The following is a 72089-nucleotide window of genomic DNA, read 5'->3' as shown; positions in this document are numbered from 1 at the left end:
TTGTGGAAGTTACAATTCAAGGTGAGATTTGTGTGGGAACACAGCCAAACCATATCAATTTTCTACTATTCTATATGTTGCCTTTCATTCTTGTTTTCTTTGCTGTGCAGAAGCTTATTAGTTGGATGTGGTCCCACTTGTTTATTTTGTTATTGTTGCCTCTGCTTTTGTTGTCATATCCGTAAATCATTGCCAAGACTATTGTCATGGCATTTTCCCCCAAAGTCTTCTTCTGGGAGTTTTATAGGTTTATGTCTTACATTCAATTATTTAAACCACTCTGAGTTGATTTTTGTGTATGGTGTCAGATAAAGAGCCAGTTTCACTCTTTTACATGTTAATATCCAGTGTTTCCATCAGCATTTGTTGATTTTCCAACTGTGTATTTGTGGCACCCTTATTAAAGATCAATTGAACATATATGCATAGTTTTTTTTCTGGGCTCTTTATTCTGTTCTGTTTGTCTATATATCCATCCATGCCAAGTCTGTTTTAATTATTATAGCTTCATCATATATTTTGATGTCAGAAAATGTGACAACTGCCTTGTCATTCTTTCTCAGGATTTATTTGGCTAGTTATGGTCTTTTGTGGTACCATATTATTTTTAGAATTTTTTTCTTTTTTTAACTTTTAGGTTCAGGGTACATGTGATTGTTTGTTACATAGGTAAACACGTGCCATGGGTTGTTTTTTTTTTTTTTGGTAAGATTATTTCATCATCCAGGTATTAAGCATAGTACCCAATAATTATCTTTTCTGCTTCTCTCCCTCCTCCCAACCTCTACCCTCAAGTAGACCTTAGTTTAGTGTCTGTTGTTTTTATTATTTGTGTTCATAAAAATTTAGCTCCCACTTATAAGTGACAACATGTGGTATCTGGTTCCTGCCTTAGTTTGCTAAGGATAATAGCCCCCAGTTCCATCCATGTTCCCCCAAAAGATGTGTTCTCATTCTTTTTATAGCTGCATAGAATTTTGTTTTTCTATTTCAGTAAAAAATACTATTGAAATTTTCATAGGGATTGCATTGAATCTGTAGATTGTCTTGAAAAGTAAGCATATTTTTCTAATCCACAAACAGATATGACTTTCCATTTGCTTATGTCTTGTTTAATTGCTTTCAACAATATTTTGTAGTTTTTGGTATATAAGATTTTTACCTCCTTAGTTAAGTTTATTTCTAGGTATTGTATTCTTTTTGGTGCTGTTATAAATGGGAATGTTTTCCTAATTTCCATTTCATACAGTTCATTGCTAAGGTGTGTGCAAGCAATATTTGTATGCTAATTTTGTATCCTGAAACTTTACTGAATATGTTTATTAGTTCCAATGAACATTTTTAATGACGTCTTCAGGGTTTTCTCTATGTAAGATTATGTCATCTGCAAATAGGAGCAATTTTACTTCTTTCTTTGTGATTTTCATGCCCTTTTGTTTGTTTGTTGGCCTAATTACTCGGAATAGGAATTCCAATGCTATGTTGATGAGTGCAAAATATACTTCTTTGACATATTTTGAGTTGGCTGTTCAGCATGTCTGCAAACAGAGTTGACCCTGCAAAGCTGTCTTTGGAGGGGAGATTTGCATCTGTAGGAAATCTGCATTGATGTCAGCAGGCTTTCTCTGAGGCCCTCCCTTGTTCTATCTAGAAAAGATTAACTGAGAGTATGATACCTTTAAAGGTCTGAAAGTCCAGGTGTGGTGGTTCATGTCTCTAATCCAAGCACTTTGGGAGCCCAAGGCAGGAGGATCACTGGAGTCCAGGAGTTCAAGATCAGCATGGGCAATCTGATTTTTTGAGGCCCTGTCTCAAAAAAAAAAGTTAGCCAGGTGTGGTGGCGTGTACCTGTATTCCATGTTATTTGAGAGGCTGAGTCTGAGGCTGGAGGATTGCTTGCGGCCATGAGTTTGAGGCTGCAAAGAGTCATGCTTGTGCCACTGAACTGCAGTCTGATCAATAGACCAAGACTTTGTCTCCACACACATGAGGAAAAAAAAAAAAGATCTGAAGAAAACATTCGCTGTTCATTCTCTTTGAGGGCTGCTACCTGTGAGGTTCTATTTACATAGCAGGACCACCTTTGTTATCTAGGCCTTCTCCTCTCCCCTTCCCATAAACTGTTTTGCCAAGATCCAACCCTCATTTCTTCTGTAACCTCAAGATGGCATATAAGCTTGTGAAACCCACTGGGTGATTGGGGTAATTATGCTGTGGTTCTCTACCACAGGCAAGTTAATAAATTTGTATGTGGTTTCTCCAGTTAATCTGCTTTTATCAGTTGATTTTTTAGTGAACTATCTAAATATGAAGAGAAAATTTCTCTTGGCCCCTACAATAGGAAAGGTGAGGCTGGGTGTAGTGGCTCACACCTGTAATCATAGCACTTTTGAAGACCAAGGTAGGCGAATTCCCTGAGCTCAGGAGTTTGAGACCAGCCTGGGCAACACAGTGAAACCCCGTCTCTACTAAAATACACAGATTAGCCAGGAGTGACAGCATGCACCTGTAATCCCAGCTAGTCAGGAGGCTGAGGCAGGAGAATTGCTTGAACCAAGAAGGTAGAGGTTGCAGTGAGCCAAGATCATGCCACTGCACTCCAACCTGGGCAACATAGCAAGACTCCATCAAAGAAAGAGAGAGAGAAGAAAGAAACAAAGAAAGGAAAGAAAGAAAGAAAGAAAAAGAAAGAAAGAGAAAGAGAAAGAAAAGAAAAAGAAAGAAAAGAAAAGAAAGAAAGAAAAGATGAAAGTAGGCATCCTTGCCTCGTTCCTAATCTTAGAGGAAAAGCTTTTAGTTTTTTGCCATTGAGTGCAATGTCAGCTGTGGGCTTTTCATAGATTGTCTTTGTTATACTGAGATATTTTACTTCTATTCCTAGTTTGCTGAGAGTTTTTATCATGAAGGGGTGTTGAATTTTGTCAAATGGTTTTTCTGCATCAATTGAGACAATCATGTGATTTATATCCTATATTCTGTTAATGTGCTGTATCACATAAATTGATTTTATATCCTTGCATCCTAAGGATGAATCCCACTTGGTTATGATGTATGATCCTTTTAATGTTTAATTCAGCTTGCTAGTATTTTGTTGCATCTATTTTCATGAGGGATATTGGCCTGCAATTTTCTTTTCTTGTGGTATCTTTGTGTGGCTTTGGTATCAGGGTAATGCTGTCCTCATATAATGAGTTTGGAATTGTTTCCTCCTCTTCATTTTTTGGAAGACTTTGAGAAGAATTGGCATTAATTCTTTAAATGTTTGGTAGAATCCATCAGTGAAGCCATCTGGTCCTAAGCTTTTCCTTTTTGGGAGGTTTTTAATTACTAGTTCAATCTCCCTACTAGTCATAGATCTGTTCAGACTTTCTACTTTTTCATAATTTAGTCTTTGTAGGTTGTGTATTTCTAGGAATTATCCATTTCTTCTAAGTTATTCTGTTTGATGGTATGTTATTGTTCATCATAGGTGTCTCAGTGTTCCTTCTTATTCCTATGGTATCAGTTTCAATGTCTTTTACTTTATTTCTAATTGTATTTGAGACTTCATCTTTTTTTTTTTTAAGTCAAGCAGGAGTTTGCAATTTTTTTATCTTTTCAAAAAAAACCTCTTAGTTGTATTGATTTTTTGCTACTGTATTTTTATTTTCTGTTGTGTTTATTTATGCTCCAATTTTTATCATTTCTTTCCTTCTGCCAACTTTGGGCTTAGTTTGTTCTTTTTTTTTTTTCCTATCTCCTTGAGGTATAAAATCAGGTTTTCTAACTGAGATCTTTGGTTGACGTAGACATTTATCACTATCAACTTCCCTGTTACTACCGGTTTTTCTGCATCACATACGTTTTGATATGTTGCGTTTTTGTTTCCATTGGCCTTAATATGTTTTCCCATTTTCTTTTTTATTTCTATTTTGGCCCAATGGTTGTTCAAGAGTGTTGTTTAATTTTCACATTTGTGGATTTTACTATTTTCTTTATGCTTTTGATTTCTAGTTTTATTCTATTATAGTCAGAAAAGATACTTGGTATAATTCCAGGTTTTTTTTTTAAGTTTTTTAAGACTTGTTTTGTGAACTAAAATGTTATCTATCCTGAGGAAAGATCTATGTGTGCTTGAGAAGAATGTGTATTCTGCTGCTTTTGGGTGAAACAGTCTGTATATATCTATTAGGTCTACTTGGCATAAAGTGTTGTCCATGTTCTCTGCTTCCTTATCGATCTTCTGTATGGATCCTCTGTCGGTAATTGAAAGTAATACTGAAGTCTCCTACTATTATTGTATTGCTGTCTGTTTCTCTCTTCAGTTCTGTCAATGTTTGCTTTATATATTTAGGTACTCTGATGTTGGGTGCATGTATATTCATAATTGTTGTATATTCCTAGTGAATTGACTCTTTTATCATTATATAACGTTCTTCTTTGTCGCCTGTGACAATTTTTTACTTGAAGTCTATTTTGTCTCATGTGAACATAGCCACCCCTGTTCTCTTTTGGTTTTCACAGAATATCTTTTTCCACTATTTTACTCTCAGACCATGTGTATCCATGAATCTAAAATGAGTTTCCTGTAGACAGTATATAGTTGGGTCTTATTTTATTTATCTTAGCCACTCTCTGTCTTCTTATTGGAGAGTTTAATTAATTTATCTGTAATTATTTAGCCACTCTCTGTCTTAGCCAGTCTATGTCTTTTGATTTGTGTGTTTAATTAATTTACTGGTAATTATTAGTAGAATATAATATACTATTGCCACTTCTAATTGTTTTCTGTTAGTCTTACAGTTTTTATTGTCTTTTCCTCTTTTGCTATCTTCCTTTGTGTTTTATTGATATGTTTTGATTGCTTTTTAAAAAACATAACTTCTACAGGTAGTTTTTGGTATGATGACCTTCAGGTTTACATGAAATACGTTGTAATTATAATGGTCTCTTTTAAGATGATAATCACTTAAGTTCAATTACACATACACAAAAAAGCTCTACATTTTAACTTTTTCCCTCCATACATACACTTTAGGCTACTCTTGTCACAATTTACACGTAGTCATATCGCATATCTTTCAACATATTTTTTAGTTATAGTTATACTTAATACTTTTGTCTTTTAACTTGGATACTAGAATTGAAAGTGATTTACATAGCACTACTTTGGTAATACAGTATTCTGTATTTGTCTTTACATTTACCTTTATCATTGAGTTACATAAGTTCCCTGCCTTTTTATGCTATTATGTTGCTATGTAGCATCATTTTATTTCAAGTCGAAAAACTCTTTTTAGCTTCTCTTGGAAGACAGGTTTAGGCCGGGCACGGTGGCTCAAGCCTGTAATCCCAGCACTTTGGGAGGCCGAGGCGGGTGGATCACGAGGTCAAGAGATCGAGACCATCCTGGTCAACATGGTGAAACCCCGTCTCTACTAAAAATACAAAAAAATTAGCTGGGCATGGTGGCGCATGCCTGTAATCCCAGCTACTCGGGAGGCTGAGGCAGGAGAATCACCTGAACCCAGGAGGCAGAGGTTGCGGTGAGCCAAGATCGCGCCATTGCACTCCAGCCTAGGTAACAAGAGCAAAACTCCGTCTCAAAAAAAAAAAAGACAGGTTTAGTGATGAACTCCCTGGGTTTTGCCTCATTGAAAAAATGATTTCTCCTTCATGTCTGAATGACAGTTTTACTGAGTATACTATTTCTGATTGGCAGAATTTTTTTTCTTTCAGCACTTTGAATATATTATTTTCCTTCTTTTCTGGCCTGCAGGGTTTCTGCAGAAAAATCTGATAATCTTAGGGAGTTTCTCTTACATGTGACCAGTGGCTTTTTTTCTTGCTTTCAAAATTCTGTCTTTGCTTTTGACCTTTGACAATGTGTGTATAATTTGTCTAGGTGTGGATTTCTTTGGATTCACCTTATTTGCTGTCCTTATGCCTTCTTTGATCTGGTTGTCCATTTCCTTCCCCAGGTTTGGGATATTTATAGCCATTATTTCTTTGAATAAGGGTTTTTGTACTTTCTAATTTTCTTTGTCTTCTTGACTCCCATAACATATATATTAGTACACTTGATGGTGCCCTATAAGTCTCTTAAATTTTCTTCATTCTTTATTATTCTTGTATTTCTCTTTTTGCTCTTTTGACTAGATCATTTCTAATGACCTGTCTTTCAGTTCACTGATTCTTTCTTCTGTGTAATCTATTCTGCTCTCAAACCCCAATAGTGAGTTTTCAGTTTAGTTATTGTATTTTTGTTTGCCTTTTTGTTTTTGCGATTGAGTCTTGCTCTGTCATCCAGGCTGAAGTGCAATGGTGCGATCTCGGATCACTGCAACTTCTGTCTCCCAGGTTCAAGCAATTCTCCTGCCTCAGCCTCCTGAGTAGCTGGGATTACAGGCACCTACCACCACGCTCAGCTAACTTTTGTATTTTCAGTAGAAACAGAGTTTCTCCATGTTGCTCAGGCTGGTCTTGAACTTCTCACCATGTGATCCACCCACCTCAGCCTCCCATAGTTATTGTATTCTTTAGCTCCATGATTTCTGTGTGGTACTTTAAAAAATATTTCTATCTCTTTTTTGAAATTCTCACTTTGTTTATAAATTGTTTCCTTGGCCTCAGCAAGCATCTTTCTCATGATTTTTAGTTCTTAATTGTAATGATTTTAATGGGGTCTAATTAAGTTATTTATTTTTTTATTTTTATTTTTTTTTTTTGAAACAGAGTCTTGCTCTGTCTCCCAGGCTACAGTGCAGTGGCATGATCTTGGCTCACTGCAACCTCAACCCCTCAGGTTCAAGCAATTCTCCTGCCTCAGTGTCCCAAGTAGATGGGATTACAGGTGCCCACTACTGCACCCAGCTAATTTTTGTATTTTTTTTTAGGTTTCACCATGTTGGTCAGGCTGGTCTCCAACTGCTGACCTTGTGATCTCCCACCTTGGCCTCCCAAAGTGCTGGGATTACAGGCGTGAGCCACACTACATCCAGCCATCAATCTATTGTTATGATTTTATATTCTATTTTTAAAATACTTGCTATACAAGGTAATATTCTGTCACATTACTTTCTGTTATATTTATTGTCCATCTTTCATATTTAGATCTACAATCTACATGGAAAGAATTTTGTGTATGATATAAGGTAATTAATTTTTCCTCCAGATGGATATTTAATTATTGTAGAACCAATTATTGATAAAACAATTCTTTCTTTTTTACAAGTCAAGTGATAATGTATGTATAAGTCTGTTTATAAATTCTTTATTCTGCTCAGTAATTTGTCTATCCTTGCACCAATACCACCTATTTACTATAGCTTTACAATAAGTTTTAATACAATGTAAGTTTTGTCCTTACAGATTGTCTCACTTATTCTTACCCCCATAGAATGTTATATACATTTTAGAATCAGCTTGTCAATTTATTAAAACTCATGGGATTTTTAATGGAAGTGCATTGACTCTATTTTTTATTTATTAATCTACTATAGACTGGTACTTTTACTATTTCTTGATAATGCAACAATTGTAAACTGTTTTAACACTGTTTATTTTTGTTTCTACTTTCATGCTATAATTTTCAGGCATTTTAAGTTCTACATACTTTTAAACCCGAAAGACATTGGTGGTTACTATAATACAGAGTAAATATTCATTTAGCATTTTTCCTTATCTCAGTGATATCTCAGTGAATATTTTTTTAATTAATATATATATTTACCTTTTTTACTGCCTTCATTTCCTCTGACATTTTTGCACTTCCATCTGAGATCGCTTTTATTGACTAAAGAACTCCTTTTAGTCTTTACTTTAGTGCATCAGCTGGTAGCAAATTCTCTCAACTTTTGTCTAAAAATGCCTTCATTTAGCCTTCATATTTGAAGGATATTTTGGTGGGTATGAAATTCTAGAATGGGAAATATTTTCTTTCTATATGTTAAATATCTAAACCAATTGTCCATTTGGCTTCCAGTATTTCTGTTGAAAAGTTAACTGTCAGTCTTATTGCTGCTTCTTTAAGTTTAATGTAACTTTTTAATATGGTCTCTTTTAAGATTTTCTCTTGTCTTTGATTTTAAACCATTTGACCAGGGCGTTCCTCATATGGTTTTATGTCTCTTCATTCTACTTGATGTTTACAGTGTTTACTGAATTTGTGACTGGATAATTTTCATCAGTTTTGGAAAAACCTCAGAGAGTATCTCTGAGAATGCTGCTTCTGTGTCATTTGCTCTTCTCTTTCATAATTTACACTTAGAGCTATGTTAAAACTTTTCACCAAGTCCATGTGTCTCTTATGCCCTTTTGTGGTGGTTTCTAAACTTTTTTCCCTTTATGCTTCATTGTGACATTTTCAACTGGCCTACACTTAAGTTCTGTAATAATTTCTCCTGGTATGTCTATTTATCTGTCAAATTCATCTGTTATTTATTTCCATTCCTGTCGTTCTCAGTTGTGGAAATTCCATTTAATTCTTACTTATAGATTTCAGATCTCTGGTAAAATTCTCTGTTGTCTTCTACTTTTTGTACATGTTAATCATAGTTAAGGACTGTATCCAATACCTTTATATCTGAATTGCCTGTGGGGCTGCTTCTATTGTGTGTTTCTGTCTCTTGCTTCTCTTTCTGGCATGTCTAGTGATTTTTAACTAAATGCTGAACACTACGTATAATAAATTATGCATTTGGGTGATGTTATCTTTCTCCAGAGAAATTTTAATTTTCTTCTGGCTGGCAGTTAATGTAGGAAAAAAAGAAAATCATCTGCCTGAGTAATGACTGAGATGATCGAAGACTTGATTTTGGTTTTTATAAGGGCTCATCTATTAGCTCTGCCCTTAATTTTGAGATATAGCCTTTAGACATCTCAAGTGAAGGCCTTAGTTTTTACAGGGCTCCTCTTATTTGTTGTATCCTGAATTCCAATGATTCTATATCTCCCTGCAGTACCATGAGACTGCAGAAAGTTCTGTGCTGCTTTATAGTCTCTTTGTGTTGGTCCATGCAACTTAGAAACTGGCAAACACCTCAGGTGAAAGCGAGGCACAGTAGAGAGCTCACTTCTCGGAGGTTCTCTTTTTCTCTGGGATCCTAATCTTCCAAGCCCACAATCCAAATTTTGCCCATGAGATTGCCAAAAATTCTGATTCATTGCTTCACTCTCAATCTGTTGGCCTCATTCTGCTTACGAATCAGCCAATACCTCAGAAATGAAAGCACCAGAAAATGTTAAGCTTGCCCTCTCCTCGGGATCATGGCCTCTCAAGGCCTGGCTGCTTTGGTTGCTCTCCAATGCCTTCAAGGAGTAGTTTTCTTTTTGATTTTTATACAGCTTTTATAGTTGTCCTCACTGGGAAACATAGTCTCATGCAAGCTATTTTATTATAGCCAGAAGTAGAAGTTGATTGGTTATTTTTAAAGTCCTCCAGTTGGCTGTAATATGTGATCGTAATTAAGAAACTCTATACTAACTTATCGTACTCTCTCATACACATGCAATTTCCTCTGCCAGGGAAACCATTTTACATCCTCTGCTTGACTGACTTCTAGAGGAGTTTTTTCTTACCTAAGGACAGATGGGGTTAGCGGCCATTCTACATAAGCTCATAAAACATCATGTCTATTCCATTTCAGCATTTATCCCACTGTGTTCTAATTTGTGTGCTTTTGCATTTATCTCTTACATCAGACTAGGAGTTCCTTGTGGACAGGAGTTATCTCATTTTTTGTTGCATCGTGTAAGTATTTAATAAATTATTTTGAATATATCATATTGCTCTTTAGCAAGCAACCATCTCCCCAATTGGGCTATCTTTCTCACTCTTCCCAAACAACAGACCTTTCTCCCTTTTCAATTCCATGGAATAGCTTTTGGATCCAGCCCAGCACATATGGCCTTTTGATCCTCTGAGGCCAATTTAACTTCTCACCTTCCTTGGCTTAATCAGTACAAAGCATTAGTAATCCTATTACCAACCTTGAATATCCTTCATGCTTCCCCTTTTATTTTCATATATGCATGGCATTATCTTTCTGTTAAATATACATATGTGTATGTGTGTCTTTTTTGGCCATATTAATTCAATCAGTGAATAACTACAAATTGAGCTAGTAATATAGTCACAGGCTGTGATGGAAAGTATGGAAGTTTTTATTCTTCAAAACTCTGCTCAAATATTATTACCTTCAAGAAAATTTTTTTCCAGATCTGCTATGCTTTGGAATGGTAGTGTTCCTGTACCCGGAATTTATGGGCTGATAAGAAAAGTTAAATGACCTCCTTCTTCCACCCAGAAAGTGATGGAGACTATTTCTGGCATTAGCCTAAGCTGTTCCTCTAATGCTGAAATAGTGATATCATGTAGAAATTTTTCTAGATCTATGCTGGGAGAATGGGGGAAAACGAAATCAAAACGTCTTGACAGCACATAGAAAAATATCTTCTCACCAGAGCAGCTGTTGCTAAGTTGAGTTAATGTGTGTCCTGTCAGTGAGAGAATGGAAGCTTTAAGTGTCTTTATGTTGTTGTTTTATTGCTTGCCTATTCAAGTACTGATTCACTTGTTTTACAAGTGCATAGTTTGCAAGGTTTGTGTGCATGTGTGTGTACATGCGTGTGTGCATATGTGTGTGTGCACATGTGCTTGGGGTGGGGGAATGGGGAAAGCAACTGTCATCCTCATAGGTATGACTCTAGCCAGGCTCCTTTCATAGCCTTACTACATTTTATCCACTGGTATTGGAATAATGTTATGGGCAGTAATAAAATAGATTGTAGAGAGTCTAGCCTCTTGTCTGTCCTGACTTTTAAGCATCAAGTGTCTTTTTGTGATTCCCCTAGAGAGGAAAATGTAAACCCTGAGGCCACTCCATGACAGTCTCTCAAAGGTCAAACTCAGGTGCAGTAAAGACATCCTAGAGAGAAACACTGACTTCAAAATGAAGGATCCAGGTACATAGCTGCATTTCTCTTTTCAGGAAGCAGGAAACATATTTCATTTATTTTTGTATTTATGATAGAGAACTAGATAGATTGTCATCTGCCTTGAATGGATGGGATTTGACCCCAGTCAGAAGTACAGGAAGGAATCACATGAGCTCTCTGGACACTTTTCAGCCCTGGAAGAAATAAGTGAGACACTCTAATTCCCTTTCAGACTTCACCTATCTTTCTCCTATGTAATTCTGTATATTTCCAGTTCTCTGTAGATTAACAACAACAACCATACTCCAGACTAATGATTACCAATGGCTGCAACTATAAGACTCCTTTTTCACGACAAAAAAAATTCCTCTTGGGCATACACATTGTAAGCTAGACTTTTAAAATCCACTGTTTGAGAAAACACATGACAAAATCAACTATGAATCTGGTATCACATTTTTAAGATATATAAATCAGAGTACCATCTGCACATATTTAAAAATTAGCATAAACATCTCTGTGTGACATTGTATATTAAGTTACAGACAATATTTGATGTACATATGGATTTTCAGATCACTTGAAATAACTCCCATCCTTTGTTCCTTACTCTCTTCTTTAATCCCTTTTGCTCACATTTCCTTCATCCTGTGGCACTCTTCCTCAGGAACCTCATCTTTCTTGAGTTTGAACCTGATTCTTTTCTGCCTCTAAAAAATTTGAGGTCTCATCTCCCTTTTTTGCCCTGCCCGCCCTTCCTGCTCCTCTCCAATAGCCATTGCTTAGAAATCAAACTGTTTCCTGTGCCCTTTCAGAGGCCTCTCAAAATTCCTTAGCCTTGTGCAACCTTGGCTTGATTCCTGGCCATCAGCATCTCTCACTCACCTTGAATCCACTGAGCATAAGAGTTTTTCTTAAACCATCCTTCTTGCTTGATTGCCTATTCTGGCCCCAATTAATTCTGTTTTACAAGTGCTAATTTTGCAGGAATTCATCAGTGAGTATGTGGAGACCTCTAGTTATAACAATGTCTGTCCTTTGTGAGTGACTCAGGTCTAGGCCCTGTGTCATGAGAGGTTTCAAGGACCTCAGAGAGTTGAGATCCTTGAGGTTAAATATTTACTGGGAAGGATAGCATTATGAAGTGGGTGAGCTTTGTATTCTCAGATAACTGCTATTTACAGAACCTATCTATGCAAATTAGATAAGAGCATTTTGTGCCCTTGTTTTATTGTCGAGGCCAACCCCAGACCACGTCAAACCAAGAGCATAGTAGCAAAGGGCTAAACCTGACCATCCTGTAACCTCCACTCCTACAGGTTTTATTTTGCCTCATGTACCCCACAGAACTAGCCTGTCCCCTCTTTCAGAAGGTAGCCCACCACAAATTAGACAATTTTTCTGTTCGCCCTTTGGGGTTGGCGGTCAGAGGGTCAGACCTTAGTAGTCTGACTGCTGACCTGATCGTTCCCCTGTGAACATCCCCTTGCTCACCCACAACCCTCTTAAAGTGCAGGGCCCAGAATGGAAAAGTACCATTCAAGATGCAAAGAGGTGATACAAAGTGTGAGGAACGATTGTCTCCTCCACACTGATCATTATGCCTTAAACCCACACCTCAGTTTACAAAAACAGTGTTGGCATAGGTGTCATAAGACCCACCATTTATAACTACCTACTGCTTGTACATCTTTGGAGAGAACTTTAGCTTTTCTGAGCTGCCAAAAAATATGTCCAACTCTATTTTTCACCAAAAAAAGTACAGATTTAAATCCACGGTGCAGTATACTAGAACTACTAGAAAGATTAAAAAACCAGAGCCAACATCAAGTGATGGGGACGATGTGGAGCAACCAGAATTCACAAACATTGCTGAAAGAGTAAACTGGTCATCACTTTTGGTGAAAAACTGAGAGCATCTTCCATAACTGACCCAGCAATGCCATCCTTAGGGATATGCTCAAGAGAAAAAACTACACAGGTCCATGAAGAGATATGCCCAAGAATTTCCACAGAAGCACTATTCACACCATCCCTAAATTGGAAACAATCTGAATATCCTCCAACAATAAACATAGTGATGTAGTTACATGATGGAATACTATAGGAAGTGAGAGTGAATGAACCCCATGTACAGGACTTAGTATGAATGAACCTCACAAACAAATGCTGATTGAAAAAAGCCAGATGGCTGGGCATGGTGGCTCATGCCTGTAATCCCAGCACTTTGGGAGGCCGAGGCGGGTGGATCACCTGAGGTCAGGAATTTGAGAACAGCCTGACCAACATGAAGAAAACTCCACTCTATAAAAAAATAATAAATAAATAAAATAAAAAGAAAAAAGCCAGACATAAAGGAGCATGTAGTACATGGTTATATTTACATACAGCCCCAAAGCAAAAAAATTTAATCTCTGCTGCTAGAAGTCAGAATAGTGGCTACTCGTAGGGTAGGAATTTTGACGAGAAGAGAGCATTACTTCATTGTATCTTCCCAATAACTCTGTAAAATGTGTAATCTCCACTTACCAATAAAGAAAGTAATACATAGAAAGATTAAGCTATTTGCCCAAAGGTAGACATACTGAATTAGAACTTGGATTAGAGGTGGGACTGATCCATGCTCTTACCCACTAGAATTTTTGTCTTAAATCAGGTTCTGGAAGTGTTTGGATTGATGAAGTCTGATCCAACTTGCTTGCCTTGCAGGACTCCTGAGCTTTGGTTTGCTTTTTGCCCATGTGTCTACCTGCATACTGCCCATCTAGTACTGACGCTGTGCCTTTTCCGGACCTGCAATGACAGCACAACTCTAGACTCCTGGCTGGAAAACTGGAATGACCATGTGCTGAATATTCTGCTCCTGGCATTCATCTAGTGGGCCCTGTTCATGGGTCCACTGACAAGATGCCAAGAAGAAAACTGATAAAAGAAAAGGTCAGCCCTGAAAGAAAGCCTTTGTGTACTATAGGAAGCTCCAACTTTAAACCTGCAATCTCTGTGGAGTTTTCAACCTTCATGACTGTGTCCAGAGAAGAAATCTGCCTGAGAGCTGGAGACCACCCCCTGACAAAAAAAAAAAAAAAAAAATTAAATCAAGTTCTCAAGTGTTCCTGGTTTTAGCTTTCAGCTGTATGGTATTTCAGAGATTTCTGGCTCTTCTTAAAATCTGTTAGCAATCCCCAAATCTACAAACAGGCTTCAGAAGAGAGGGATGGGGAGGGCAGTGAGAAAGATTGTTTCAGGAGCAATCCATCTGTAAGGAAAAGCTGAAACTTAAATTAGATACAGCTGAAAATATCTCAATCCTACAAGACGAGTCTTGACACAAGCCCTGCAGTAGAAGCATTCTGTGTGTTGAAGGAATTACTCTAAGATGTTTTTCCTTTCCTATGCCCAGTTACTGGCTTGAAAAGTCCTCTTTTGAAACTCTGTTTTACACCAATTGCAACACCTTTTTGGATTACCATCCTTGATGGATTCCAACAGGAGACATCTTTTTTGGTGGGCGGAGATAATGATTAAACAGGCTCCCTGGAATTTTGGCTGATCTGAGCAAGTGTGAATCATCAACACTCTGAGAGGACCCAGCCCCAGCCAAGGAGACCAGAGTGACCACAACAAGACTAAAAATCATCCAAATTAAAATTGAACGGGACCAATGAACTCACTGGGTTTTCCCTCCAAGAAGCAGTACAGATTTTCTGTTTTACCTCTTTGGCTCAAAATGATCAAATATTCAACTTCTCACCACTTCCTCTTTGAAGTTCCTAAAATTTCAGAGTTTCACAGACAGGGATAATGTTTGCTGGGTACTGATCCACGTCAGTGAAACAATCCATCCGCTCTTATTCTCAAGAATCCCTGTTTTCATCTCTGAATTTCAGTTTTCCAGATATGTAAAATGGCAACTAACTAAAATGAGTCTGAGTTAAAAATGAAAGAAATGAAACTTCAGTCTATCATGATGTTTTTCTCTTATTTCAAAGAAGGTCTGGGTGATACCAGATGCCTTAAAACCAAGTAGACCACAGGATATCAAGAAATTAAGGGACAGCGTTTGCGGATTCAGTCCAACTCCAACTCTCCTACAGGGTTTAGCCTCCCAAAATGCTGGGTCACTTCTTCCATACACTAAAAAAAAGTTTCCATTTGCAAAATCAGCCAAATCTAACCTGGACTCTCCTGTTTGTTGCAGCTATCTATAGTTACTGTGCTCCACCAACAGACACTTCCTCAGGCACATTCTTCAGGAAAGTCATATAATTTATTGGCATAATGGTCCTTTTTCAAAAGAAGTATTTCATTTTAATAAAAATGTGTATCACCATATTTAATCAATCAGGCTGATTGACAACAGCAATAGTTGAGTCTTGCAGCAGATGCTGCTGCTACCTCATTCTTATTCCAGTTTCATTTCTCAATCAAATCCATGTGTAAAAAACATAATGTGCTGCCAACACAATGTAATAAAACCTCAACTGAAATGCACACCAGCACGTCAGAAACTGATAACTCAAAGTATGGGAAAAATTAACTTCAGAAAAATCACTTATGACACCCGGGTATTCAAGTTTTATGGACAAGAGATGCATCAATCATCTCACTATAGCTAACATGAATAGGCCAAATTCATGGATTTGTCCTGAAACAGAAAATAATAATCTCTAAAGCAACATTTTCCAAAATCTGGCAGTAGAAGCCTTTTTAAGCAGCCCAGAAATCATCCTTAAAATTGGCTGAGTTTGTAAGGGATGCACCATTTGTGTCTTGGAGCAATAAATTAGGACTTGAGCAGCATTTTTTTTTATGGTGGTAAAGACTGGTTAAAGATGATGTATCACTGGTTGTCACAGATAGAACCAGCAGTTTTCAAAGTTAATGATTCATAAAGGAATAAAGGTAACCTAATTATAGCAATACAAGGGACAGACACAGTTACTCAAATTTGAACTCCTCCAGATTTCAGACTGGGAGATGTACTTCTGTAACACTTTATTCTTGTAAAAAGCTGAGTTAGGGAGTCCCTGCAAAAAGTAATAGATCCATAGTCCAGAGACATGTAAGTGTTCCGGGTTGAATAGTGTCCCTCCAAAATTTATGTCTACCCAGAACCTCAGCATGTGATCTTACTTAAAAATAGAATCATCACAGATGTAATTAATTAAGACGAAGTCATTCTGGGGTAGGGTGGGCCCTATATACAGTGACTGGTGCCCCTATAAGAAATCCACATGAACACATAAACATACATGAAGACAGACATGTGAAGACAGAGGCAGAAATTGGGGTGACATGGCTACAAGCCATAGATTGCTAAGAATTGTCAGTCAGCAACCAGAAATTAGGAAGAGGCAAAGAAGGATTCCTAGAGCCTTTAGGGGGAACATGGCCCTGCAGACACCCTGACTTTGTTCTTACAGCCTCCAGAACTGTGAGAGAATAATTTCCTATGGCTTTAAGCTATCCAGTTTGTGGTTATTACAGCAGCTCTAGGCAACTACTACAGTAATAAGGAAAAACCAAGACCAAATGTCCAGAACCAAGGCAAGGAGCAGAAGTCAGTCACAGGGATCAGAATGCCTTTCAAGGATAAGAAATGTAGAAAGCTGGGTTCCAAGGATGATTTTCATCATGCTGTTTCCTCACTTAGAAATATTTCATGGCCCACATTACCTATGGAGAAACTCTTGATTCTTAAAAATTCAAACTATCCACAATGAAGGTTCTCCAACCATATGCCTCAACATGATAAACAGATCATAATATAACGTAATAATGTAGGCATTTAAACAATATCCACAGCTCAGCTAAGCAAACCTTTCATACAAAAATGAAGCCTGAGACCTTTTGCTGAGTTAGAGAGAAGGGATATGAGTCATGGATAAGAGAACAGATCCACAGCCCATCAGGAAAAACCACACATCTGCAGCTGATCCCAGTCCCTTTATGCATGATCTGATCACACAGAAAGACATAGATATATTTCAGTATTTATACAGATATCATCTCCCACCACAACTACTTTCTGTGTGCAACAAACTCTTACTCAACACCCAGCCAGGCATTGCCTGGGACTTCTGCAGACTTTTGAGAGTGCTGACTGGCTTCACCCCCTTTTTATGACACTGCTGGTGTTCACAATAAGCATCTATCTGAGGTCTGCCTACGCTTCCTTCTGGAATCAATGAGAAGAAATAAAGTGCATAAAGAGCCTTAAGTTCACAAACCAGCTGGGTTTTGAAGTACATTTTGGTTGACCTATGCCCAAGGGCTGAGGTTCCAGCATGCCCCTGCAGTAATGTCAGCTGCAGGCCCTCCTGCTCTCATTTTCTTGGGTCTTTCCCAGGGCACTGGCTACCCCTGGATATAGGCGTGAATTTCACAGAACTGGGGGACTTTGGTCAGCATTTATTTGCCAGTCTTAGTCCTTAGGTTCTCTAATTATTAAAGCCACCAGTCCCCATGATGCATGCACACACCCACACAATATATTCATATATTCCTGGAATAATTTTTTCTGAATCTTTGTCCCCTCCCTTATCAGATCTATCCCTTTGGGTGTCATCTTATGCCCCACTTTTCAGGAAGCAGACTGGTTGAACCACAGTCTTTGATGGGAGAAAGCTCTGCCTCCACATTCTACTTGCTTAAAGTTTTGACAGCCTCAAAGGGATGGAAAACCCTCCAAAAAAGAGGAGAAGCCCAAGAGACTTTGTCTCATCTGGGCTTCAGTAGGAAGAAAGAAAATCTAACTCAGAAGCAAAAGAGAAAATCTAGAGTCAGAGGCTTAAACGAATGGCTCACATTAGAATAGGACCTAGGAATGTAAGAACAAGGTAAAAGCCAGGACGCAAGGACACCAAGGGCTCCCTGCACAAGCACTGCCCTGGTGCTCCTATTTCTCACTTTCCTGCCAGAGGCTGCACTGAAAAGGGACAGGCACGAAGATGACAGTGCATCCTCATCCAAGAGCATACATGAGAGCTGTGCCTGCCACTCACACAGACAGAAAGGCATCATCTGTGGAGACTACCATAGCCTGGAAAGATTTTGTCAAACAAGAGGAAGGAGGAGAAAGTTTGGAGCAACAGCTGGACCGGGGGCCAGGAAGCAGATCACTGAGTTTATCACCTTGGTCGTTGCCTTACCTTGCTACGGCTGTTACCTCACAAATAAAAGGAAGTAATACTTGTCCAAAAAAGATTATGCAGTGGAAAGAGCTCAGCATTGGGGTTGATAGACCTGCTACTGCACTCAAGCTCTGCCATTTCCTAGCTTAGTGTCTTAGACATTTTACACAATTTCTGAGCCATAGTTTCTTCACCTAAAAATGGAGGTCATAAGAAAACACAATAAATGATATATATAAAGTTTCTGTCTTTACATACAAAGTACTGTTAATGACAACTCTCACTATCTACCTCACAGTGATAATTATTATTTTTTATTGCATTTTAGGTTTTGGGGTACATGTGAAGAACATGCAAGATTGTGGCATAGGTATACACATGGCAGTGTGATTTGCTGCCTTCCTCCCCATCACCTATATCTGGCATGGGGAGAAATGCCAGATAATTTTTATTAACAGCAAAAAAGGTAATGCATGCTGGGTGATTATAAACAGTGAGGCTCACTTTGTACATTGACTTGATTGTCATCCCTCTTAGAATGGACACCTTGAGAGAGCAGACACTTCAAATGATGCTGCCATTGCTCACCAAAAAAAAGGAGATCCTTCACAGGAACAGAAAACCAAACACTGCATGTTCTCACTCATCAGTAGGAGTTGAAAGATGAGAACACATAGACACAGGGAGAGGGACATCACACACCAGGGATTGTCGTGGGATGGGAGCCTAGGGGAGGGAGAGTATTAGGGCAAATACCTAATGCATGTGGGGCTTAAAACCTAGATGATGGGTTGATGGCTGCAGCAAACCACAATGGCATATGTATACCTGTGTAACAAACCTTCATGTTCTGCACACGTATCCCAGAACTTAAAAATAAAAAAAAAGGAGATCCTCTCTTGTGGTTCTTATTCACAGCCTACAACCCCGTGTGAGAGTTTCAATAGCTACTTCAGAGACATTCAGAGAGCAGTAAGAGTGAAATTAGAGAAGGAAGTTAGCAAAGTAACAATAAACATAATTCCAGAAGAGAAACAAAAATATTGATCAGAATTAATTAAAAGAAGACTAAGACCTCGCCATACCATGGTGAAATAGCAAATCACCCAGGATAGCACCCCTGAGATATTGGGTGGCCATGGGGAAATAAACAGGTAACTGTAAAGAAGTTTGAATCTAACTGGATCAGACTTCCAATCAGCAATGAAGGATGCTAGAAGACACTAGAATAAAGTTTTCAACATCTGAAAGTAAAATTATTTTGGACCTAGAGTTCTATATCCAGCTTAAGAATAAGAAAAATACATCTTCGACATCTTATCGTTGCAAAGAAGAAAGAAAGAAAAAGAAACAAAGAAAGAGAAAGAGAGAAAGGGGGGGGAGGGAGGGAGGGAGGAGGAAAGGAGGGAGGGAAGGAAGGAAGGAAGGAATGAAGGAGGAAAGGGAGGGAGGTAGGAGGGAGAGATGGAGGGAAGGAAGAAAACCAAAAAATAAGAAAAAAAAAGGCCATTTTCAGACGATCAAGGATTCAGAATATCTACCTCACCCATACATTTTCTAAAGAAATTACCTGGGCCGAGCATGATAGCTCATGCCTGTAATCCCAGCACTTTTGGGAACCAAAATGGGACAATCACGTGAGTCCAAGAGTTCAAGGCCAGCCTGGGCAACATAGTGAGATCCCCACCTCTACAAAAAATGAGAAAGTTAGCTGGGTGCAGTGGTGCATGCCTGTAGTCCTAGATACTCAAGAGGCTGAGGTAGGAGGATTGCTTGAGCCTGGGAGGTTGAGGCTGCAGTGAGCTGAGATTGTGCCATTGCACTCCAGCCTGGGTGACAGACCAAGATTCTGTCTCAAAAATACATCTCTAAAAATTTACCTGAGGATATTCTCCCAATAAAAAAGGTGGGAGGAAAAAATGGGCAAAAAAACAAGAAAGAGAGAACTATGGACTACAAAAAATTGTATGGCCAACCAGAATGTCAATGAAAAGAATTTTTTGGATAGTAAGTCTACCAAAAGTCTTGAAAGCAATTACAGAAAACTACTGAGTTTCAAGAAGATTGTCTTAAGGATAACAAATCTAAGGAATTAATAAAATTTCTACAGAGTTGGATGGCATTTGGAATATAGTCAGAGAGATGTATGTTCTTTCTTATACAACTAAAAAAATGGAAAAAATAAAAACTCATGGAAATAAAATTTGTACAAGACCATTATGACATAAATAAAATCCCAAAGGGAGATAAATTGTTATATCAGAAAGACACCTGTACTCATGTTTATTGCAGCCACAGTCACAATAGTAAAACCATGGAATCAACCCAAGTGTCAGCAGATAATTGGATAAAGAAAATGTGGTGTATACGCACCATAGAATACTATGCAGCAATAAAAAGAATGAAATCATGTCTTTTGTAGCAATGTGATAGATCAGGGACCATTATTCTAAGTGAATAAAATCAGAAACAGAAAATCAAATACCACATATTCTCACTTACAAGTGTGAGCTAAACAATGGGTACACATGGACATAAAGATTAAAACAGTAGACACTGCCTGTAATACCAGCACTTTGGGAGGCCAAGGCGAGCAGATACCTTGAGGTTGGAAGTTCGAGACCAGCCTGGCTAACATGGAGAAACCCTATCTCTACTAAAAATACAAAAATTATCTTGGCATGGTGGCAGGTGCCTGTAATCCCAGCTACTCGGGAGGCTGAGGCAGGAGAATCACTTGAAACCCAGGAGGTAGAGGTTGCAGTGAGCTGAGATCACACCACTGCATTGTAGCCTGGGAGACAGAGCGAGACGCTATCTCAAAAAAAAAAAAAAAAAAAAAAAAAAACCACTGGAACTTTACAATGGGAGAGGGAGTGAGAGGAATGAGGGTTAAAAAATTACCTATTGGTTACAATGTTCTGTATTTGGGTGAAGTGTTCATAAGAAGCCCAGATCTCACCATTACACAATGAACTCACATAAGAGACCTGCACATGTGCCCCCATGAATCTAAAATCTGATATAAATAAATAGAATGAGCAAATGAAAGAAAACTAAAATATGGTATAAATTTGAGCAATTAGAGGAGTTGGGGGAAGTACATTTGACCCTGCTGCTAGAAATGTTCTCTTTGACTAGCAAAGGAACTGATATTGGACATGGAGAAAAGAAAATGCACGCTCCTTAGTCCTGTACTAAACTATATCAACATAACATAGATGTTCATTTCTGGCTCTCAGTTTTCAGAAACTCTCATAGACAAAGCATAGAAAACTGAGTGGCTACAAAACAGAATGTACATTTTATCCACAGTCATTGTGTAAAAAATGAAGGTTTAACTTGACAGAAACAGGGAGGTGAAAAGCAAGGCAAAAAAGATTGGGAAGGAAACACCTTCATTTTGCAAAACAGGAGGTCAAGAGATGCAGTTGAAAGTAACAGAACAAGAAATAGTAGTTTATATCTATTCCTTAAATGTACGTGGTAAGCAGTAGAGGAAGCTAAAAATATTAACATAGCTAGCAAAAATTGGGAGGAGAAAGGAAGGAGCTGTAAGGGTGGTGCAAGTGAGGGAAATCCTTATCTAGCCCATCAGGAAAAATAGATAATGTCTCCAGCTGACATAGTACCGAGAGTAACCTTAGCCTATTATTTTGAGGTATGGAGGTAACTATCAAAGTAAACAGAAGAGAATTAAAAGTTCTTGCCTCGGCCGGGCGCGGTGGCTCAAGCCTGTAATCCCAGCTACTCAGGAGGCTGAGGCAGGAGAATTGCCTGAACCCAGGAGGCGGAGGTTGCACTGAGCCAAGATCGCGCCATTGCACTCCAGCCTGGGTAACAAGAGAGAAACTCCGTCTCAAAAAAAGAAAAAAAAAAGTTCTTGCCTCTAGGTATTGAGAGGAGGGACAAAGAGTGTTTAGGGAAACAAAAGTGGTGACTCTTGTCATAAGTCCTTTCTGATGTTTTCACTATTACTATATGAAAATAATTTTCAAAATTAAAAACAAGTTTTATTTCACTGCTTTAGGCTAGGCAGGGTCCTGGGAGGAGACAGATGATACCCTCAACCCAAGTAACTGAACAGAATTTTAACAGAACCATTTGCAATTGTGTGGGCGGGCTAGGGTAGGGAAACCCACAAGACTGGCACAGTAGCCACCAGCATTAGGTTGCATTAACCATGCCTGACCTCAAAGGCCAGGGGAAGGGAGTCTGCTGAATCTGACAAGAGGGTGGCTGTATGACGAGGGCTGAGGCCTTTGCAGAGGACAAGATGAGCCATGATGACCACACAGGGAGAGGTCCCAAGGAAATACATAACCTTCTTCTCCCTTCTTCTCCTCCCCAGGTTTTTCTTGATGCTTCTTGCTAGTCAGACCCAACCAGAAGCCAGAACTGTGCTGTCCAGTAAGAGAGCCAATAGCCACATGCAGCCATTTAAGTTATCAAAACTAAATAAGGTTAAAAATTTAGTTTTTCAGTGCTCAGTAGCTAGTGGCTAGTGGCTCCCATCCTGACAGGATAGCTATAGGGCATGATCATCATCAGAAGTTCTAATGGGCAAAGACAATAAAGCATAAAAGAGGACCAAGACCTTGTTCATGAAGCTTATCCTCTGGGGCACAGAGGAAAAGGAGAAGGATGGTGAGCAGACCTGGAGGGACAAAGAGAAGGTGTACAGCCTGTACAGCACATTAAAATGCATCTTTAATACAGATGCTGTATTAAAATATAATTATAAACTGGAGTTTGGGAGTGTGTGTCAATGGTCAAATAAATGTTACAAATTGCATACTATTTCATTCTCATGGAGATTCAAGATACATATCCGCCTGGTAAAAGCTCTAGGAAATCCTGGAAATCTATTTAATGTTTGTTTAACAATAGGTGTTTCCCAAGTATTTTTGGCTAAGAAATTTCTTTTTTAATGAGAAGGGTTACAATACCAATTCACAAAGTTCTTTTGATAATGGACGTTTATCATTTGTGGACTTCCAAGATCCAGTCATTCTCCTTATTCAGGATGGGGGATCCCAAAGGAGACAGGAAGGCTGGATCTTTCTCCCTAACACAAAAGCTGAATAGAAGCCAAGATGCCTGCTACCAAGAGAACTGAAATGGGGGGGGCATCAGATCCCCCTCAGCCATCCTGTGGCTATGAAAGGCACCACTCAAATCTCCTGCTCTGGGGGGCATGATTGACAGCTCCAGCTGCTGCCTTCCTGATCCACCTTTGAGTTCACACCACCCTTGCCCTGCTGCTCCCAGCCAGAGACTGAGGGTCCTGCAGACACAGGTCCCTTCGAAGACATCTTTGGGTGAGACCTTCCTGTAGCCTGAGAACCCCTATGCACACTCTCTTCCCCTGCCCCATTTCCCAGTTGTTACACCTGTACCTCTGAAAGCTCGCCCTGCCATTCTGGCTTCCTCTCCTTTTTCCTTCACAGGCATTGACACCAATAACTCTCCCACAAGTCTAATCATGTCTTAAGGTCTACTTTATGGAGACCTGAACCAACGCAACTCAAGATCTGGATCTTGAGTAGTGACTCCAACATGTGGGAACATACAGAAACAATTCGGCCAGAGTCTAACGATGTTGGGGGTTCTTGGATGCAGCTTGTTTGGCAGGCTCAGTGTTTTGTTTTGTTTTTTTTTTTGTCTGCTTTCATGAAATTTGAGTGTCTTTAAGTGTGGTCTGTGTTCTGCCCCACCTACTACTGCCCCCTATTATCTTACACCCATGCAAACTAGTTGTTCATATTACCTGCCTAACACATGCAGGTATTTGGACCTAAAATCTCTAACTTTATGTGTATATCTGCCTAGAGAGTAAGAAATCACACCAAATTGCTCAGAACTTTTCTGAATCCTAGCCCAGTGACCCATGATTCCTACCCTCTGCCCACTATTTTACCATGATTTAGAGGCCATTATGTTCTAGGCAATGTAATTACCCCAGTTATCTTTTGCCCTCTTCATTGGGCCTGGCTTCCGTTATTTTATTATGTTAGAGATTCTCTTTGAGATACCTCTAAGTACCCTCTTCCCCCTCAGAACCTAATTTCCAGTTTCCAAGCCTTGGAGACATTATCCCTGAGTATCTTCTGTCTCCCGTTCTCATCAAGACATCCCTACTGCCTGCCTTATGTCTGCCCCATGGTCTACTGCTTCAAACCTTGCCAATTAAACTCACCTCACCATGCACAGCTCGTATCACCTTGGCCCTTAGCATGAATCCTAGAGGTCTGACTACACTCTGGTTACCTGGCATATGCTTTTATATGGGATGGACATAATTTACTTACAGTGAAATTTAGGTAGAGCTTGGACATTATATTAAAATCATTGAATCCTACATTGAGAAAATAATTATTTTTCAATCCCAATTAAATCAAAGAGAAAGTCTTAGTTTGATGCTAGTTTCATGGTTAAAAACACCACTCCAACTCTTTCTAATTTCTCTTTTCAATAAAGACCAAGCTGGCCTCAGACTCGGGGGCTTGGGCCAACCACACTGATCAGAATGTGATCATTTTTATTGCACTGATTTTTGTCATTATCTCCTTTGGCAGGGATATTTGTTTTCCTTTGCAGTATTGATTTAAAGTTTATTTTTAAAGTAAGTTTATTTAGGGAAACAGTAAATCGCTTTAAGGAAATATTGCTAATAGCACTAGTGGTATTAAACTGTTGCAAAAAAATCCTGAAACGGACAGATAGATAAATCAAGCAGGAGGAATATTATCCTAATCAACCTGCATAGCCACAGTTCCACGCCTAGGTGCCTTCTATCTGGGTGCCAGTAGGTGATCTGTATTGATGAAGCCTGTTTGAGTTGGGCTTTCTTTTCTTTTTTCTTCGAGTTGAAGCCTCGCTCTGTTGCTCAGGCTGGACTGCAGTGGCACATCTGGGCTCACTGCAACCTCCACCTCATGGGTTTAAGTGATTCTCCTGCCTCAGCCTCCCAACTAGCTTGGATTACAGGTAACCACTACCACACCCAGCTAATGTTTGTATTTTTTTTTTTTTTTTTAGTAGAGATGGGGTTTCGCCATGTTAGCCAGGCTAGTCTTGAACACCTGACCTCAGGTGATCCACCTATCTCAGCCTCCCAAAGTGCTGGAATCACAGGCATGAGCCACTGCGTCTGGCCAAGGTTTTCTATAACTTATAACATAAACAGTCCTAATTAACTGAGGTTAAAGGAACATCAATTAGAGTGCTCTGCTCTCAGGGAGTAAGCAATCTAGCTGTGAAGCTGAGAACAGAGACTGGGTCTATTTACTCTTCTAAGCCCAGCACCTAGCATGAGGCACTAGACATAGAACAGGTGCTCAATAAATATTGTCAAAAATAAATGTAAATACAAGATAGAATGAATAATAGAAGATCTAATACCAGAACTGTTATGTGGTAATACAGTTGTCCCTCAGTATTCAGAGGGATTGGTTCCAGGACCCCCTGAGGCTACCCAAATACACAGAATCTCAAGTCCTTTATATAATACTATGTAATATTTGCATATAATCTACAAATAACCTCCCATATTCTTTAAATCATTTCTAGAACACTTATAATACCTAATGCAATGCAAATGCTATGTAAAGATTTGTTATATTGTATACTTTATTGTTGGATCGTTATTTTCATTGTGTGGTTTTCTTGAATATTTTTGATTCACAGTTAGTTGAAATCCTGGATGCAGTCTGAGATATGGAAGTCCAGTTGGCTGCCAAATAAATGGGAGAGGCAACACATGCAGTGGCTTCAAAGGAGGGAGAGTTGAGTTTAAACTAATGAAATAAAGGCAGGGATGGGAGATCGAAAGGAAGGAAGAAGCTAACATTTCTTCAGTGTGATTGTAAGCCACACACCGTGTTGGGTGCCGTGTATCTATCACCACAGTTAATACAACCACCCTTCCGGCTATGTATTGTTTAACTCCATTAGAAATAAAGCAACAGAGGTTCAGAGAATTTAAGGAACTCATTAAGGTCACTCAGCAACTAGCCAGGCCAAACATATACCCAGGCTGATGGATGGCCACGTTCATTAAGTCAGGCAGCTAGAATGGAGATGAGTGGTATATCAGAATGAGAGCATTGACATGAACATGGTTTACAAAATTTTAAAGGCTATAAAGATCATTCCAGAGGAATGTATGAACAGGGAGAGAATTGTGTCAGCAAAAACTGGCACATGGCAGGATTCCACTCACTTCCACAACTTCAAGGGAAGAAGTAGCTAATTGAAGCTTCATTCACTACAAACTAAAAGAGAATTTACAATAATTTCTTTTCGATGGAAAGTAAGATCCATTGCCTACATGGTAGACAAGAGAAGCATTTGATCCCTTATCTTTCTAGTTAACATTGATCTTTAACACTGATTATGTGATAGTCTTCCTAATACAAATAGCAAGGGGGGATGGGGTAGGGAGCACACAGATAAAAAATTCTCATGAGTTTTATGGAGACATGAGGTAATTATTTCCTTCATTTTAAAATTTATTTATTTATTTGAGACAGGGTCTCACTCTGTCTCCCAGACTGGAGTGCAGTGGTGTGATCACGGCTCAGTGCAGCTTCAACCTCCCTGGCTCAAGCAATCTTCCCACCTCAGCCTCCTAAGTAGCTCGGACCATAGATGTGTGGGGGAGACTGAGGCGGGTGGATCACTTGAGGTCAGGAGTTTGAGATTAGCCTGGCCAACATGGTGAAACCCCATTTCTACTAAAAATTTAAAAAAAAATTCGCCGGGCATGGTGTTGTGTGCCTATAGTCCCATCTACTCAGGACGGTGAGGCAGGTAAATCACTTGAACCCGTGAGGTAGAGATTGCAGTGAGCCAAGATCATGCCACTGCACTCCAGCCTGGGCGATAGAGTGAGACTCCATCTCAAAAAAAAAAAAAAAAAAAAAATAGGGACACTTTTGCATGTACTTCTTTTCCACCACCATATGTCACCTAGGAAAAGCTCTACAATTGCAAAGCTTATCTGAAAATCTGACTATATTCAGGCAAGTTTCAAGCCAAGAGAAGCCAAACCTAGAGACGTACGGTTATGAACTACAAACCATTGATAAGGCTCTGGGGTTTTTCGGACTACTTGTGCCCTAATCAGCCTATGGGCTCCCACAGTTATTATCCTCCCAAGTGTTAAGGCAAATGGTATTATTGAGGCAGTTTTTGTATTAGGAAGCCTATCACATAAGCAGCATTCAAGTTCAATGTTAACTAGCAAGATAAGGGATCAAATGCTTCTCTTGTCTAACATGTATACAATGGATCTCACTTTCCATCCAAAAGAAATTAATGTAAATTCTCTGACTATTAGTTTCTAGTGAATGAAACTTCAGATTCATTTAGCTTCTTCCTTTGAAGTTTGTGGAAGTGAGTGGAACCCTGCCTTTGTTGACACAATTCTCTCCTTGTTCATACATTCTTCTGGAATGATCTTCATAGCCCTTAAAAGTTCTAAAATCACGTTCATATCAGTGTTCTCATTCTATTTCACCACTGATCTCAATTAAGGCAATTGTCATTGCACAAAACCTCAGAAGCTAAAACAATAAGCATTATTTGTCACATACCTGCTGGGCCCAGCACTGCTCTACACTGGGCTTGACCAGACAGCTCTGCTGATCTCGGTTGGGAGCACTGAGGCATCTGGGGGCTGGCTAGGGGTTGGCCAGTCTAGGCCAGCCTTGGCTGCAGTGACTCAGCTCTGCTCCAGTGTCTCTTGTCCACCTCTGGAATCAGCAGGCCAGCTCTGGCATGTCATTCTCACAATGATGAAAGCCGTGCAAGAGGAAGAGTGAAACAGGCAGGAGCTCTTGAGGCCTAGTAGCTAGACTGGCACATCACCTTGTCTGCCTTATTCCATTGACCAAAATAAGTCACCAACTCGAGCCCAGTGTTGGGGTAGGAGAGTGCTGCACAGAGGCATGGCAATTGACATGGATATCGCGAAGGTGAAGAATAGGGACTATTACTGGCTCCGATCACACCTCATCTGCAAAAGACTTGGCTCACTCATTGGGCTACAAAGAGGTTCTCTGAGGATAATGACTATATCAATTTATATCATTTCATCTTTTCAATAACTCTGCAAAACAATATCATGGGCTCCAACTTATAAAAGAGGATATCAAGGCTCCAAAACATTAAGAAATAAACTGCTTTAAATCACCTTTCCTTTCACATTTTATAGCCATTGAAACTGAACTCTAGCACAAGTATCAGTTGCTAAAGTTCCCTAACCATTCCAGGGATGGTCCAAATCTTAGCCAGGCATTATTCTTGTGACTGCAGGGAGTGTGCGGCTCTGGGCTGAGGCCACTGAGACTTTCATTAGATGGAGAACCAGGCTTTAAGGAGAAGGAAACAATATTTTGAATACAAGGTGCTGCTCTTCTATCAATAGAGTTTTGGGATATGCACCTTCCACTAAGGCTCACAAAGAAATCGGCAGCATTTAGAAAGGTCAAAACAAGTGATTCTTTCTTTTCTCCTCTCTTTTAGGGTGAAGTAGTTGCATTGTTGGCCACTCTTGGCTACCTACAGTGAAGATACCACAGACTTTGAGGGGTTTTCTACAGAGGTGGTGGTCAGGATGGGTCCTGGGAGGTGGGAGGTGGGAGGTGGGTGCTGTGTCTAGCTCCACAGCAGATGTACTGTCGTGGCTGCCCTGAGGAAAGGCTGAGAACCTATGGGAAGGGTTCTCAATCACGCAGGAGGGAGTTCAGGGCTCCCCTCCACATACGGTGTGCCTCTGCCTACTATCCACACCATACTCTACCCTGTGTGCATATCACCTACTGAAGGAACCAAGCTTCAGTTCAGTTTGGTTCCAGCACCTTCAGCTGCTAATGCCATTTTGGGCATGGGAGATACTGAGATTAACCATAGATGGTCCTTGCCTTTAAAAAGATTGCATGATAGTGGGAATATCAGGAAGAGAAAAACAGAAAGGAAAAGAGAAATGCTGTTGGGTGACACTGATTGAATAGCCAAGGCAGCGTGTAAGAGGCAGGAAGACTCCTCTGGAACGACGACTTCAAAGCTAGGAGTTGAAGTACAAGTGGAAATTTACCAGACAGAATCTGGAAGAGAGACTTCCAGAGAAAGAGAAGATGCTGACTCAATTGTGGCTATTAAAATGTCCACATTCCAAAAGCACGGGCACTGAATTCCAATGGCTGTCTAGAATCTCCAATGTATCGGACTCATCCAGACTCTCTGAGCTTTAGTTACTTCATCTGTGAAATGGGAAAAATCACAGGTACCTGGCAGCAGTGTGCTGACAGCTAAATGAAATATAGTATGGGAAAACATTTTACAGGCTATAAAGTGTCACCTCTGCAGATGTTCATTGCTCTTATCGTCATTGTTAGTGCTACATACTATTAATCATTAATTTGGTGCCAGGGGCTTAGTTGGAAACGAAGTATTCAGAGACAGATAAGGCAGATCACCCTGACCTCAAGGTAATCCAGTCTAATAATAATGTCACATTCTTGTAGGACTTATTGTGTGCCATGTTCTGTTCCCAGTACTCTAGAACTATTACCTCATTTCATCCTCATGCCCACCTGAGAAGCAGATGCCATGGTCATCTTCATTTTGCAGTTGAAGGAAACAGGAACGTAGAGGGGTAAAGGAACTTGCAGAAGACCACTGAGCTGATGGGTGGTAGTGCCCAGATGTGAACCCAGACAGGGTAGCTCCAGAGAATGCACTTTCATCAGTACCCCACACAAGTAGACCATCAGCTAAGAGACAACCACAATGAGATGTCATAAAGGCTGTGAGCCTGTTATGATGCAGTAAGTCTGCCTGATGCCCTGGGAGAATAAGGGAGTGTATGTTGAGTGAGGGGTTGGGGGAGTTGTCATCAAAGTTTTCTTAGAGGAGATGGTTCCTGAACTGAATTCTGGCTAAGAGCTGGGGCAAATTGTGCCCTACAAGAAGAGCAATATGAGCAAAGATCCCCAGGGCAGAGAGCAGAGCTGCCGTCCTCAGTGTGGGAGGGATAGACAGAAGGGGCAGGGTATGGCTGAAGATGTGGCAGGATCCAGGTTCTGAAGGGCTGGGGCACCAGGCTAAGAAGCCCCAGCTGTCCTCTGAGGGCAGCACAGTGTGGAGGAGTACTATGTGTGGAGGGGGACCGTGGATCCCTTCCTCCTGCTGGTCCCACCATGAAGCTCCTAGTCATTTTTTTTCAAGCCTTCCCATAGGTTCTCAGCCTTTCCCCAAGGTGGCCCCATAGCACCGCTGCTGGGGAGCTAGATACAGCACCCACCTCTCACCTCCCAGCATCCATCCTGACTTCCACCTCTGTAGAAAAACCCTCAGAAAACAGTCAGGGCTCCTTAGTATGTGCTGGAAGGCTCACTCCAACTGCAGTGTGGATAACATACCAGGAAAGGGAATTATGGGCAATAGCTGGAGGCAGAGAGACAGTTCCAAGGCCTGACACAGAAATCCAGCTGCCAGGACTGGTGTCTGAAGGTGGAGTTGTGGCAGAGGGGACAGAATGTTTGAGAAATGCTAAAATAAAGCAACTGATGAAAGAGGAAGAGGAATCAAGAGTGACTACTGAAGCCCAGTCAACATAACAAGACTTTGTCTCTACTAAAAATAAAAATAAATTATCCAGGCTTCATGGTGCATGCCTGTAGTCCCAGCTACTCGGGAGGCTAAGGTGGGAGGATCATTTGAGCCTAGGAGGTAGAGCCTGCAGCAAGCTATGATCACACCACTGAACTCCAGCCTGGGTGACAGAGAGAGATCCTGTCTAAAAAAGAGGAGCCTGTTCTGGGTGACTGAGTGGGTCAGAATGGGAGGCAGCAGAATCCGAAGGTGAAGATCCGGGAAATGCTGACATTTAAGGGCGGGCTGAGGAGGCAGAGCCCAGGGAAATCTGACACAAGTAAGCAGAAGAGAGGGAGGAAAACAAGTGAGTATCCTCCAAGAGTTAAAAGGAAGTTGACGAGTGACGAATTTAGTCAGACACTAGGAATTTACTTCCAACAAGAGTTCTGAGTCCTTAACTTAAGGAGAGTGTTTCTCCTTGTGATAGAAAAAGTCTTTGTTTTTAGTGTTATTTTTTTTGTATTTGTCTTTGTCTCCCAGACTTCACATTTCACTGCCTCACTCATTTAGTGCTGTTTAATTAATTTCTCAATATCTTTGTCTACTCATTACTGCTCCCTGCACACATAGATGTAATGGGATGGAGGAGGAGGTTCTGCTGATTGGTATTTGCAATGTGCTGAGACTGATGAATGAACCACTAAACACATTGTCACAATCACCAATAATAGTAACAACTGACTCGGCCCCCATTTATTGAGCATCTATTATGTACCAGGTGTTCTGTGAGGAGTTTCAAAAACATAGCCAACTCACAAGGTGGACATGATAACATTCCTCTTTTACAGAGGGAGAAACCAAGGCTTGGAAAAGTTAAGTGAGCCGCTGAATATCACATAGCAAATAATAAATGACAATGGAACATATGAATATAGCCCTGAGGCAGCCCCCCAAAATTTTCACCTAAAGACTTCCTTGCCGTCCTTTCTGATTTGTGAGCAGTGGATGAGTTACGTGTGGAACGTGGAGAGAGGGGGGAGAGTGGAGCTAAGCAAAGAGGGATATAACAGGACCCAGGTTAGGGAATGCCTGTTTCCCAGCCCAAGACTCTAAATCATTAGCTGTGCCCTCACTCACTTAGCACAGGCTCTTTTGGAAAACAGTAAGCTTGCCATAGGAGAAACTGAACACACTGATGCAAAACTTTTGGCCAGCTTTCTTCCAGAACACAATTTATAAATCATTCGTTCATTTAACAAATATTTACCAAGCAACAAAGCAAAGTTCAATGATTGAACTGGGCATACAAGGACAAACAACAAACGAACCAACCAGTGGGTAAGAAAGAAGAGGGTGTCTTCTTGGGTTGCCTCTGAGGAGGGGACACTTGGAGAGAGGATGGTGGGCAGGGGAGGTGGAGGGCCCTTTGGGCAGAGGAGCAGCTTTTCAAAGATCTCTCTTCTCACACTGGGTTTGCACCACTCCTCACCCCTTCACCTTGCAAACTCCAACTTATCCCTTAAAACTCTGGGAAGGTTTGCCTGACCTCCAGGACTGGTTTTTCCCGTTTCCTATGGGTCCTGTGGGTCCTGAATAAATCGCTCAGCTGTGAAATACATTGTGCACCCTGTGTGCAGTTCTGTAGTAACAGGTATTTGCGGGCATCCCAGCCTGTCTGCCCCTAAGTCTGAGCTCTCTGGAGGAATGGTCGGCGGGAGGCGTCTAGCTCTGTGTCCCTAGTACGGACTCTGAGTAGGTCATTGCTAAACACAGTGGAATTACTGCAGCATGCTGCAATTCATGTCTAAGGTCACATCAGGACCCTTTGGGTGGTCTTGGGCAATACCAATCTGGTAACCACTTTGCAGTTCCTTTTTGTGGAAAGTAATGGAAAGATTGGAGTACTGGCTCTGCCAGGGGACTTGAGCAAATCACTTAAGGTTCCCTTTTATCCAACGAGAGCGTTAGACCAACATTATGGGCCTGGGATGGTATATGGTTTATCAGAACACATACCTAGGGCTATTTGTGCAAGAGAAAGTCCAAGTTAGCCTAAAGTTACTGCTACTTTTTGACATTGTGATTTTCTTTGCAATGGTCAGTAATAGGTAGAACTGATTACTGTGTCTGTTCCACGGGCACTTGAAACTAAAATATATTCCCTCTAGTCCACATGGAGCAGAGAGACCTTATAGAAGGAAACTAACAAGCACATTTGACATTTATTTAACTCTGACCTAAAATTCTGTGACATAATACTGCTCTTGTGTGTGATTCATTAAATTTTGCAACAAGAACACAGCTCAAAGTGCCCAGTGTAAGCTAAAATATTTAACATTTGTAAGGAACTTAAATTTTTGAACAGATAAAATGATCACATGGCTCAAAAAGGAAAAATGATATAAAAAGATGTACGTTGAGAACCTTGCCCCATTCATGCTTTTATCTGTCCCATTGCGTGCCCCCATGAGTCACCAGCATCATGAGTTTCTCATCTGTCCTTCCAGAGCTTTTTAATGCAAATACAAGCATGTGTGGGATTTTGTCTAATGCATCTTCAGTATCTATAGAGATTATCACACAATTTTTCTTTTTTCTCCTTAGGTCTATTTTGACGAACTGTCTTTTCATTCTTAAAATAAGCTGACTTGGTCATGAAGTATTATGCTTTAGGGACGCTGCTGCATTCTGATTGCTAATGTTTTACTTAAGATTTATGCATCAATATTCACCTGTGAGATTCATTTATCATTTGTTTTTTGTACGGCCTTTGTTACCAGTGTCACACTTGCTTGATAAAAAGAATCTGGAAGTTTTTCTTTCCTTTTGTCTAGGCTCAGAAATGGTTGAAATAATGTTGGAGTCATCCGTCTTTAAAGATTTGGTTAAATTTGATGGAGAAGCTTCTAGTTCTGGTGCTTTTATTAGTTCCTTCTTAATTTTCTCTAGTTTTTTCTATGAAAATCAGTCTATTTGTATGTTTTAGAGTTGGTTTCAGCAAATTATATCCATCTAGAAAAGTAGCGATATCTTTCAGATTCATAATTTTATGTACATAAAATTGTGCAAAATAGTTTTAAATATCTCCTTGGTTTCTGAATTACCTTCTTCTGGTTACTTATTATTTTTGTGTTTGTTCTTTCATTCTTGATTTTCGATAACACGTATCTATTTTGCTGTTTGGATGCATCCAATGATCTAGTTATTCACTTATCATTTAATTTGCTCTTCCCTCTGTTACTTAACTCATTTGAAACTTTTATTTCTACTTTCTTCCTTCTAGTTTTCTTTGTGGTTTTTTGTTCCTCTTTTTTTTCTATTTTTGGGGGTTCATTCTTAATTTCTTCAATTTTATTCCCTTTATTAAATTGTTCAGGCTGTGACTATTTTAGGCTATTATTTATGCTTTAGTTCTCTCCTCTAGATTCAGAACCTAATATGTAGCATTTTCGTTATCATTGTTTTTTAGGACTCTGCAAATTGGATTTGTAGCCAACTTTGACTGAAAATTTGCTTAAATGACAACTTTTATAAAATTCTCCAATTTTGCATTAATTTTTAATTTTACTGCACTGTGAACAGAAAGTGGTATATACATCATTGCTACTTTTTGACATTGTGGTTTTCTTTGCAATGGTCAATGGTAGGATCAATTCCTGTGGCTGTTCCATGGGCACTTGAAACTAAAATATATTCCCTGCCTTCAGGACACGTGGTACGACATCTATCCATCATATCTACATTTATGATTATGTCACTTAGGTCTTTTTATATCTTTATTCATTCACAGTCAAATTGATTTGAGGGGATGTGCTGCCTTTTCGACACTGAGATGTGGAGAGGTTGAGGAGGAGTCAGTTCCTGGGGAGAAATCACAAGGTCTGTAGAACATCTCCAGTCAAACATCACTCCAGCCATAAAGAAAGCCCCCTGCCCCAAAGTTCAACAGGTCTTTATTTTCTAATTTTTATTGGTATTATTTTAAAGGTGGAAGAATCAACTTTTTATTCAATTATAATTTTTTATTGTTTTCTAACTTTCCCATAAATAAACTTTGTCTCCCAAATCGAGTTGGAAAATTCAGTCCTTCTTTTATATCTTCATGATGGGTAGGACAAAGTTCTACTCATGGCTTGATGGGAGGATTTTAAATGGTGATGTTGGTAATAATTACACCTAAGCACTTACTATGAGACAAGTTCATACTTCATATGTTTTAGATTATTTAATTCTTACATCAATGTTAGCACCACCATTTTACAATTTTTTTTTTAAAGCAAGGCACATGGATGTAAAATAACTTGCCCAGGTTCATACTGGTAGTGAGAGGCAGAGCCAGGACCCCAGCCTGAGCCACTGTGCTCTATTGCTTCTTTCAGAGATTAGCTCACCCACTGGCTTCACTACATGGGCAAAAAAACAGAGACTTGAGTCTGCTAGCAAGCTGCCAGCAGAGCTAAAACTAGACGCCTGGTATGTGGAGCTTTATGCAGAGCCTTCCTGCTATGCAACCCTGCCCCTCACTATGCACACAGAAGCTGTTATTTGTGGTAGCAAGAGGTTGTCATTTGCTGGATGACATGGGTTAGTGGTTTAATAGCAACCCCTGTCTACCTCACCCCAGAGGGCTGCAGAGCCAACACCATAGAAAATATAAAGATGATATAATTTATATTAGTATACTAAATAATGTATACTTTTTGAGTCCTGAATAAATCATTCAGATGTGAAATACATTCCTGTTTAATATTACTAGGATACGTAAAATGAATTAGGATTGGGGAGATTGTAAGCAAAGAAAACTAAAATTTCACAAGGGCTAAATCCTTCTAGGTGGGAAGACTTGTATTTTTTCTAAGTACCTCCTCTCTCTCCAGTTCCCATGCACATGACCTTCATTCTTTGTTTATGGATTGTGAGTGTCACCCTTGGAAACAGGCTCTTTCCCAGAACAAGTAAGAACGAATGTTAGCCAATAGAAGAGAATACTAGTCAGCCCCCAGGGGAGAGGATGGCCATTAAAATATAGCGCATAAAGGGATGAGCTGCTCCTGTTTATCTCCGAGCTCACAGAGTTGTTCTCTGTTGCCAAAAGTGATCTAACATCTATCTCCCTGCATAGCTTGGCTTCAGATGGTGAGATTTTCTTTATATTTTCATTCCATTCCACATTCATTCCAGTAATTATGAAAAAAAGAAAGGAGTTTATGACATGTTCGGGGAGACTGACCCAGTGTATCAACTTTACTAAGAAAGGACATAATGGTTTTGGCAAGATAAGAGAATTCCATTCGGAAATTCCAAAGACATCCTATCCTAATGGAATTACTTGACTTGCCAAAAATCAAAGTTGTTTAGCTGGCTGGGGCAGGGACCTAAGCCAGATGACTGAGGGTGACACTCCTGGACAACCCACACAAGAGGCTTTCAGATAGGGATTCTGATGCTGCGGCTGGTAGTGTTCCACCTGCATTCATTCATGATGAACCAGCAAGGTGGGATCAATAGCGAGCCCCAGGAACGCTGGCCCTCTAGTGACACAGAGTCTCTGTGAGGTATGGGAACAGAACAGTGGTCTTTCTCTCAAATCGTGACACTATAAAGTAGTCCCACTACCTGCCTGCTTTTGGCCCTACAGCAGAAACTGAATAAAATGTGTTCCTATTATCTTAAAGACCAAATTGACTCCCAAGCCCTCTAACCTAATATTAGTATGTGGTAAATGCCAGATGAAGATGAAAGCAGCTAAAAATTTGGATGAATTTCTTGGAGAGATTCTAGAATTTCCTTTCACATTTCTCCTAGTTTTCATTTCAAAGAAGATTCTGAAATGGTTTCCTTGTGGTTCAGCTCAGCTTCAGGAAAATTGCTTCATTGGTGTCTCCAGACCCTTTGGCCTAAATGTTCTTACTTGCAAAGAAGATTCCACTTAAAAGGAAGTACGGCCAGTTCATGCTTAACCACAGCAACTCCTCCTTTACACCAAATGAGAAAGTTAGGCTGGGTGGAAAAATGGCTGAAAATGGTGAGTTTTGCATGAAACTGAGTGAAGGTATTCTTTGAAAACCAGAGAACCCCAGAACCTTAAATTTCATGGGCCTCCAAGATCATTTACTTCAAACCATACATCTAAGTGTGTCAAAAATGAATAAATAAAAAACAATCTCTGATCTGTATTGCAAGCAGATTTCTCTTCCCACAGAGGAACACAGTTAACCATAGGGCATGTATAACCTATATGTCACTGGAATCCAGCCTTACTTGGTAAAGGAAACATTAGCAAACCATCTTAGTCATGGTCATTTGTTTACAAAGAACAGAAAACCACTCAATTTTTAAATCATTTTTTAAAGAGTTTATTGGAAGGAAAGCACAGGTTTCAGGGGAAGTAGAAAGACAGTGGCTCTCTTGCTCTCTCTCTCCCCCTCCCTCCCTCCCACTCTCCCCCATCCTCCCCTTTTCCTCATCTCCTGCCTATTTCTCTCTGTAACTCATGCCTTTCTCACTTTTGTAGCTTCTACTTCATTATGTTTTGGCTCTGACATAGGAGTTTTTTTTGTTTGTTTTCTGTTTTTTACATTTACCCTCATTTTTGTCATCATATTTTAAAACCAAAGCCATAGGAATTGTTTTTCAGCAATGGACACCTGACCTGACCAAAGCCAGTAAATCATGAGACTTTTGCTGAGACTTCAGAGAGGTGGGATGTGGATGGGGGAGGACATGAGGCTGGAGCTGCCAAAGCCATTCTTCCCCTGTGAAGCGCAAGACTAAGGCCAACACAGCAGAAAGGGCGAAGGGCTGGAAAGAATCTAAGTCCTGATGAAGTCTGAATCCCAGCTGTCTGTAAGACCAGTCCTGCTTTTCGATTCGAGAACCAATCACTTTATTTCTTGCCTAAGTCATCCATTAATACAGCTCTCAGCCTTCGATTTGCCATTGAGTCAACCCCATTTCTCTACCTGGCCTCGCGCTCCAGTTTCCCAAGTAGCCTGCTCAAGAAGGATGTGCTCAGGGAGGATTGCAGTTTAATTTCTAGTATATTCTTTCCAGAGTAAATGGGGAAAGAGGAAGAAAAAATAATCAACCTCTTCCATTTATATTCATTAATCAGAGCCCTTGATCTGACAATTAGCGTAATCATATTTCTACTGTCCTGTCTTCACTAAGGTCATGAATGTCAAAATATAAAAGATCAAAGTAAGCAGAAGTCACTTCAAACTTCATAAATAATGCTTGTGATTTTTTTTCATATGCAAGTCTAATGAAAACTTAGAAAACAATGTGTGCATTTCATAGTTATTCTCTTGTGGACATGCCAACTTAAAACTGAAGGCTATATGTAATGACTTAGAGGTTCAAATTTAAGTCATAAATGAAATTGCACCTGGTAAGGTGTACTTTACATTCTGCTTCTTCATTATGAGATGATATAATCCGATTATTTGACATAGAAATATCTCTAAGAAGTTATGATGCAAATAATCTTTTACCTCACCTCGTTTCAAGACATCCAACTTAACTGCACCACAAAAAAACTAAATCTCAGGCTCAGAACTCCTTTCTTTGTCAAGAATTATATTAGTGAAGTTGTTCATTGCGTCAATTAAAACTTACATTTGTTTAGAAAAGTCAAGAGCATAACTTTCACATATATCAAGTTCCACATCTAACATTGTGTAGGAATAAACCAGATTCCACCAACTTTCTGTGTTGACCCACAGGCAGTGCAGATTGCATCCTGGGAAGAACAAGGGCCTGGCTCCATCCCAGCTGTACATACTAGCTGTGTGGCCTTCGCAGGTTGTGTGTAATCTCTCTAAGCCTCTGTTTCTTCACATATGAAGTACTGACCTTATACTTTACAGATAGATATAACAACCTTATAGCTTTATTGGGGTCATGAAATGAGGTGGTATCTGTAATGCATGTAATAGACACTCAGTGTTGGTTACCAGCTTCTACTTACGGTAATAATTGCCCTTCATAATAGAAACATTCATAATTCATAAATGCTCATTTCCGACCAGTTGTCAACATACATGCTATGTTGCTGTAAACCTTGCATAGTTATACAATTAAACTTCCATCTTTCATGAATTGAAATGTTAATGTCCTGCTAAAGCTACTGAAATGTCTGATTCTGCCACTGACTGGTTGTATAACTTGGGACAAACACGTAATCAATGTGTGGTTTTGCCTCTGTGTTTGTAAAATGACAAGATTGGACTGTTCTAAATGAATTTTAGTGTCTCTTCCCATTCCACCATTCTTCTCTCTGAGTCTTATATGTCAGTTCAATGGCTGCTTAATATATACAAGTCATCATGGGATAACTGCATGTTTAAAGAAACTCATAGTCCTCTCAGAGGAAGAAAAACTGTTGACACCTAAAATTAGTCTCTCAAATAATATTACCTCATAAAAGAGAAAAAGAGGTGGTGGTAGTACAATTCATGCTCAGATTTTGTAATTTGGGAAATGTCTAAAAATTGAGAGACGTAAGAGGTGGTGACAGAACAATTCACATGCTTACATTTTGTAATTCTGGAAATCTCTAAAAATTATTTTCAAAGGTAGAAAGTGAAATTGAAGTAAGGGACATAGATATAGTCAAAGAAAAGTGTGTAGCAGAACATACCATTAGGTTTACAATCTGCAACTCCATAGATAAGCCTCCAAACCCAAGTTTCCTTAGTTATTGGAAATCCTAATGACTGACATATTTCTATTTTTCTGGAAATGCAAAACAGACTTGTGTAATTAACTATTCTTTTGGTATTTATTTTGAAACCAACTGTGCATTGCTTGGCCTCTTCACATACAAATAATGCCAACGCCTACGCAATTCCACAGAATTCTTGGGCAGTTCTCACTCGCTCTGCCCATTTTTTTCTTGCCGTCCTCTCCATTACTTCACAAATGGTGAACATTTCAGAAATGACAATCCCATTAGAAGTCTCTGCATGTTCACCTATAAGGCATGAGAGGAAATATTCAAAAGATGAAATTTGCATAAAAGTGGGAAAGGGAGCCAAAATGAATTTTCTAATGGACACAGCAATGCAAGAAAGCACTGTGCATGAAGAAGCCAGCTTCTCTCTGACAGATGGAACACCGTGCATGCAGCTAGCTGGGCAGCGTTCAGGGGCTTGCTCCATTGCAAATACAGAAACAATAAAAATGCTTATTTATTTTTAAAGAGATGTGTAATTAAGTATGACATTCTAACTGATAGAGGTTTATCAAGGCAGAACAGCTGGATTTGAGGGGTTCTAATATAGGATACTGTTTAATTTATTTAAATGTCATTCCTAGAATGGTAAAACTTTAAGAACTTCTGTCTGTGTGTCTCTGTGTCTGTGGGTTTATGTCTGTGTGTGTGAACACAATTCTATCTATGGCTTTCGGTGGTGCATACCCACTTGAAATTTTCTTGGAGCTTAGAAAAGCAAAGTTTGCAACCCTTATACTCAGTTGCCTTGGGCAAGCAAGAAAAATATCTGTCAAGACTCAGGTCTTGCTGTTAAGGCTGGAGTTGAGAAATGCCCTCCAAATGCCTTCAAGTCAACATTAGCTATGACAGAAGCAAGACTATTATTTAACAGTAGCAGCAAACGTCAAAAACAAACTGTGCCTGGCATTTTGACAAGACACTATTGAAAGAGAACCACTTTTTCAGCACTTGCGTAACTGTGGGGGAGAATCGACAATTAATATCCTGAGGTCTGGTAATAGGATTTCCAGGCTGCTTGGTCGTTTCCTTCTGATACAAATGAAAGGAGTAGGCAAGTAAGTGGAGGACATGGGCAAAAATAATCCCCAACAATGAGGCCTGGAGAAAAGGACTGATACATCAGAAATCAGGTACCTTGTGGCTAATTAAAATGTAACTCCTCCCTCAGGAGACTGCACTCTCGTGGTGGTGACACTATAAAGTATGAGGACAGAGCCATCATCCCTTGGTGAAAATAAGATGCTGACAAAACCTATCTCCTACCTCCCACCTTCTTTCCTCGCTCTCCAGCAGCCTCATGCCACCCCACCGAGCTTCCCTCCATGGAAGCAGCCCCTGCCTGACCTGGCCAAACCCTCAGCCCTGCCATCAATCAGTTAATCAGTATAACAACAACCAGCCAGTTTCTTTCCTACATCCTTAGGAACTTGCTCCCTGTTAACTAACCGATGAGTGGAGCTGTGGCAAGGTGTCACCAGGCAGTGATTCGTGTACTGTGCTTCCTCTTATTTTGACAGAAACATTAGGGAAGCAACCTAATCCAAAGAAAATGACAATGTGCTGGCTCCACACTCCTGCTTTGAAGTGAATGAGAAGAGGGAAAGGAACTAATATTTAATTGGACGGCCATTATGAGCTAAGCCTTTGAAATGTTACCACATTTAATGTTAACAGCTCTCAGACAAAGGTAGTATTGCGTCTCCATCTTAAAAAGGGAACACCATGAACTGTGGTGGGTGTGGCAGTCTTATTTGCAGGCCTCCTAACAGGAATCCCCATGGGCAGCTGTAGATCCTGCCTGAGCAGACACATGCCCTGCCTGAGAAGAAACATGAGTGAAGGTTTCACAGGAGCCATTTAAATCCTCAAAAAGAAGCCAATCCTTATGTTTTAAAAGTCCTCCCTTCCACCCACTTCCTCTACCTGCGACCTTTACTACCTCCAGACCAGACTTTCGGTTCTTGAGAGTACGTGCACGTATCTGTCCACGTGGGTTTCCTGTCCATCACATCCAAGGATAAAGGCCTTGGCCTCCTCCAGCTGGGTCTGCCCCTTCCTTCAAACCCCATCAGTACCTGTGCCCACTCCTTTCAGAGCTTTCCTCACCAGTGTTAACACGCTGCTCTTCCTCGTCCAGAACACACCATCAATACAGTCCAGGCATGCGACTCCCACAAAACTAGTATGGGTCACATAAAAAAATGTGACAGCACCCAGCACAATCATTCATACATACTGCTCTCACACTAAACCTTTTTACAAGGAGAGAAGTCAAAACCTGTGAAAACTATCTCTTTACAGCTGGGTGCAGTGGCTTACTCCTGAAATCCCAGCACTTTGGGAGGCTGAGGCAGAAGGATCGCTTGACCCCAGGAGTTTGAGACCTGCCTGGGCAACAACAGCGAGACCCCACATCAACAAAAAACTAGCACTCTAAAAAAAGTAAACAAAATTAGCCAGGCATGCACCTGAGGTCCCAGCTACTAGGGAGGCTGAGGTGGGAGGACTGCTTGCCCCAGCTGAAGGTTGAGGCTGTAGTGAGCCATGATCACACAACTGCACCACTGCACTCCAGCCTGGGTGTCAAAGGAAGATTCCATCTCTAAAAAAAACCACCAAAAAAAACTATCTCTTTCCCATCTGTCAGATTTCCACATGCTATGGAAAGGGGCTTGAGGTCCAAGTCAAAGACATTCCCAGGCTTTCTATAAATGCTTTTATTAACTTTCTGAAGAAACTCAGACTCCAGAGTGGAGAACACATTCAACATGAATATGTCGACAAAGTCTTTCACTTCTCTACTAAAAAGCTAAGATTCTATTCATACCAGAATGCCTACAATGGTAACTCACTTATTCTAAGTAACAGCATTAGAACTCTGTCAGTAATGCATATGCAACATGAGGCAGGAGCAGGGAAGGGACTTTCAGGAACAACAGATGGGTCTGTGGTGATGAGGAAAGTCTTGGGTCACTGGAGTGAAGTCAAACCAGAGTCTGAAACTCAGTGCTGTGGCACCCAGAAAAACGTGGACATTGTCAGCCGTAAAATGAGGTCAATACCCACAGAAGTAGGCTGGGGATATTCCCAGGAGGCACCAGGGAGACTCTCGGTTCCTTCCCTCCCACACATTTTTTCTTTTAGATGAGAGGAAAAGATGAAAATGAACCCCTTCCTTCTTTCTCACTACTCCAAGACTTAGATACAAAGTTTACATTTTATGCATTTTAGAGACCATAGTGTTGTTTTAAACTTTGCCACCAAAAATATTTTCTTATAGTCATGTTCACTATGAATCACTAAGGGAGAAAAATATTCCAGTGATCACCAACATTTGGTTCTCCTTTCCCTTTGGAGGAAGGGTTATACATCCCAGCCGCCTTGGAGTTAGGGCCACAGGATTAGTTCTGGCCAATGTGTGGAGCAGCACATTGCTTCTAGGCCCAAGCAGAGAAGAGTGAGTACGAGAACCTATGCCCATTCTTCCCCTGCCTTGGCAATGAATGAGGCTGCCTGTCTGCAGTGGGGCACAGTCTCCCACAAACCAGACTGTATGTCACGGGGAAACAAAACCTGGCTATGTAAAGTCAAGTTACACATCAATGACAGCAAGCTGCCATTTCAAAATCAGATTATCAAACATTTAAGGATCTAATTTATTCTTTCTGGGGAAAAAAGCTGAACTAAACTCAACTTTAGTATGAATTTTACATATATTCTGGGAAGATATGCTTCAACATGCCCTGATGTGCCTTTCTCAAGGACAGGCATGATCTTGATATGCACTAGGATCTGGGACTTTGAAAATTCTACAGATTTGTCTTTATAAACATCTTTAAGCTTCATCTTAAATTTGTCAGTCTGCAAGCTACCCAAGTCCAGGGTGTGAGACTAAGCATCCCAGGTGCATCCAGCTGATCCTGAGGTGATGGGCCAGCACTTGTCCTCTCTGTAATGTCCTGCTGGAAAATCTCAAGCTTTTTTTTTTATTAATATAAGCAGAATCGTTTCAAAACAGAACTGCCACTGTCATACTTTGGTGGAGCAGACGTTCCCAAAAGATCCAGGAGTGACATGTGATGACTATAAAGGGAATAGAAATGAGTTTGATCCAATGGCAGAAACTCCCAGGGAACGCATTTTAGAAACTTTTCTTCTGAAACAGTTTCAGTACTTGGGTTCTTTCTTTGCTTTGTCTGCTGGATTGCTCATCAAAATGAATTGGTCCATGAACACATTCTGTGCAAGTTTTCTCAAAAAATGTTTCTAAAAGAGAAACAAATCTTGCAAATGAAACAGTCTCATGGAAGCACAGTAGCAGTGGGTGGATTTATGGATTTCAGAATGGCAATCGAAAACTATTGTTTTTAAATGGCAATATGTTTCCCAAGTGCTCATTACTTTTAAAGCCCACCTTTGGGAAGGCTACAGAATGATCAGCAGCTACAAATGCTGCCATGTGAAAGCAGAGGACACAGTTACTAGAGCACAATTTTGATTTGGAATCAGAATTGCCGTTGTTCATGAAAATCCTCACAGAAACTGAAACCAGGGAAACACTGAAAAGGAAAAATCGCCCATATATGGCAATCAGTTTTGACACGAGGCTCATCAATAGCCCAGTCTTTCCATGGCACATCATTATCTATCTGATCTGCCAAGTCCGATACTTAACAACATTGTCTTCAGAACAGTTGACATAGCCTGGAAAAGTCTATCTTGTAAATCACAAAGAAAGATGACAGGTTTCACAGATCTCATCAGTGATAAAAAGAAGGGAGGCATAAAAGAGCAGATGCCAGTATACTTGCTGGCACAATGGACTGAATGAACTATATATATTTCAAGGCGGGAAAAAACCTCTATATCACAATTTTTATTGAGGCTCAGTAAGAAACCACTGGCTTAATCTATTTATCTCAGCTCCTAACTAAACCGAGTTTTTGAAGCATAAAGACAAATGATCAGGCAGATGGGATGATTTTGTGGTATAAAAAAGTGGTGTGGAAGGCTGAATCAGGTCAGCAGGGTAGACATGCTGCAGCTCCTTCCACCTACCCCAAATCCATAGAAATAACAAAAATAAAAGAGATGTTTTAAAAAGAAAAGGAATCCACAACTATAAGCAAAATAAGTGTGTTCTGTGAACCAGAAACTACAAGGAATCCCCAAAAGCAAGAAACAACTATGGGCAGCAGGTTGGAGGGAAACCACAGCTTGAAATACTCAAGGAGAAGACTTGCTAAATATGAAACCAGGGGCATCCTAAGCTCAGAGGTAGCTGATGCTGGAAGCTGGAAATGCCAAGGCTAATGGGTTCGACCAGGCTTCTGTGAAAGCAGCCAGTCTGGCCAACCATTCTACACGTCTCCTACTTGCCAACCTTGGACCACGCAGAAACAGCATGGTACTTACCCCATGATGTGAGTGGTAAGTGTGGACAGTCTCAAGAAGCATGGCAATGTGCCCAAGCCAAACCAGGGGGCACTCACATCCAGAGACCAGCTGGTGACAGGCTCATCCCACCCTTCCCTGCAATGGCTCTTTAGAAGTACTTAGAACTTTAGAAGAGCAATTAAGAGAGAAACACAAGAATGGCAATATACTTCCATTTAAAAGTATAGCAAACTTAGAAATTAAAATTGCTTTCAATAAAATTAAAAATTCAGCTGATGGGCTGAATGGATACAGCTGAAGAGCAACTCGCTGAGCTGGAATATCAGCTATGTAATTTTTCTAGAAGGTAGTGCAACAAAGAGCCTTAGGGATATTTAAAAAACAGAAACAGAAGGGCAAATATATCTAGAAGACTTTTAGAAAAAAAGAACAGAGAAAGTGAACAAAGGAATACTAACGACAAATACAAAAGGAAATTTCCCAGAATTCAAAAGATATGTCTGACTGAACAGGATTACCAGAAAAATACCAACTTCTAAACATATTCTGGTAAAATTTCAGAACACCTAGGATGATAAATATCTAATCAATTAATAAACAATAAAAGAAGGGGAAAGGGATTCTAACTAAAATCCCAGTATAATCAAGGCACTGATATAAGTACCTACTCAAACGGTCAAAAAGAGTATAAAGGACACCCTTCCTTCCCACCTGACCTTTGCGGTCACTCCAGGTAACATCAATACCAACATCAAAAATCTGTTCACCCATGCATTGGATCTCTATTCCACTGCTGTTCATCTCTACCCACTTCAGTGAACTATGTAAATACAGTTCTTTAGATCACTCCTTGGACCTCATCAAGATCTGGAAATGTTCCACTACATTCCTCTCTGCTTACAAACCCCAAACCTACCACACTTACCCTTAAACTAGATTTTTAATCTCAACACTTGCAGTCATTTGACTTCACCCTATTTCCTCAGGCCATCAGGTCAGCACTGCTGATTCAACTTCCTTCCCCAATTTGCCTGGATCCCATGATAATGTCTGTGAATATTTCACTGGGAGCCTCTATTAATTTTTCACATATCCTTGTGCCATGCCTACCAGTGAATTCTCAGCTAGAATCGACCTATTGCATCATGACAGGTCTACACTCCTGGGCTGCTGAGCCCTCTAAGACATGGCATAAAAATGTCAATTGGCTCTACTACAAATACCTCTATCCACACATGGATCCTTGATGGCCTCAAAACTGTCTGGCAATTCTTTCTTCATCTGTGGTCAGTTCCTATGTCCATGCTTCATAGATGTTGTTAAATGTATACCATTCTTTAAACGTTCTCTAGTTGCCCCAGATCCCCTCCCTCCCAACAAAAGACTCAGTATATAATCAGGCTTTTCTTTAAGATATTTTGTGAGCTATTTTATTAGTACACAGGGAGGTATTTTATATGTCAAGATATAGCAGTTTAGAAAAACATTTTCAATGTAAAACAACATCTCCTTTATCATCAAGATTAATACATCCTTCCAATTGTACTTCACTGTACCAGTAACTCTCCGCCTGAAACTTCCTCCTGCCTTGGCTTCATCCCACCACTCTTCTGGTTTTCCTCCTACTCTTGATCGCTCTTCTCTTTTCACCCTAACGTGCTCCCTATGTGATTTCATCTACTCCTAAGGCATCATTTATTACTGTCACATGCTGATGACTCCTCATTTACATCCAGCAGCCCAGACTCAAATATCCAAGTGCTTACAACACCTTTATCAGATGTGCCCTACAGAACTCAACCTCAACATATCAAACCAAACTTGTTAACTTTATCCACTCACCTGCTTCTCTACATTCTCTTTTAGTTTATGGAAATATCCACCTAGTTTCCCAAGATTAAAAAAATGAACTTACCATTGACTCTTCCTCATCCTTAACCTTCACACCCAAGTCACTAAGTTCAGGTGATTTTATTCCAAAACGTGCCCCTCGTTCTTCATTTCTAATGTCATTACCCTTCTCATCTCTCTCACCTGGACTCTCCCCATTATTTCGCGCATAACTACACTGATGAGTGGCAACCTGGGCTGCATATCAGAATCACTTGGGGAACTTTTAAAAATCCTAATGCTCAGGGCATACCCCAGACTAATTATATCAGTGTCTCTGAGGGTAGAACCCAGACACCAGCATTTTCTATAGGTTCCAAGTGATTCCAATATGCAGGCACATTTAAGAATTTTCCAGAATTGAAAACAGGAGCCCACAGATTGAAAGTGCACACCAAAGACCCAGCAAAAATAAAAATAAAAACAAATCTACAACTAGCCAAATCATAATGAAACTGAAAAATGTTAAAGGATAGAGAGAAAATCATGCAAATATCCTAGAGTAAAAGATAGATTACCTACAAAGGAAAGAAAATTATGGTAATGGCCTACTTTTCTGCAACATTAGGTGACAGAAGACAATGAGTTAAAAAATCTTCAAAGTACTGAGGGAGGGGAAAAAAAAAAACTATTAACCTAAAATTCTACAGCCTGCTGAATTAAGAATGAAATAGACCTTTTCAAATACACAAAGCTAAGACTCTACTATTCAGACCATCACTGGAAGAACTACCTTACACAGAACATACTTCATTATAAAGGTAAGTGAGCCAATAAGAGTACAGAAGTATTTATTGCTATTAACCAAGTCTGGCTTCTGCCTGGAAAATACAAGATGTATGAAATAAACGCATCATTGAGAGGTCCCAATGTCCTTAATAAAGGTAAAACAGCTCATTACATTAAAAGTATTAGCAGGGCTCTGGATAATTTCAGTTGTTTTCTTACATATTTGTAGAATTTATTCCCAGTTTTCAACTGTGCAAATTTCTATAACTTTAAATAATAAAAGAAAGCACTGCCAATATAGCAATGTTAAAAAGTTTCCCATTTTCTTTCATTGAAAAAAATAGGTTTTATACAGTTATATATTTATCAAAGTATCAAAAGTTTTATTTTTTGCTATAATTATCTTATTTTCTAGATGACCTAAAATAATTTAAGAACTCCAATGACAATCATTCAATCTCATCAATACTATATACAGTTGACCCTAGAACAACATGGTTTTCAACTGTGTGGGTTCAATAATATGCAAATTTTCTTCCATCCCTGTGACAGCAAGACCAACCCCTCCTCCTCTTCACCTTACTACTCAATGTGAAGACAGCATGAGTGAGGATGGTCCACTTACACTTAATAAATAGTAAATACATTTTCTTTTCCTTATGATTTTCTTAATAACATTTTCTCTTCCTTGGCTTACATTATTGTAAGAATACAGTATATTATACATAAACCATACACAATATGTGCTGATCAACTCTTTACTATTGGTAAGGCTTCCAATCAAGAGTAGGCTATTTGTAGTTAAGTTTTGGAGGAGTCAAAAGTTATACATGGATTTTCAACTATGTGGGGAAGTGGTGCCTCTAACTCCTGTTGTTCAAAAGTCAACTGTATTTTGTTTCTTTTCATCATTTCTTGGTAACTTCAACCACACATGTTAATTTTATTAGATTAATCCACAGTACCATATTCTAAGTCTTACCACAAGGAAGAAAAACAGACTCTTAACCCAGATGATAATTACATATTTAATACATGTTGCTTTTAACAGCAATTTTTAAAGTAAACACATCATAGACCCTATAACTTATTAAAGATTTTATAGTACTTACAAAGTTGATTCTAAAAATATACCTTATTTGTTCTAAATGAATAACATTATCTGGAAGATATAATAATAAATTATAGTAGTATGTTTTCCTCCACAACAGTTAAGATTGTGTGCACATATTCAATATAAAATCCTCTTGGGATTTTCACACCTTCAGCCTGAAAACATAAAAGCAGATTAAAGTTTGGCATACAAGATCTCAGTCTGACAGTAATTGTTTTAAAACTAAAAATGTAAAAATATCTACTCAACATTCTAGGAAAGCATGGGCACATGCACAGACACATTCACTCACTCCAACACACACAAGCGTGCACACATACACACATCCCAGAGTACTCAGAAGATCTTGCCCTTGTGGATCAGACAACTGCCATCAATTTCAAAAACTGATGGAAAAAATTAGCTAAGAATATGTTTAAACCATATTTAAGTGTTGCTAGGTGCCATAAAGATCTTTAACATGCAGAGGATGCCACCTCAATACATTCTTAAACAGACTTGAACTGTTCACTAATGGACATATGAATAAGAAATTATGTACCCCATCCACTTCCCAGTCTGATATAAGATAAAAAACTAGGCATTCCACTAACAATGAGTCATATGACTGAACCCAGCTAAAGCTAAAGTGGTTTGCTTCACAGAACCCAATAGATGACAGAACCCAACAGAATTAGAAATTTCATTTTGATCTGTTTGGAGTTTCCTATATGCTTCATGTGCAAAAGCAATGAGATTCTGTATTGCAAATGACAGCTAATATCACTTTGCACTTTTGTGGCACTGCAAGAGGTCACTGTATTTCCAAAACATATATTTATTCTAATTAAATACTCTAATGGTCCTTACTTTTTAATTATATAGTGCTCCAAATATAGAACCAAAACAATTTAATGCTGATAATCTCTTCTGCTCATCACATATACTTCCGGTAAAATCTATCAAAACAGAAAATTACTCTTTGGGCTGTCTCCAGTAATGCAGGTTTGAAACCAGAAGTTCATTTTCACCCTGCATCAAATCTCTCCAAACTCTATGAAACATCAAAATAGAAACTAACCACATATTAGGGCACTCATACCTCATACTGCTGTGATTAGAATAATAAAAAGGCACAACAGTAAGCTAAAGAGAAAATACCAGCTTCCCATATGTTTTTTGTTTGTTTTTGGCTTTCCTCTTATTTTATTTCACTAAGTTTACAAATTTTCAAAGCATTCTTATACTCTGCATGACAGGAACAGTATTTTGGCACATTAACATTGTGATACAATGTATGGCATGTTTAAAAAATTAATTTAAAAATTTCATCTATTAATCAACACTTTTTAATGTAGTACATATATATCTTACAATTATTTAAGTCAAATACATAAAGGTTTGTAACTGATTTACAGATGAAGCAATCACAGATTGCAGTAATATGCGTGTGTATATGTGTATATTTACCCATATATAGACACACATCAATCAAGGGAAAAACTGCATCCTGGCAATTTTACAGTCTGAAGTTTTATTGTCTACCATTTCACATCCTTGTGATGTTGTTTTTCTATACAAAAGCTATTTTTTTGCCTTCTTCATTCCTGATGAGATTTTTCTGCGATAACTTTACATTCATACTGCAAAAATTAAAAGGTTAAAAGGTTAACAGATTAAGATTTCTTTTAAATAGCAACGTCCAAATACACTAAAAAGCTCTAAAAATGAACAGTTTATGAATATGTGCCCATTTATTCCTCAAAGAATCTGAGAGTTACATAATTACTATGATTAAATGACAAATGTGACAGGGAAAAAGATAATTCACATTCTGGAAGTGAAAGAGCCATAGTCAAAAGCAGGAGAAACATGAGATTTCTGCATTATAAGCAAATAGTCGCAGTATATGATTTAGAATTTAGATCAATCTTTTAATATGAAAGGAGGCAAAGTAGGTTTCTTTGAGTACTCAGTAAGGCAATTCAACATAGACTAGTTCGTGAACTTAAGGACAGGACTGTTGTGGTGAACTCAGATCACCATATTTTCAAATCACTTTATAATATAAAGAAAAAATGTTTTACATTAACAAAAGCTTCCAGTCAAAATAATATTCTTAAAGCACAGCTATAAAAATGTATACCCACAATTCAAAATAAAGGAAAGCAATAGGGTAAGATAATTGGTTGGCTATTTTACCAAAAATACAGCAAAGGAAATCACTCAATTCTCCTAACCTGGCTAAAAAGGTAAAAGTGACAGCATTTATTCATAAAACTGCTGTGGCCTCTGAATGTCACCCCCTAACCCTTGACATCCACGACTGGAATTGTCAACAATGTCCTTTTCCTTCATATCTAAAATGATCAAATGTATTGATTTGTTAGAGACAGTCCTAATTTATACCTATTGTAGCAACACAGTTATTAATAGTGACCTTTTAAACTTTTAAAACTGTCCGTTTTTGATATAGTGGAAACCTGTAGATTAGTTTTTTAAAAGCCACTAATATCCCCATATGGTCAATAAATCACATTGCCCCATTCATAACACATTTTGAGCTTTTCTCTCCAGTGGCTCCTCAACTTTTGAAACACCTGTGATTAAATTCTTCCAAATGATTTATTTCAATGCAAGTGCAAAAGAGAAATCAAAAAATGTTCCCTTAAAGGACTACCATTTAGACAAAATTTGTCATACATCTCATTCAGAAAAGTGATTAATAAGCATCAGCTTACCATTGCTAGTTGTCGACCAATGTTTCCCATTGTTATGCCTCCAGCAAAAAATATACATGGTAACCAAGAACGAACATAGAGGAAATCTGGAGATGTATATCTGGAATAATAGACATGTCTTTAATACCCACACAGCAACTGTAAGGACATTAAGATCATTACGATGAAAATAAACTACTCTGTAGATTAAACTGGCTAACCTCATTTCATAATCTCAATTCTGAAAGCAGTTACCATTTATTTAATCTAACAAACAAGCACCAAAAGAATTAAGGATTAATACTTACTGATAAACACCATTATATACTAGCAATTGAGTGACCACGGTTGCCAAGAAAGCGATTCCTACTCCAAGGCCAAAACCACTTCTAGATCTATCAAAAGTCCACCACAGTCCAACGGATAGTGCAGCCAGTGTGAGAGACAACTGTATGTTGTTATCAAAATCCAGTTTCTGAGATCAGTGTTAAGAAGTCACCTTAAAACTTATAGCCAAACAATATCATCTGTTCATTTTTCTAAATAAGAGATACCGCTGTTGAGAAGGGAATTAATTGCTTCTACTCAAGTACATTCAGTCTCTTAATACAATGTACGAAGCTAGGTAGGATTAAAACTGTCTCTGGTATTTACTTAATACCAGATACACAAAAGACATTAATCAATAGATGCTACCAACCTGTAACTCCTCAAAAAAAAAAAAAGTCTACATACATTCCCAATTATAAGGCTTTACCCATTATTTAAGAAATGCTTTCTTTGCTAAAATCGTAACTGGAAGCCTCAGAACACAAGTATCGCTAAAGGAACACACTTTTGCAAAAAAAGGAAACCAATATTACTTCTCCAACAGGTTTAGAATTACTTGAGAATCATACAGGAACTTGAAAATAGAAGAGTTGACAGCTATTTAACAGGGTACCACATTCTCTCTATGATTTACTGACAGACACATTTTATAATAATGCAGTTCAGAAACAAGAGTACCAAGGACACAGTATCCCTTTCTATTATGTCAACTGTTCTAGTTTTAATTTGTTGAGGATAAAGCCTTGAAGTGAACATTATCTTACAACCTGCCAAGCTATTTTGGTGCCTGAGACTTTCTGGTATAGGAGAGTTTGCTCAAATGATATTTTATTTTCATCACCTACTTAAGCATCTATTCACAAATGTATAGCCCTTTTCTACACCAAAATCTCTGGGTAAAATGAAGCTTTACAAAGTCAGTTTTCTCATCTCTGTGCTAGAGAATTACACTAAAGAAATTCATTTCAAGTGTCATTAAGAGGGCATTATCTATGTCCCAAAGGCCACATCTTGGCTCTATAACTAGTTATTGGGGAAGCCAGGGGAGGTTGAGAGGAACACGTATCAACAAACTGGCCATGCTACAAGTATAGAGAAGTCAAAAAAAAAAAAAAAGCATACAAAGCCATTTCCCACTTCCTTTAACACTCTGTTTTTTACCGTTTTCCCACCCCTACCAAGCCAGTATCCTAAACACCCAGGTTGCTTATTTCTCAGCATCTCAGGACTATTGTAGGCAACTCCCTCAAAGTCCTTCCTTGTTAAGGCTTGATTTAAAAAGAAACCTATAGTTCATATGGGTATGCTTTCTGGAAAAGCTTTTCTGATTCTTTAGCTGTCATTATACTTAAAGTTCAAAGAAAAGGTTTAGAGCTCTAATTTCCCTATGAAATAAACACTCATGTAAAGAGTGGAATTTGGTATTAAATGAGTTTCATGTTCGCTAACTAAACTTCATTAAAAGTCACAGCAAAGCAAGGAGGCTTCCAGAGTAAACTGATATATCAATCTTAAAATAGTGCCATATGATTTTGGAAAGTCTAAGTAACCTAATATTAGAAGTGCATGCTATAAATTTGGTAAATAGTTTGGACTTTGCTTAAAGGACAACAGAACATCTAAGATTGCTATATTTAAGTATTTCATTGAGAAAGAAAGTGAACAAAGCAAAGAATTTAAATTTATTAAGTTTTTACAATTTCAGAAAAGGCTATTTAAATTTCTAGGCTTAAAAACAAAAATCAAAGTGGAAATGTCTGAGAGAGAAAGGTCTAATCTACCCGATAGGAACTGACACAGTTATGAGACTCCTGGGTAAGAAAATGAGATGTTTCTAGACTTGAGTCAGGCTTTCTAGGGACTGTTCTCAGCTCTGCTGCAACGTCGCAGTCTAAATGACTTAGTAAATTACCTAACCTCTCTAGCCTCCATTTGTCTTATTAACTTTACAAAGAAAATGTGGAACTAGGTGATTTCTAAGCTCTCTTCTAAATATAACAGTATATGATCTTATCTTTTTAAGCCCTCCTGACCACTAGATATTTTATAAAATCTTAAATCTCAAAAAGTTCGCCAAAATAAACATGTGGAAATGTCCTCAATACAAAAGGAAATTAATAATAACAGCTACTGAGGGACTTACAAATTCACAGACCTCCAACAGCCAGCACAACCGTGCAGAGGACAGCAGATGTGTTTTCAGAATCTAGGACCCTGCCCCTTTCCATGGTTTCTGCCCCCAAGCTTATCCAAAACACCTCAATACTTTTTGTGAAAGATACAGGGATCTACCTGATATATGGCCAACACTCTCTCTCCAGCTAACTCTGCCAGCCCTGAGTCCAGTGCAGAGTTACAAGAGCAAACTTTTGGCAGCCTGGGTCACACTTCTTGCTCTTCCAAGTACCCAAGGCTCCTGCCACCTTCATTGTCTAAACATCTCCTAGAAAAAGATAGGAATACCATTTTCCAGTTCCTCTTCTACCAAGGAAAGTCAGAAAGAATGCAGAGGAATTAGAAGAGACAAAATAAGGGGGATGACAGGAGGAAAACTTTATGAGGGCAAACATTTTTTTCTGGACACAGAAGGTAGAAGGGAGAAAGGAAATAGGAGTTACCTGGGACACTGTAAAAATACTCATTAATCATCAAATAGAATGTCCAAATCTTTAAACAATAAAACTTTAAAAAGATATACCTTAGGGAAAAAAACTTATTTTTGGCCCAGGTCTAAGTTGGATATTTCTACTTATGCCATTTGTGTGGTTTGTTGGTATTGATTAAAACCAATGTGTCTACCTTAAAAAAAAATACCTTAAGTTAAGAAAAACAAAAAACAAACAAAATAGCACCTGAAGCTACCACATGTCCTTATTGGCAATTCTTAAATGAAGAAAGGAATAGAGAAAAAAATTCCTTTGAAAGTGTACCAGTTTCAATTTTAGAATTAACTACATGGAAGTAATTAAGTAACCAAATTTAAGACAAACAAGTAAATGTTTTAAATGTGCAAAGTTTCTAAGTGATACTGAAAAATACGAATTTAAATGAAAGGCTATACCCTACTCTATAAATGCATAGCTGCTACACTGATATTTCTACAATACGGTTCACATTCTTCTTCTGACTAAGTAGGCATATCGCAATTTGACAACAGTGAAGGTGCCAGGGGCTGTTTAACCTCTGGTTTGTTGGAAGCTGCTTTCTTATTATGCATTTCATTACAGAGTAAAGGATACAGCACTGGCATGATTTATGCCAACAAAGACTGCTACACACCGCATTACATTGGACCACTCTCTGTTAAATTTATGTGGTTCTCCTAGATGTCTGTCAATGCAGGGGTATAATAACCCAATCACAGCTGTAGGAAAAAAGAGAAAGAAAATTAAGTTATCTCCAATGTTGTACTGGCAACACTTAAACTAAAAGAATCACTACAACCACCACAAGCATTTTAAAGATTCTTAAAAAAAAACAAGTCATTTCACATCAATCACTGATTTTTTTTTTTTTTGAGACGGAGTTTCGCTCTTGTTACCCAGGCTGGAGTGCAATGGTGCAATCTCGGCTCACCGCAACCTCCGCCTCCTGAGTTCAGGCAATTCTCCTGCCTCAGCCTCCTGAGTAGCTGGGACTACAGGCGCGTGCCACCATGCCCAGCTAATTTTTGTATATTCACTGATATTTTGTAACTTACCTTCCAAAATAAACGAAATAAGGATAACACCAATGAAGAAAGTACTGCGAGTGATTATAACAACATTCTAAATTATAATAAACAAAACACTCTTCAAATGTATGATTCATAATTTAGCAGACTAGACTAGATGATTCATGCTACTTTTCTACTACTGATATCTACGAAACCTGAAAAGTATCAAAACAGCAGTTAAGTCATGTTCTCTCTCAACTACAAACCATAAAATAGGTATTACATACCACAATTCTAAAGAGAATCTAGAAGCATAAAAGTATGCCACAAGCTCATCACACACACAATGCTCTGTTGGTTCTGGCTGGCCTCTTACATAGATTAGTCTCACCCTTACCAGCTTCCCGTCAGTCTTCTGCATCTAGCACCTTTTACTAACACTCCTTTCCACTCTGGCTGGCCCTTTAATGAGGCTGTAGGTCATATTGTCGAAGCAGAAAAACTCACAATAGAAATCTACAGGTAAGACTCATTCTACACATACAAACAATGGAGGAAACAAGGTGTACAGCAATTTAAAATTTTCAGTTAAATTTTAAATGCACAGTTAAAAGAGAAGAAATCATCTTAGTACTTTTCTTAGTTTTGGAAAGAACACTTTGAATGCTGTGTCATTAGTTACAAATAACTGTATATAAATGTCAATGATTTAGTCCCAAAATAGTCTTATCCCTTTCTTAAATATTTGTCAAGCCTCAACATTTTATTCATTTAGTGGGAAAGAATTTTAAATGCTAAATTAGTTATTAAAAAGACTATTTAATGAAAACATTCTAACCTTCCTAAAAAAAGAATGATTATGTTGTACCATTCTGGCAATAAAGACACTATTGTCGCATTAGTTGAAAAGCATATTTAAAATATCCAATACCACTTAAGAGGAATCATGAAATTACAATGCCAAAATCTAAGTGCTTAAAGGATGGGAAGCCCTCCCTCCACCCAGTAGTAGCCAGCTATATTTCATAGGCAATGTACTCTCTCTTCAAAGAAAAACTGAAACCAATCAGTATCAAAAATCACAGGCTAGCAGATCAATGGTGCAGCATTTGAAAAAGGCTGTGTGACCACTCTTCTACCTCAAGATGAGATGCTGCAATACTGTATGCATTTTCTAGTCCACAACTCTTATGAGTTAGGCATCTGATCAGAGTGTAGATGGCTCACAGAACATCAAGAGATTAACAACATATCTCAGCAATGCAGAACTCCAATAACTATCAGCAAATCTAAAGTTTCATATTATATTCCTATTTAAAAGGCTGCTCCAAAATCCTGTGAAGATTAACTGACAGCATTTCTAAATTTCTGTATTACAAATAAAACAGCAACAAGCATCCCTAACAGTTGAAATGTAATTAAATGAATACACCTCTGTTTTTCTCAAGGGGTCATAAAACTAACAGCTCATTTGCCATCCCTCCCACCCATATATATATCCTCCCTTTGCCTGTTGCTGAGCCAGGTCAACTAAGAGCAGACATTCCAAGTCAATTTTTTTCAGCAACTGATGCCATAGGTAAAGAATTATCACATAGAGAATACTGACATGTGTGTGCAAAGATCTAAATAAGTAAAATTGACTATATTTTTATGCATGTGATGTCAGACTTGCAAGTGAGAGACAACTGAGGAGAGAAAGCAAAAACACAAAAAGAAATTTAAACTGCCACACTGCCAACCCTGGGATTTGCCAATAAAAATCAAATCCATTGAGTATGCATGGTTCTCAGTTGCTCACTGAGAGGAAGAATTCGAAGAAGCTTGTCACTTCCTATTAAATGTCTTCTTTCTTTCCCTTAAATAAAGGCATGGAAGAGTCTGATAGCAATATATACAACACTGTGAGGTTCCACTGTTTGAGAGCTCAGCAGAATATGTCTGGGCCTCTTTTCCTCTTCCTACACTTTTTTTTTTTTTTAAAGAAACAAGAAAGACTGTTAAAATCATGCCTGTATAAAATCATATGCAAACACAGTCCTGCTTATAAATCAAATTGTTCTCTAATGCAAAAATCACATTTCTTGTGATATCTTTTTTTTTTTTTTTTTTTTTGAGATGGAGTTTCACTCTTGTTACCCAGGCTGGAGTGCAATGGTGCAATCTCGGCTCACCGCAACCTCCGCCTCCTGGGTTCAAGCAATTCTCCTGCCTCAGCCTCCCGAGTAGCTGGGACTACAGACGTGCACCACCATGCCCAGCTAATTTTTGTATCTTTAAGTTATTTCCTAGTGACTAGTTACAGTCTACCAAAGCTAAACCCTAAAGAAATTTGTAAAACATCAAGTAGTAAGCCATCATTTTTTTATGGGAGTGTGCTTAATGCAGTGAGGCACTAAAAGGAACACAGTTAAAGCCAGACATTTTGTAAGAAAACAGGAACTAAATAAACGAAAACACTCCATGAGATATACTTTGATGGAAAACTACAAGATAGGATTTTCCTTCAACAAATACTTAAGCCCTGACAATATGTCTGGTTATTTGGTATTTGCTGGAGATTTAAAAAAACAAGGTTGGGTGTGGTGGCTCATGCCTATAATCCCAGAACTTTGGGAGGCAAAGGTGGGCAAATCACAAGGTCAGGAGTTTGAGACCAGCCTGGCCAACATGGTGAAACCCCATCTCTACTAAAAATACAAAAAATTAGCTGGTAGTGGCAGGCACCTGTAATCTCGGCTACGCAGGAGGCTGAGGCAGGGGAATCTCTTGAACCCGGGAGGCAGAGGTTGCAGTGAGCCGAGATTGTGCCACTGTACTCCTGCCCAGGTGACAGAGTGAGACACTGTTTCAAAAAACAACAACAAAAAGGCAAACAGCAAGATATTATTCCAACTCCAAAGTGATCACAGAAACAAACACAATCCTGCATTAACGGGAGTGCTGTCAGGACACAGAGGGGTCCCAGGCTTCTCCTTGACTGTGCTGGGGGAAGGCAAGGTGCTGGGCTGTCAGAAAAGCTTCCCAGAAAGAGGTGACCTTTGCGGCAGGAACATTCTTCAGTAAATGGCACAGAAACAGTCCTCTCATCAAAGGGAGATGACTGAGGACAAGTGTGGACAACTGGAAACTGCTGGTGTCACGAGGAAGCTGTAAGCTTCTGACACAAAGGGAGCTGCAGGGTCCAGAAAGACTGAGGAAGATAAAAGCAGGCAAGGGCCATATTATAAAGACTTTACGCTACGAGCAATCAGGAAAACAATGTAATCACTGTTAAACCACAGAGAAGCCATCTTCTTAGCAGTGAGGGTACCACACAAGGGGGCTGGGTACAAAACTAGACGCAGGAAGAGAAAAGATTAAAGACTCCAAGCACAGCCTTTGGAGGGGTGGACCAAGAAAGAGACAGAGGAAAGATGTAAAACTTGGAAACTGGATGTAGAAAGGAAGAAAAAGGAATGAATCTTACAAGGCTCCACAGGGCAATGGACTGCACAATCAAACAGGAAAGATTTTTCTCTTCTTTTTACATTAGACATTACTTTCACACATTTGGACACAACCAGGCTACTTGTGATTTTTGAGGCCAACTTCTCTACTTATTTTATCCACACAAGTTGTCTTTTTTCTATTTATTCTTTGGAAAGATTTCTTTGTGGCCCTTAATAATGCTGATAAGATTTCTAATTCCAATCCTAGTCCGTGGCATACATAAGGAAGTTAACTTGTAACATCAGCATTATCAAACTAAAGATACGGAATTAAGAAAAAAATGTCATCAAAATTAGTTTAACAAAGTTCTCTATTAGTTGTCCCGCCAGAAGCACCACTAGCAAATTTTCCAGGATTGTGCTATAGAGAAAAGTGGCAAATAGCCAGGAGCACTTTCTACACACAGAAGGTGGTGATTCTGGAGCCCCTCCAAAAGTTAGCTGCTCAGTCTATGAATGTTAGTTGAACAGGATAATCAAAGGATGACTATCAGTTTTTCTGACTTAGGATGGTAAGAACCTAAGGGGGTCTTGAAAATGCATGCCAATACATATGTACAAAAACATATACATATTACATACACGCACAAATTCAAATATACTGTTTCTTACATCATTCACTTCTTTCCCATTATACTTTCCCTAAAATAATGATGCAGGGGATGGCAGAGCAGAGATTTTGCAAGAATCCATTTTCCATCTTTGGCACCTTACACAAATCTGATACCTTTCACTTTCGTCTACTAAACACCATGACTTAACTAACAAAATTGGTAGCAGAATTGGCTGGAATCTAAGTGTCCTAATGCCTCTCTACTGTCTTTTGCTCAAGTGCCTTATGATACAAACTGCTTTCAGAAGAAATACTTAAGCAAGAAATGTAATTGGAAATGCCCCAAGTGAAAAGGTATGAGGCTAAGTTTGTAATGTGACAAACCTAGTGGCTGGGAATAGAAAGGAAAGTAGTGGCTGAACTGTGGTATTGGCATTTGAAATTTTCCTTCCTAAAATCTAAGTTTATGGCAAAAGTGCTGACATTACAGAGGCAGACGGACCACACAGCAGGTGCAGCCCCATTACTCTTCATAGTGGAGGTACAATGAAACCTCAGCTAAGTTCTCCTGCCCCAGCCCCGAAGGCACAACACATGCCAGGCAATTCCATCTAGGTCTGGCACCCAGTCCGGAGACTTGAAAAGAGGCATCCTAATTAGGGGAAAGTGTAAGTAGCTTCTTCCTTCCCCAGCATGTGACATATGGGCCCCAGTCACACCATTCACTGGCTCTGCGACTCTAGGTTCACTGGTTTTCTTTCTTCATCTCAGTGAGTGTCCTCATCCTCCCAAAACAGGCACAATGCCAAACATCTCTCCCAAAATTACTCTACAGAACCCTGGGATTAGAGGATGAACCTAGCACATTAGCAGATATTCAATAAGCAACACTTTCCCTTTTTTTGACCTTCCCTTTGTTCTGTCCTGAAAAGACACATATGTTCTTCCACGTTCCAAAAAGCTTCTACTGGCAGCCAGACTATACCACAGAAGAAAAGAAACAAAGAACTAAAAAAAAGTTGAGAAAACTTTTTTCCTCTAAATTTAAAAGCAAGAAAAACGCATGAGGACCAGCACATACAACAGAGAGTGATACAGTATAGCTTGTTTTTTTATTTGGACTGTTTTGCCTTTTCACCTGGAGGATGATAACCCTGGGGAAACTAAGAATCACTGCCTTCATGACTTTACTTTTAATGTGGAATACAGTAATAGTGAGACATCAGTATATAAACACACTGAAACCTTACTATAACAGTGCCCCGCTATCCATCCAACAGGATTCTGTAATTGCCCGGTAAGTTTCACAAGGCTATTCTAACCCTTCTCTAAACTGCAACCTCCATCTCTTGGAGGGAAGCCAAGAAGAACCTATATTATGTTGCAACATATTCATGCAGTATGAGACACCCAATGGGTATTTAAAAAAGCAATTTTCTTCCTCAATCTGAATTATCTTCTGTCATAATTATGGTTTCCTATTACTTTACTATTAAAAACAGTATTAATCTATTGGTCTTGGTCATTAGAAAATGCTAAAGAGATAGCATGGGGAGAAATGCCAGATATAGGTGAAGGGGAGGAAGGCAGCAAATCACACTGCCACGTATGTACCTATGCAACAATCTTGCATGTTCTTCACATGTACCCCCCAAAAGAAAGTGCCAAAGAGCTATCCATTGTGGAAGTATGACATGAATAAAGTGTTGAGAAATGCTCTCTCTATGCGTTCATTGCGTACTGCCCACCACCAAAAAATATCTAAAGTAACTAAGAGGATAATTTTTTTTTTGAGATGGAGTCTCTCTCTGTTACCAGGCTGGAGTGCAGTGGCAAAATCTCAGCTCACTGTAACCTCCACCTCCCGGGTTCAAGCGATTCTCCTGCCTCAGCCTCCCAAGTAGCTGGGACTACAGGCATGCACCACCACACCCAGCTAATATTTGTATTTTTAGTAAAGACAGGGTTTCACCATGCTGGCCAGGATGATCTCGATGTCTTGACGTCGTGATCAACCCACCTCAGTCTCCCAAAGTGCTGGGATTATAGGCATGCACCACCGTGCCCAGCCTAACAGGATAATAATTTTAAGCAGAGAGAGTCTACCTTACTGATATCTTTAAACATTTATTATTCTTAAAATACATGTAAAAACAAGATACCAATTTAAAAAAAAGCATATCCAAAAATCTAAAAAAATACAACACAAAGCTTTAAACTTGAATTATTCAAGTTTTCAAGGTTTTTTTTTTTTTTTTTTTTTCCAGAAACAAGACCACAACATACACGTCAAACCCTTTAAACCAAATGGTGGTACTTACCATCAAAATAACATAAAATAACACTTAGATGAGTTGAAGAAAGAACAAAATTAAGAGATTAAATGCTTCACCCCTAAGGGAAATGAGATTGTTTTTAGAATTAAATGTTAAAAGTTTACAGGTCAGACAGAAATGAGACACAAATGAGTACACACTTTATAAGTCCACTTATACTGCATTCTGGAACAGAGAGAAATAATTCATGGCAACAGAAAGCAGATTAGTGGTAGCCTGAGGCTGGGGGTGGGGAATGGACTGCAAGAGGACACCAGAGATTCTGGAGGATGATGGAAATGTTCCAGAGCTGTACTGGAAGTGGCCACAGGACTGTATGCATTTGCCTCTAAATTACATCTCAATATATTTTCTTTTAAAAAAAAAGGTTTATTGCTCAGACAATGCCCATGATCATTTACCCTACTTCCTTTCTAAGCATTACAGAAACATCCTACACATACCTGAAGCTGTGCCACAGCAGGGTGGTACCCACCATGCAGAAGAAAAGATGCTTGCAATCACATCAGGTGGAAAGAGCGTGACATTTCTCTGAATCTGAAGTAAATTTAACACTAATGCAAGAAATACTCCAATAAAAAATAGCACTACTCCTCGAATCATCAAGTTCACACTCTGGCTAGTGACAGATGAGATATACGGGCCACACTTTTTGGGCCCAGGTGACTCTGTCTCTTCTTCCACCATGGTGTCATAGGTTCAGTAAGCCGTTAAAAAAAAAAAGAAAGGCTTCCCAGCTGAAAAGCTCAACTGTCTGTGCATCAAAGGCTGACGTTTCAACAGTACCACCACATCTTGTCCTAAAGTAGGACCTACCAGAAATCCTGCAAGAGATAAGAAAAATGAAATTAATGTGTATCTAATACATGATTATTATAATTTTACTGATTTCAATGCTAGTTAATTTAAATGGACAAATAAGAAAATGACAAGCATATACACTAATTTCTTCAAATTATTAACAGTTATTTATTGAATAAGAAAAAGGTTTTAAAGTATTCTTATATGCAAGATGTAACAAAAAATAAAGTACTACCCTTACATTTACTAGGACAGAAAAAGTGACCTAAGAGACCTAAAGGTTAGAATCATAGTAAAAACAGCTTGCTCCATCTCTGAGGAAAGCAGAACAGGTACTCGGACACCTCCACTAGAATCTGGAGGGTCAAAACTCTGCTCTCTATTTTTTCTCCCTAAATCTCTAAGCCCATCAGTTACAATAGTGTATTTTATATTTTACAGATAAGCATATTCCGACTGAAGACGCTGTATTTTCGCAATAAAATGTGACTTGCTTATGAGGACAACTTCCACAGAAAAGCAAAATGACCTGTTGCAATGTTTATTGCTTATGTATTTGGATATCTGCACAAAAGCATTCTACAAAACCAGATCACCATGCACACACCCACGTATACACCAACCACAGAAACCAGACCTGACTCACTCTCCCCAGGGACACAGCTGTCCCCTACCCCTGCCTCAACAGTCTGCCCTTAGTGCAATCACAGAAGGGACTGTAAGAAAGATGGAGGATGCAAAAGAAAGGAAGTGAAGAAAACGAAGAAATGAAGAACAATCTAATGGCTAGATTCTAAGGGGTTTTATCCACCTTGCCCCTGACTCCCAAAACCCAAAACTTTGCTACCACAATCAGTCTAGGTATTTGTTCGTTCCTCTAACCAAAGTAATCTTTCCTTTTAGGGCTATGTGCTGTTTTAAGCACCTGACATATGGTAATTCATTTAACCCTCACAATAACCTTCAGAGGTAAGGGCAATTATTATGCCCATTTTAAAGCAAGGTTAAGTCACTTGACCTAGTTCACACCTCCAGTAACAGGCAAACCTGGGATTCAAAACCATGCAGTCTGACTCCAAAGCCCTCATTCTTACCCTGATGTTCAGTCTCCCAAACTATAACATATTCGATGTGTTTTCTATGAACACTAACATACTACGCAGGCTATTTTGTAATTTATTTATCCCATCCAACAATATATCTTGGGCACTTTCATAAGTCAGTACAGAAATGATATTTCCTTCAATCTGAAAGCAGTTTATTTTTTAAAGTATGGCACTTATAATGATTATAATTACAGGTACAGTTGCTTTATTGATTGTAATTGTTTTATGAAGGTCTTATTCACTATTATATTAATATCACTGTGTCTATGTACCCAGAAAAGTTCCTGTTTAGCTCACAATGGGAGTGCCACATAATCATATTTGCTTAACTACATTGGGTTAACTCTTTCTGAATCAAACAATATAGGGTAAACTAGGCCCTTCTGAGAGCAAACCTAGCTCCTAATCATCACTTAAAATATATACATTTCCTTTAAGTTTTCCAGTCTCAAACAACCTTCAAACGAATTTTGGAACAAAACCCTCAGGTAAACTGCAGAGAATGGGGCTAAATTACAAGTAATTAGTAAGAAAATGAGAATATTTGTAAGTACTAGTAACTTCCATAGCCTATCAGTTCCATGTGATAAACACTTAGACAATGGGCCTTTTTACTGAGGCTGTGCCACATCAAAGCTCTATGTCCAGCATTCAAGAGGAAATTCTGTTCCCAAGCTAGTTCTCACTGATCTACTTAAGTCTATAATGTAATTGAACTCTATGGCTTAAAGGACTAAAGAATAGTTTAGCTAATTCATGGGAAAACATACTCTAAATACCAACTGAAAATGCCCAGAAAACATCTCCACCTGACCTGTCCTGCAGATCATTCCTTGTGGGATCCAGGCATATGAGCATGCCAGGCATTCTGGTTGCTTTTAGCAAGGTTCAGTAGCTACAGAATCTCCATCATCATCATCATCATCAACTGGTTGCTTTTAGCAAGGTTCAGTAGCTACAGAATCTCCACCATCATCATCATCACCATCATCATCATCATCACCATCATCATCATCTGGTTGCTTTTAGCAAGGTTCAGTAGCTACAGAATCTCCATCATCATCATCATCATCATCATCGTCAACTGGTTGCTTTTAGCAAGGTTCAGTAGCTACAGAATCTCCACCATCATCATCATCACCATCATCATCATCATCATCATCACCATCATCATCATGTGGTTGCTTTTAGCAAGGTTCAGTAGCTACAGAATCTCCACCATCATCATCATCATCATCATCATCTGGTTGCTTTTATCAAGGTTCAGTAGCTACAGAACTCTCCATCGTCATCATCATCTGGTTGCTTTTAGCAAGGTTCAGAAGCTACAGAATCTCCATCATCATCATCATCTGGTTGCTTTTATCAAGGTTCAGTGGCTACAGAACTCTCCATCATCATCATCATCATCATCATCTGGTTGCTTTTATCAAGGTTCAGTAGCTACAGAACTCTCCATCTTCATCATCATCACCATCATCATCATCATCATCATCATTACTCTTTATAGGGCACCCATTTATAGAGGGCCTACTCCATGCCAGACATACAGTAACTCTACTCTTAAAAATAATCATAAAGGTAGGAATTATCATCCTCATTTTACAGATGTGGCTACCAAGTCAAAGAGATTCAGCAACTTGCTTATGGTTACATGACATGCAGCATCAAAATTGAAATTTCATCTCAGGTATAACCGACTCCAAAACCCATTCTCTTGCCTCTATGCCTTGAATCCTACGCCATCTCAACTGCTCAGACTTCTGTTTGGCACAGGGATCTATATACAGATGTTTGGTTACTGAAAAGATGGTTAGATGTTGAAATACCATCTCAACTACAATTCACTCTAAGGTACTAAGCCAATGCAAGTAGGTGACTATATAAGTGCACAAAGACAATGAGAATAAATGCACAAACACTTTGACATTTTATTTAAAAGTACTAGATGAAGGTGTAAAAAACTGTTTTAAAGTAAAAAGAAAAAAATAGCAAACCAACACACTATATGAGAACATTAGTTGACTATCTACTTCCCAAAATCCCAATAGACACAACACATTCCCCTGATCTGCTGCTAACAGCTACTAGAAGATGGGCATAGTTTCTGAGTAACCCAAAGTGAGACAGTGTTTTGCTTTATGTTTTTGATTTTTCCAAAAGGGAATTAATGGAAAGGGGTATTTTATGTTTAACAGTATTTTTTAAAAGCAAAATAACTTCAGTTCAAAAAAGCTATTTCAGTCATGCTAGCCCCCATCTCACACTCACCAGCATTTGTCAAAGGGCACTGGCATTTTAGGCTGGACAATTATTTGCTGTGTGAAACTGTTCTAAGCATTGTAAAACATTTAGCATCCCTGGCCCCCACCCACTAAATGCCCCCTCCCCTATTTATGATAACCAAAATTGTCCCCACAATGAGAGCCACTGATTGCTAGAGACTTCTTCATTCTATTTCAAGACAGCTAGACTTTCTAAACTGTTTGTGTTTTCTGCCACAGCTGTTTATTTAACCTTTCCTGGCAGTGCTTGTTTAGTTTCCTACTTCACCCCAAAAGTTTTCTTTAAAAATAACACACTTGTTTGATGTTTATTTGAATGAAATTCAAAAAGCTAATTTTGTAACTACATCATAATACAACAGTATATAATTACTGGGGACAAAAAATAAAAGCTTTAAGAAATAGCAGGGAACTGGGAGATCATCTATTCCAAGGGGTATGAGACCACCATGCAAAACAAAACAAAAATGTTGTGTATATGTGCCTTTTTCTGGGATGGTTCTACAATTCATATCAGGTACTCAAAAAAGTCCATAATCCAAACAAAAGTAAAGAACCGGTAATCTAACAGTTCTCTCACTCTACTATTAAGGCCAATGAGATGCAAAGTGGTCAACTGGAATAGCAAGATCAAGACAGTACCATCAGTTCTTATCACCACAAACATGTACAGTGATGCCCAAAAATGACCAGACTCATCAAATGGATAGAGGCTTCCACAAAACCATATAACCCCCTACCATGCAACAATGAAATTCCTTTAAAAGCATGTTTATAGTATCAGTGACACACTAGAGGAGTGGGTTATTTTCAAGGGAAAGTAAGTTCCTTTAAGTTTATTTTGAAGTTTGTTTTTCTGATTATGTACTGACACCATTTTCTTAAAACAAAATGTATCTATATCTTTAAAATATTAGTCTTACATCAATGATAAACTTGATGCTCCAAAAATTTTTTTAATCTATATTTGAAAAATTTAGATTACTTGATAAATAATTTGCTGACCAGGGAGGAAGTCTCTGTATAAAGATACTGTTTAAAGGACAAGATCTCAATAGATTCTCAAAAATTATCCTGGTAAATAGGCAGGTGCTATTAGTTCTAATTTTATGAAATCAAATAGGTTAAGTAACTTTCTAAGATCACAGAACTGTCACCAGGTAGCACCAGGACTAGGCCCACCCACTCTGAAGCAGGTCAAGTTCTTCCTGCTTCACCATATTGCTTCCATCCACAAACATGGTACAAAACAATTTAAGTGCCACACAAGAAACCATTTTTAAAATAATGTTGGTAAACTACCATTAATACCAAAATAATGTTTTCAACAATTCACAAAGAAAAACTTTTCACTAGACTTGAAAAACTCTACCTTGAGCTCTGGCCTAAAGTTTCTGGAAAGTACAATGCTGAACAGAAAGAAAAACAGTTCAAATAATTTGCATAGGTCAAGGATGAATCATCAATACTGGAAAAACATTATGCCAGGTGTATGGCTGCCTATTAATGGATTGATAGTATTACTTTCAGGTTAAAAAAGAAGATTTACAAGTGATTATGGGCTTTGTGAATAAAAATTGAAGTTCATGTTGGCCACTGAAACAACTTAGAAGCAACAAGCATTTGAAAACACACGCACAAAATCTTCTAGTAACCTTAAGAACCTGTTGCATTGTAACAACTGCAACACCCCCAAAACCAAATGACCAGGCCATTCCTTCCAATGATTAGCAGTCACAGAAGCATTTTTACTCCCTTAGATAACCCTGTCTCTTCAGGTGCTTAGGTCACATACGCTACTAAATAATAAAGTTAAATTACTATCTCACATCTTTTTCTTCATATACTCTCTCAATTAGAATAGCATTCTTGAAATAGAATAAGCACTAACATTAGAAAAAAACAAACTTAAATCAAAGGAACAGTTTAATTCTCCCTAAATAAAAACACATCTACATGTATCATGGGCTAGGGACGTTAAAAACTTCTAGGAAGAAAAAAAATTATTTGCCTTATAAACACTCCAACTCTTTCAACTTGAAAACCCAAACACAGAAACCAGTAAGCTAGCTGCATTTACACCGCATTACAGCTTTTAAACATCACATCTCAGTGCCTAAAAAAGCTACTCCATCGTTTCGAGAGAAGTTTCTGAGAACAAAGAAAACTCTTTAAATTACTGAACCGCATTTAATCCTTTCCTTTTCCGTGTGACCATCCGCAGAAGCAACAGTTGTCAGTTAAACAGAATCAACCTCTTTCCCAAATGTACATGAGTCACTGATTGGTCACTGTATAGCAGATATGAACTGAGAACTATGACGACACAATGAGAAACCACAGTACTGAGCAAAGTCCAGGGAAAGAAAGAAAAAGAGAAACAGGAAGAGCACACGGCTTTTTTTTTCCTTTGGAGCCCCCATTAGTAGCATTCCCTTCATCCATCTTCATTCAGTGCTTCACTAACAGGACCCAACCCAAAAGTTAGAAAGAACCATCTAGCTATTGTTTCGCTGCTTTTATTTTTTCTGCACCAGGACTGGAGCACGCATTCCCCTGCAGTCCTCAGCTCCACGGCAATACTGATGCCAAACAGTTTCACCGGCCCAGCTGCCAAGCCTAACCATTCCTTCTTAAAGCACTTCTTTATCAATCCTACAAAACAGCAAGTTCTTCGTGGTATATTTTCCTAGACTACCTAGCTAATATCATACTTCAACAACTTTTTCCAATGTTAACTGGAAACGGGTCATATCACTTAAGTGTTAGTACCATTGCCAGCGCCCACCCCATAATCCACACTGCTTTCCTTCTCCATATTGCCAATCTCCACTGAGCGACCCTAATATCCAGTAACTATCATCAAATCCACCTCTAGGCCCTGGCAAGAATTATTTGGCTTTACCCAAACAACTATTCCAAAGGTATCCAATTACAGTCCAAAATGCCAGAGTCCTACTCCTCAACCCAATGCCCTATCTTTTTAGTGGATTCTAAACTTAGTATGATATCTACCTTCTTTGGATCCATCCCCCGCCCAAGCCTGAGTCGTGTACCAGGCTACAAGCCTCCCATTCCTGGCAGTTCTGTTTGACAGCTCGCTGACCTCCACCTCATCAGACCTCTGGGTCACCCTTCCCGCCGTCCTCCAGCCTTCTTCCCGCTCAGACACTCATCCACAGTCCGAGGGGCCTCGACGCCTCCTATGACCCCTCCCAGACCCCGCAGTCCCCAACTGGACCTAGCGGACTCCTCTCAGGTAAACGGAGCCCATGGCCCTGCAGGCCCATCAGTGGTCCTGGCTCCCCGCACCTGCCATCAGGGTTCCCAAGCTGCAAAGACACAAGTAGTTCTTCTTCCCGAGAGCCACCCTTCTCCACGGGCCGTTTCCCTCAGCACCACGTCACCCGCGCTTAGCCGGGAGACCCCCAACTCACCCCCGCCTCCGCCATCTTCTGGGACCAACCCCCGTAACCCCCAACGGCCTCTTCCTCCTCCACTCCCACAACTCCGCCCGAGCTCCACTGCGCTTGTGCAGCTAAGGCGGCCACACGCAGGCGATCGGGGCAGAGGAGCTTCCGGTTCTCGCCGGCAATAAGGGGTGGACCAGCGAGCCGGGGCAAAAGGGCTTCCGGTCTGCGGAAAATGGGCTGCTAGCGGTGGGCGGGGATAGTCGAGGTGACTGGAGGCTGGATCAGCTGTTGTTTGCTGACCAGGCAGTCGTGGGTAACGATGGATGCCCAGACCCTGTGGGCGGAGTAAGGAAATCATGCAATGAGACACGCACACTCCCCGGGAGGCGCGGCCGCCTGCGTGACCCTCATCTCGTAGCCTAAAGGGGCGCGCTCCGGAGCAGGCCGCCGAGTACTTCCAACAGAACACCGCGCATTATACTCTGCTCCTTTTCTTCCCCTAGTAAATTATAACATATTTTGAGAGAAGAGCATGGTTGTCGCTCATCTCCATGCTGCAACACTTTATGCGCTTTTCATTTAAAATCGTTTCTCGAGAACTACCAAGTAACGTGATTGGGTGGGGGGCAGTTTTCATAGGAAGGGCTTTGGAAGTTTACACGAACAGAGAAAATTTTAAAACCTTTAACCGCTTGTCAGAAGTATTGTTTTTCGTATAAAACCGTACTTTTAGGACATGAAACCAAACCAAACAGATCTTTGGAATTGTGCAGGTGAACTTGTATTTTTTATGAAAGTGGTGCCATCATTGCAGAAGCAAGTCCTTATAAGTGCCAAAAGGTATTCATCATAAGGAGTTGCTTCTGTACTCTGAATTTGTTTTTTTAAGCAGCTCTTTTTTAAAAAGAGAGAAAAAAGAAATCTCTCTTGAATGTATTACGTTACCAGGCTATTCCATTTGGGGTGTGGTAAGGTTACAATGGACTTGAATATTCTAGATGAAATCTGGGCCGAGAGTAAATGCATAATAGTTTTCCAAAGGACTGTCTCCTTTCATTTACTTTGAACTGATAAACGATAAGATGGATTTTTATTTTTCTGACCATTTTATGTACTTTTTTTTTTTTTTTAGACAGAGTTTCGCTCTTGTTACCCAGGCTGGAGTGCAATGGTGCGATCTCGGCTCACCGCAACCTCCGCCTCCTGGGTTCAGGCAATTCTCCTGCCTCAGCCTCCCGAGTAGCTGAGATTACAGGCACGTGCCACCATGCCCAGCTAATTTTTTGTATTTTTAGTAGAGACGGGGTTTCACCATGTCAACAATGCTGGTCTCGATCTCTTGACCTCGTGATCCACCAGCCTCGGCCACATTTATTTATGAAAATTGAAAAAGAATCAATTTCCAACAAAATGTTTCTAGGCAAGTATTGTATGATGCTTCTCTGATGTTTACTATAGCTCTTAGTGTTTTTGCTGTTTTCTATCGCTCTCAAATTTCACTCCTGTAAGACTTTACACTATCAGTAAGAAAGACCTGGGCCAATTATACAGAATGGACGATAATTTTTAAAAGAAAAGAGAAAGCACTCAGAAAAGAGAATAATTTCACAGTGTTCTGACATCACGTATTTCCTTAAAGCAATACAAGTCCTGTATGTCCAGTTCATGCCTACTCCAACCGAGCTTTTTTCAGACACTTAGAAATTGCCTTCAAGAAAATCCTTACGGAAAATTTAACCTAGAAGGGCATTTACTTTAGCTTAAATATTTATTAATTGCAAGTAGCGACAGAACCTAAAAAGCAAAAGCCATATAGCAACAGTTCCCAAGATTCCTACATCCAATGCAGTCATTCCTACCACAGTACAAGGCAGAATGTAAAACCCCCAGCAGAAATACAAAGAGCCATTGTCTTTGACCAGATTTGAGGACAGTTTTCATGGAAGATGTGGTCTTTCAGTGGGCACTGAGGATAAATATGCAGATATGGTAAACCTGTGCATTCTGGTGGAAGCTCAGAGTTAGAAAAACATGAAACAGATTGTAGAATCTGACATGTAGAAAGAGGTATGGTGAGACATGTAAGTTCTAAACATCAAGCTCGTGAATTTGGACTAAATTTTTGTTATGGAAACATTGGAATCCTAAATTAATTGAGGCCAGAATATAAATTGGTTAAAAACATCAAGAAATCATAGTAACTTTGAGTTATTTTGAAGTTGGTGTAATGCAGTCAATGGAATGCTGGTGAATGATCCTGGAAACCTGGATTGTAGTTTGGCAGTATGGCAGCATGTGTGTAATCACATCCAATAAATTTGGGTTTTTAGGCTTTCTTTTATTCATCTGTAAAACGAGAGATTGGTCTGTATAATAATTTCTGAGGTCTTTTTCATAGGTGAAAGTATCAACACTTTTTTAATTCTTGACTTCAAGAAAGGTTTTTTTCCATTAGCTTTATATGTTGTTTGGACTCTCAACAGAACAGATCAAAAGATAAGTTAGAAAACAAAAAGTCCTTTACTTAGCCAATACAAACACCCACAAAAGTTTTTTGACCTTGCTGGAGTGAGATATTGTGGGACTCACCTTAATTATTGCCTACAGTTGATGACTAAGACATTCAGTAAGCCTCTAAGAACTTTGAACTTGGAAACATTACCCAAATTAAAAACACCCAAAATAAATTTTTTGAAAATACTGCAATTTTCCTAGTCAGTAGCTAGAACCCCACACACTAGAGACCATTCTACTTTTTTGGTTTTGATTTTTGTTACGGTGTTTTGATGTGAGATATAGTTGAGGGACACAGAAAGTCAAAAAAATTGCTTTTTGGAGATATTAGGATGGATTATTTATTAATCCAGCTATCACCTGAGCACCTGGCCGGTTCCAGACAC

At 39.2% G+C, this 72089-nt stretch overlaps 1 protein-coding gene across 3 annotated transcripts; it reads right to left on the bottom strand.

The window, feature by feature from the left end:
• Window positions 1-36993: 36993 nt before the first annotated feature.
• Window positions 36994-69302, bottom strand: INSIG2 (insulin induced gene 2). Of its 3 annotated transcripts, none has more exons than XM_008999008.4 (6): window positions 69214-69302; window positions 62028-62408; window positions 54789-54913; window positions 51528-51694; window positions 51241-51340; window positions 36994-39627 (listed from the first exon to the last, which is right to left on the bottom strand). In XM_008999008.4, exons 2-6 carry the CDS (start codon window positions 62269-62271, stop codon window positions 39565-39567), a joined length of 699 nt encoding a protein of 232 aa, XP_008997256.1. In that variant the 5' UTR covers window positions 62272-62408; window positions 69214-69302; the 3' UTR covers window positions 36994-39564. The 3 variants fall into 3 exon arrangements, with proteins under 3 accessions (XP_008997256.1, XP_017829018.1, XP_008997259.1); XM_017973529.4 differs by lacking the exon at window positions 36994-39627 and adding an exon at window positions 46190-50142 and having other exon boundaries at window positions 69089-69302; XM_008999011.4 differs by lacking the exon at window positions 36994-39627 and adding an exon at window positions 46190-50142.
• Window positions 69303-72089: the final 2787 nt, after the last annotated feature.

This window comes from Callithrix jacchus, chromosome 6 (genome assembly GCF_049354715.1).
Source record: "Callithrix jacchus isolate 240 chromosome 6, calJac240_pri, whole genome shotgun sequence".
NCBI lineage: Eukaryota > Metazoa > Chordata > Mammalia > Primates > Cebidae > Callithrix > Callithrix jacchus.
Note: the sequence above shows the minus strand (reverse complement) of the source record. Positions and strands in the feature narration are given on the sequence as shown.

What these genes read in the sequence shown, in the direction of transcription:
- INSIG2 (XM_008999008.4), bottom strand. Translation starts at nt 62,271, where the DNA reads ATGGTGGAAGAAGAGACAGAGTCACCTGGGCCCAAAAAGTGTGGCCCG. An exon ending in GCATAAATCATGCCAGTGCT is followed by an intron (nt 51,695 to 54,788) that starts GTATCCTTTACT and finishes CACTGATCTCAG; the next exon opens with AAACTGGATTTTGATAACAA. An exon ending in GTATATAATGGTGTTTATCA is followed by an intron (nt 51,341 to 51,527) that starts GTAAGTATTAAT and finishes CTATTATTCCAG; the next exon opens with ATATACATCTCCAGATTTCC.